The sequence below is a fragment of the Taudactylus pleione genome, unplaced genomic scaffold (assembly GCF_031769625.1).
Source record: "Taudactylus pleione unplaced genomic scaffold, aTauple2 ptg000066l, whole genome shotgun sequence".
NCBI classification, from domain to species: domain Eukaryota; kingdom Metazoa; phylum Chordata; class Amphibia; order Anura; family Myobatrachidae; genus Taudactylus; species Taudactylus pleione.
The window spans coordinates 28019770-28091858 of NW_028284468.1; positions in this window are offsets into that span (position 1 = coordinate 28019770).

Here is a 72089-nt window from a genome sequence, read left to right on the forward strand (position 1 = left end):
ACAACGGTTTCTATATGTGCCTCCCACTTTTTAAGGGGCCAAAAGTAATGGGACTATCAACTCAAAAGCTATTTCATGGACAGGTGTGGGCTATTCCCTCGTTATTTAATTATCAATTAAGCAGGTAAAAGGTCTGGAGTTGATTCTAGGTGTGATATTTGCATTTGGAATCAGTTGCTGTCGACTCTCAATATGAGATCCAAAGAGCTGTCACTATGAGTGAAACAAGCCATCATTAGGCTGAAAAATCAAAACAAACCCATCAGAGAGATAGCAAAAACATTAGGTGTGGCCAAATCAACTGTTTGGAACATTCTTAAAAAGAAAGAACGCACCAGAGAGCTCAGCAACACCAAAAGACCCGGAAGACCCCGGAAAACAACTGTGGTGGATGACAGAAGAATTATTTCCCTGGTGAAGAAAAACCCCTTCACAACAGTTGGCCAAATCAAGAACACTCTCCAGGAGGTAGGTGTATATGTGTCAAAGTCAGCAATCAAGAGAGGACTTCACAAGACTGAATATAGAGGGTTCACCACAAGATGTAAACCATTGGTGAGCCACAAAAACAGGAAGACCAGATTAGAGTTTGCCAAACAACATCTAAAAAAGCCATTACAGTTCTGGAACAACATCCTATGGACAGATGAGACAAAGATCAACTTGTACCAGAGTGATGGGAAGAGAAGAGTATGGAGAAGGAAAGGAACTGCTCATGATCAAAACATACCACCTCATCAGTGAAGTATGGTGGTGGTAGTGTCATGGCGTGGGCATGTATGGCTGCCAATGGAACTGGTACCCTTGTATTTATTGATGATGTGACTGCTGACAAAAGCAGCAGAATGAATTCTGAAGTGTTTCGGGCAATATTATATGCTCATATTCAGGCAAATGCTTCAGAACTCATTGGACGGCGCTTCACAGTGCAGATGGATAATGACCCGAAGCATACTGCAAAAGCAACCAAAGAGTTTTTTAAGGCTAAAAAGTGGAATGTTATGCAATGGCCAAGTCAATCCCCTGACCTGAATCTGATTGAGCATGCATTTCACTTGATGAAGACAAAACTGAAGGGAAAATGCCCCAAGAACAAGCAGGAACTGAAGACATTTGCAGTAGAGGCCTGGCAGAGCATCACCAGGGATGAAACCCAGCGTCTGGTGATGTCTATGCGTTCCTGACTTCCGGCTGTAATTGCCTGCAAAGGATTTGCAACAAAGTATTAAAAAGTGAAAGTTAGATTTAGGATTGTTTAGTTTGTCCCATTACTTTTGGCCCCTTAAAAAGTGGGAGGCACATATAGAAACCGTTGTAATTCCTACACCGTTCACCTGATTTGGATGTAATTACCCTCAAATTAAATCTGAAAGTCTGCAATTAAAGCACATCTTGTTTGTTTAATTTCAAAGCCATTGTGGTGGTGAATAGAGGCCAAAATATGAAAATTCTGTCAATGTCCCAATATTTATGCACCTGACTGTATGCATCAATAGTTTTTAAAGAATAATAAACCAACAATTACAAAGACAATCCAGGTGGGGGTAGGGGGAAAAGAGTGCATCCTAAATCTCCTACAAACTATGCAAATAGAGGGAAGTATTTTTTATTCCTATATTCTTTGAAAAAAATCCAGTTTGATCAGAAGAAATGTGTCAGGAGGTCTAGCGGTGACAATAACAACCAAAGTTTGCTCATTGTAACAGACAACTTTGCTACAAAGTTTTATTTATACATCAAAATATATATCTGAAAGTTGCCAGCCCTGGATGATACTACTGTGGATTGCTGGGATTAACAGCCTGAATTAGTGGAGACCGTCGATTGGAGGACAGCGGTGAGTGATCTCTCCAGAGCCTACACGCAGGTTGCAAGCTGGCGCTGCTGATCTCCACAACATACTGCTTACTGCGGGTACAGCTGCCTGTGATCAATTGGAGAGAAGAACTCCTAATTACAGTGGACAGGTCCGGATTAAGATCTGTGGGGGCCCCTGGGCAACAAACATGTGGGGCCTCTATTAAATATGGAAAAAATGGGGGCATTCGCAATGGGGACCGTATCGCTCATAAATGGTACATTGACAAACAGCGATAAGCTAAGCTTAGCACTGTTTGTTAAATACTGAAAGGAAGACATAACCCCTTTATGTGAAATGGAGCCCATGGGCTCCACATGAAAATAAAACACAGGCACAAACATGGAAAACACACAATATACACCCACAGGAAAAAAAAAAACACACATAGGCACCCACCTGAAATATTACTCACTAGCTGTGCAATCTTATCCACATTACACCGCACATAGGGCCTGATTCAGAGTTGGGAATAGAGTGAGATATCTCTCTCAACTGTGAACCTGAACAAACCATATTGCAATGTAAGGGGTGTAAATACATAATTTTTTACATGTGGGGTCAATACTGGCTGATTTTGCATGTAGCCCACAAATACTGCACAGCTTTATTATTACTCTTCAATCTCTCTGCACATTTTAAATCTGCCCCACCTGCAGTGTAGCATGGTTTCACCTAGATGATCAGTTGAGAGGGATACCTCACTCTATTCCCACGTTTGAATCAGGCCTATAGTACCTCTGATTCACATTACACCACATAATAGTGTCTCTTATTCATGTTATAACACACAGCAGTGCCCCTTTTACACAATGCCCACAGTAGTGCCCCTAATACACAATGCCCACAGCAGTGTTTCCCCTTATGCAATGCCCCCAGTAGTGGTGCCCCTTATGCAGTACCCCCAGTAGTGGTGCCTCTTATGCAGTGCCCCTAGTAGTGGCAGTGCCAACAGTGGTAGTGCCCCTTATGCAGAGCCCACAGTAGTGGTGCTTCTTATGCAGTGCCCCTAGTAGTGGCAGTGCCAACAGTGGTAGTGCCCCTTATGCAGAGCCCACAGTAGTGGTGCCCTTTATGCAGTGCCCCAGTAGTTGCGCACCCAGGAGTGGTGCCCCTTATGCAGTAATGCCCCCAGTAGTAATGCCCCCTGTAGTAGTGTTCCCAGAAGTAGTGCCCCCAGAAGTAGTGCCCCCAGAAGTAATGTCCCCTGTAGTAGTGCCCTCTGTAGTGAAGCCGTTTACTCGGAAAAAAACCCACAATACTTACCTTAAGCCCCGCTCCCACATCCGCCCGGCTGGCCGCTCCTCAGAACTATGGGAAAGACGTCATGATGTCTCTCCCATAGTGCACTGCACACTGTGGGAGCCGGAGCTCAGGAGAATGAGATCTAGCCTCCGGCTGCCGCTTGTGCTGCGGGGAGGGAGATGGGTACCCGCTGGTAACAAAATCTCAGTGGGTGCTCAGTAAATGGAGTCTCTCTGCGGTGCCGGGATTAATTTGGCCTGGAGGAGGTGGAACTGGTTCCGTCTCTCATTCTGGCCCACTTTATCCCCTGTGTGGGGGCCCCAGGACGGCACCCCCTGTCACCCCCCCCTTAATCCGGCACTGACAGTGGGGGCCTACATCTGGAGGACAGCGGTGAGTGATCTCACCGGAGCCCCAACAATGGGTCGCAGCTGGCTCCGTTGGACTTCCCAACTGGGGCAGATTGTACTTTATTCTACACAGGTTATTGCAAATCATCAAATCATTGCAGCACTATATCATAATGTCAGCCCGTCAGTTACAATATACATCTAATATACATCTATTCCACCTAGGTGCAAATATTGCTTATTATGAAGCTTGGAGATGTAACATCGTAAATATTGTTCTAGAGATTGATTTACACGTTCCATTTGACCATTTGACTGCAGATGATAACTGGACGACAGAATAAGGTTAATTTCTAACAAAGAGCAGAAGTCTTTCCAAAATAGGGCAACGAACTGAGTGCCTCTGTCTGACATGATATCTGAAGGCAACCCATGTAGCCTAAAGACATGTTATATAAACAGTGAGGCAAGACATTTAGCACTGTTTTGCTATGGGTACAAAGTGGGCCATTTTGCTGAAATGATCCACCACCACCCAGATGGTATCATATCCAGAGGAAACTGGCAAATCCACAATGAAATCCATTGATATGTCAGAGGAGTCTTATTCTTAGCACAGACATCACAAGCCTGAATAAATTCTTTAACATCCAGAGAGATGGACGGCCACCAAACTAAATGAGATAGCAATTCCAGCATCTTAAAAATTCCAGTATGACCAGACACTTAATTGGATTGAAATTCCATCAAAACAGTACCCCTTAAACATTCTGGAATGTATAGAAGTCCCATTGGAGTCTCAGGGAGAGCGTGATTTTGCATAGATTGTAGCTATGTGGAGACATCTAGCGCCAAACCAGCATGAATAGAAGTTGTAGGAATAATAGGTATTTTGGTATTTGGTTTGGTTTTGGATTGGGATGTGCAGGCTCAGATTAGTTCGGGTTTTACAGCCAAATGACCTCAGTGCTGCTTCAAGGACTGGGAAAATGCCATCCAGGTAAACTACTATGAACTTCCAGAGGTGTTCACGTAGAGCGTCATTTATCAAGTCTTGGAACACTGCAGGGGCCTTGGAGAGGCCGAAGGGCATAACCAAATATAAGGTCCAGAGTGGGTATTAAATGCAGTTTTCCACTTGTAGCCTTCTTTAATATGGATAAGATTATTGGCCCCCGTAAATCAAATTTGGAGGAGACAGTGGCTTCTCTGAGATGGTCAAATAATACTGAGATAATAGTGACTTTATACAGGGCCCTGTAGTCAAGGCAGAGTGCGAAGCTACTGTCTTTTTTGGCTACAAAGAAGAATCCTGCACACACCGGGGAGTTTTAGGACTTGATAAAGCCCTTGCTGAGATTCTCCTGGATGTATTTATGAATGATTTGAGTCTCTGAAATTGACATTGAAAAGGCATATCGTCTTCCTTTGGGCAAGCGGGAACCTGGCAATAATTCAATGGCACAGTCAAAATCCCGATGAAGGAGTAAAATATCTGCCGCCTTCTTGGAGAACACATCAGCAAACTCATGGAACTGGGAAGGCAAACTTTAAGGTTTACCTGGGGGGTCTGGACTGGCAAGGATAATCACCCCAAAGCACAATTTGTCCCCACTGGGTAATTTCTCCATTCTCCCAAATGATTTTAGGATTGTGACTTCTATGGCTGGCATAAAATAAGAGGTACCATATGACAATGAATGAGGTAGAAAATCATTGTTTCAGTGTGCAAGGCACCTATGATCAATATTGGGGGAGTCTGTAGGTTTATTTTGGCATTAGGAAGGAGATTGCCAACAAGACCACAGTTGGCAACTGCCGGGTTGAGGTCACACAGAGGAATGCCATGTGTTAGAGCAAAATGAAAAAAAATTCAGGTGCTCTGCTGTCCAGGAATGTGGATATTTATGCTGTCTGTTCATTAAAAGAAACCTGAGCTGGAATTAACACAGAACTTCTGGAAGAGACCAGACGTATGCCAAAATGAACTTCCTACAAATTAATTTGGCCTTGTTGTTTCCCAGTTTACTAGGACATTCAAGGGCAAAATGACCTTTACCACTGCAGTAGAGGCAGTATGTCTCCTATTCTTCTCTTCTGTAGACAGCCTAAATGCACCAAGGTGCATGGGTTCCTCCAGATCCATCATTGTAGATGAGATATTGGCATGCATAGGCGATGACGATGACTCCTTTTCCAGCTTTCGTTCCTTGACTCGCCTGTCAATCTTAATGGCTAGCTGCATGAGCTTATCTAAGAATTCTGGCTTTGAAGAATACGTCCACTGAACGCAGAGCAGAATTATCAGGTCCCAATCCAAAGGCCCAGGTCGGAGGACCTCCAAACCAAAAGAGTGAGGCCTAAGCCAAAAATATAATTTGCAACTTTCTTTAAATTTTAAAAAATCTTTACAGTCTCCAGAATAGCGACCTGGTAGGTTCATTTTAGGCTATTTAAGGTCACCTAAACAAGGTTATCTTCTTGAGCTTTCAACTGTACTGAAAGATCTTGCACCATTTGAGACAGGGCTTGAATCTGATTTACAAGAACCTGGGCAGGATTTTGTTGGACTGGATCCATCTTGATGTAATCCACTCTAGTAACTCATAATTTTAGGATACACCTGGAATATTATATAAGGCCCCTAGATTTACTCTAGAGCTGCCTATAACAGCTTCTTTCTGTTCCCTTTGAGTATGACACACTCTCTGGTACTTAGGATGTCGCCAGGACTTATAACTCAGAACAGTAGGGGCTTATATTAACTGCTGGGTAACCATTGAAAATAGCTGGAGCAGATGGAGATAAATGTAATACAATAACACTAATGCTAGACTGATGTAACTAAGGTAGAGTCCCGGAGGCCACTGATTCAAATATGATGGGGTCCCTATTCCCAGGTATACACAAGGATAATACAAATCCACAGATGGAGATTAGCGGGAGAACAGGAGTTAACCAAAGTTCCAAGGGTAGTGCAGGAGTGCAACTGAGGAAGCAGAGACAACTGATTGAATGCAGACTGGACTCTGACAGAAGCAAGGGATCAGGACTACAAGTACCAAGTAAGACCAGGAAGAACCACTAAGCAGAGGCTGCAGTGTGAGACTATCACTGGCAAAAAGGGCCAATGCAAAAAGTCCAAGGAGACCTGCCCCATATAGAAGCATCCCAGCTGCTAGGGTAGGCAGCAGCCAGGACCATGAAGCAGCATGGCCGCCCAGAGTCCATTACATTGCAGTGACTACCATATAATACAGATATAATACAGAGCATCACAGTGGCCACCATATAATAGAGACAGCATCACAGTGACCACCAAATAATGCAAAGTTACAGTGACCAACATATAATACAGAGAGCATCACAGTGACCATCAAATAATACAGATGGAGTCACAATGAATGCTAGATAATGCAGAGACCACCAATGACCCACATATCTATCCATTTATATATATAAAGCAAAGTTTAGGTGTCTGCCGGTTCATTCGGACTAGTCTCTTGAACCACTGTCCGGATTTTTATGGAGTTTTCACTATTCCATTGGTTGAGAAAGGTTTAGGTGTATGGACTATTCATTTATGACAAAAGGGAGCTAAGCAGTGATGATTATAGTGAAGCAAGTAACAGAAAATCTTGCACCAAGCTGCTGTATAGGAGCTGGCCAGGATGCTGAAAGAGCAAGAGAACATCTGAAACTGAGACTTGGAATAAAGTAAATCACATAATAAAAACTTGTGTTGTGTGAGTGACTGGCTGCTGCAGGTCTGAGGGCTGCTCTCTGATTGGCTCTATGAGACAGTGAGAGCCAATCAGAAGTGCCCTATTACTTAGTAGCAGCCTAGAGATGGGAGGGAGTCAGGGACTGAGCACGGTCTAATCTGAGGCAGACAGAGAGTGAGAGACAGCCTCCAACAAACCCATGAAGATGCCCTGTTGCAGACAGAGTAGCCAGGAAGGAGCAAGGGAAGGCATAGCTATCAGGAATTTTTAGAAAAAACAAACAAAGATTGGAACACTGTCAAAATATTACCATTTGATGGTGGCAAACATTGGAGCACTACCATCAAATGGTAGAAACACTACCATTGGAACAAAAACATTGTTGGTTAGAAACCATCATATTCTGATGTCCTTCCCCATGCTGAACCTGTACGCAGACTCTGGCCACCACTCCTCCACTGTGAAGTGCTCCCTCTCCAGCCACCACCCTTGGTGAACAGGAGGCACCTCCCATGGAAGTCAGCGCTACTCACAGACAGGGGCACTACAGTATGGAAGCTCAACAGGAAGCCCAAGAAATACAGGGTACATTGTGCAAAGAGGACATTTCTCATTGCCATGTTCGGCAGCCAGGGAGAGGTGCGCATGGAGATAGAAATATGAACAGGGGCCCCAGGCCTGGGAACATGCTGCTGAAAATACTTATGGTAGCTGCAATACAAATTTCTCATCCATGATCATCTTGCCCTTCCCTGCACATCTTAGTGGACAGTCCCCAGCCAGCTGCAGGACAGCAGCAGAGGGGGTTTTGATGACATTGGTGAGATGCAGGGGGCAAGAGTGAGAAGCAGGGGGTTGTGGTGAAATGCAGAGACCTGTGGTGTCATGCAGAGGCCTGTGGTTTGATGCAGAGAGCTATGGTAAAAAGCAGAAATGAGAAGCAGGGGCCTGTGGTGAGATGTAAGGGGCTGTGGTGTAATATAGGATGCTGTGATGAAATGTATGGGGCAGTAGTGAGAAACAGAAGGCTATTATGAGATGCAGGGGGCAGGAGTAAGAAACAGGTGGCTGTTGTGAGATGCAGGGGGCTGTGGTGACATGGCATAGGTTGTTATAAGATTTAGAGGGCTGTGGTCAGATACTACACCACCCCAGCACAATCTGTATTAAAGAAAAAAAAACAAGCTGGAACTTACTTCTCCAGGGAGAGGATCTGTCTGGTTCCTGCCTGTGGAGCTCCAGGGCACAGGAAAGCATAAAAGAGACAGGATAGACTGGAGATGGGGTGGATACTTGGGAAAGGGGTCAGGATCTTGTGCAGGGACTGGAGTGAGTCGATTAGAATAGTAATACATGGAAGAGGAGGGGGCGGGGACTTGGATGAGGGGGCGGGATCTTGGCTACAGACAGAGTAGTGACAGGAAAAGGATAGGGCGGAGACTCTGAGTCTCAGTCAGGGAGAGGAGGGATCACTTCATCATCTGCAGTGCAGGTTCAGAACTCAAGCAGGAACCAGTGGACACTGCCTCTGATTGTCGCCTCTCTCAAATGTTGCCCCCCCTGTTCCAGCACCTATGCTAGTATGACATTGTATAGCCCTATGCTCCTATGCATGGAAGTTTTACAATGGGAATCCATAAAAGGTACATTGATGTCCGGACATTTCCTTATACTGCTTTCTTGTTCTGACCCTGGAGAACTATGGGCCTGATTCAGACCCACTCGCGAGCGGCTGTCCGCTCGCAAGTGGGTCGATGGTCTGCACTGAGCATGCGCACGACGGAGGGAGCTCCGTCGTGCGCATGCGCCAGACACGACGAGCGAAGGACTTTCCTTCGCTCGTTGTGTCCGATCAAAGGGGGCGTGCTGTCAATGTTGATTGACAGCACGCCCCCTTTGGTGGGCGTGCCGGGGGCGTGCCTCCCTGACGGGGGCGTTCCCACGGGAACGCCTCCCGTCAGAAGCCGGCCCACTGACATCACTAGTGATGTCAGTGGGAGTCATTTTGGCTCTGATAGAGCCAAAATCACTCCGGAGCTTGCGGTTGAAAACCTCAACCGCAGGCTCCGGCTCGCAATTTCGATGGTCGCGATGGTCACGACCATCGCGGCCATCAAAATGCACGCTCGTATAGCCTGTGGGTGGTGACCCACAGCTATACGAGCGTCCAGGAGGACGCTCCATGAAAATGGAGCCCGGCCCTCATGCAGAGCGTGCGCTCTGCTCAGAGCGTACGGCTCTGAATGAGGGCCTATATCCCTTTTACACCTACCTGAAAATCCCAGGCAGATGAACGTGAATGCGCATAAACCCGGGATTTTTGTCAGTGTAAATGGATCCACCCGGGGTCCAGGGACATGGGGATCCAACTCAAGTAGATTGTAGGGTTGACCACAGGTCGTTCCTTTGTCACCCTGCAGTGTAAACTGCACTATCCGGGTCACGATGTCCCAGATCATGCCACATGCTGCCTGATTGGCCCGCTTCAGTGGCGCTTGGAGATGACATCATCTCCAAGTGTCCACTGCAGCCAGCACTAGCCCAAGCAGCACAGAGCAGCGCACCCCACCCACCCTACCTGACTTTGGACCACTGTGGAGTGAGGTAAGAGGGTTGGGGAGGGGGAGGGAGGGGAAGAAGTGCTGCTCACTTGCACCGGAAGAGCCGAGTCAGTGCTGACCCGGCTCCGGTGTGAACGGTGCCGACCCGGGCTGTGCCACGGTGTAAAATGCGTCTGTCCCGAGTCGGATTCAGGTTGGAAACGTGTTCCAAATCCCGGGTCAGACCCAGGACTTTTGGAATAAAAGGGGTATTAACAAAGACTACAATGACCTGGTGTATGTGCTGCACAACTGTGAACACTGATATAGAATATTGTTTCCTAACAATTGGGAGACAATGAGGGACATTTCTAAATGTGTTCCACAGGTAACTGTGAAAGGGGGTTGGGTATGGGATGCCGTCACTTGGTACCTGGCGGTCAGAATCCTGACACCGACATCCCGAAAGGGTTAGGATACCGACACCTGTATCCTAACCCTTTCCCTAACACTAACCATACCCCATCCCTCCCCGCACCTGAATCCTATCCCCACCCTAGTGCCTAGACCTAACCTCCTCCTGTACCCTAAACCTAACCCCCCGTAGTGTCTAACTGTAACCCTCCCCCTAGTGCCTAACCCATAACCCTCCCCTAACTACAGTACTTACTGTTAGGATGCCAGCAGTTAAGATGCCGGGATTTTGACAGGTGTTGGGATCTCGGCGCCGGCATGCTGATGGTCGGTATCCTGGCCACAACCAGTGAAAAGGTGTTGCCCATTGTGACAAATCAGATAGTTACTTTAAACTGTAATAATTTGAATGAAGAGTCTTTTTAAGACAACATATTTAATAAGTAAAATAACAAAAACTAAATATAATCAAAACAAAACAAATTTTACTAATGTTATATATTGAAATGTTAAAATTTTTATTTAATTCAACACTGATGAATTACTTTAAGTTTGTGTAGGAACCCGAAGGCACAATGACACAATGAAAAATGCTAGCTAAAAGCATTTGATTGGCATAATCTTAGGTGAATGAGTAAAACATGACTACAACATAAAGGGGCCTATTCATCAAACCACATTTTTTAGGTAATTTTTTTACATATTTATGTAATAGTAGTATTCATTAAAAGACTTAACGCAGGAAATATGACTAATATCTCCTCGTTAAGTCAGTCTCCGTTAATTTCCACACTCCCCATACTTTAGTATGGGGATGTGGAAATTACTGTATTCATCAAACCCCGAATATATAATATTTTCGATATTTGATGTTGTTAATGAACGCCATCTGTAGACGGCGTTCACCCTCCGAAAGACCTCACAAGCTGTCTGTGACTGCACAGCATCTTGTGTAGCACCGCGCTCCTCCTCCCTCGCTCGTGTCCGCAGCTTCCCTCTGCTCTGTCCGTAGCTGGAGAAAGCTTACCCCCGCCGCTGCTGCCTCAGGATCGAGACCAGCACAGGGGCTCCTGCTGACAACTCCCGGCACTGGGGCTCCCACTGACCACTCCCGGCACAGGGGCTCCCACCAACCGCTCCCAGCACAGGTGCTCCCGCTGACGGCTCCCGGCACAGGGGCTCCCGCTGACCACTCCCGGCACAGGGGCTCCCACTGACCACTCCCGGCACAGGGGCTCCCACTGACCACTCCCGGCACAGGGGCTCCCACCAACCGCTCCCAGCACAGGGGCTCCCGCTGACCACTCCCGCTGATGGCTCCCGTCACAGGGGCTCCCACTGACCGCTCCCAGCACAGGTGCTCCCGCTGACGGCTCCCGGCACAGGGGCTCCCGCTGACCATGCCAGCCACAGTGAGTGACTCACTACTTGCTGGCTGGTGCTCTGCGGCACTAAATGCTCCCGCTTACTGCGCCCCCACTGCTTGCTGTGGCTGGTACTCCCGCGGCTCTGACCGTGCCAGTCACAGTGTACAGGCTGCGCATGTGCAACGCAGGTATGGGAGCGTTAAGGAGTAGTAAAGTATCACTATCCGAAAAAATGTTTACGCAGAAATGGCAGTTTTTCGGATGTGATACTTATGCAGTTTCAACATGATGAATACAACCGAAATCTTTGAAAAAATCAATGCAAATTCTAAACTAATTTAACACTTAACAATTTTAAGTGTTGATGAATAGGCCCCAAAGTCTTATAGTTAAAATTTGGCATTATTCTGTGGTTTGAGTTTATAACATAAAGCAATCAAAGGCTAACCTCGCATGTTGTATTTTGTTCATATATATATAGAGCACATGTTTCATGCATATTTCTCGTGACTGCGAAACATAAATCTTTATAGTCCACTCAGAAGAATGCAATTAACTTATCAATGTTTCTCTTTTGTTTATGGGTGCAGTTTGTTTTTAGGATTGGTCTACCCTACCTCTTTTGACTAGTCAATATTTACATATCAGGTGAATTTTCAGCACAGTTGTGTTTCATAAATATAATAGTTGCACAATCAGGAAGCTTAAAAAAAAATACACTATGCAAAACATGAGAAAAGAAAAAACAGCCAATCAGATACTGACAGCTGGTTGTCCTGGTTCTTCCAGTAAGTTTAGTTTAATATAAATTGCCCTCTTGGCTGCAGGAAGTCAAAATGAGCCAGTTGCTAGCTGACTAAAAAACACCCCCCCAAAAGGCAAATGAAGGGACTACGCTAATGGGAAATTAGATATGCTTGATTGATATTAGAAACATGGCTTCTTTTCAATCTTAAACATTTATTATAACATGAAACACATTACATAAAAATGTGGCAAATCAACAGCTGAACAGTTAAATAGATATTGTATAACTAACCACGAGTTAAACTGTAATAGTTGTTGTAACAAGATTGTTAGATATGTCCCAATCCCAGTCCAGAGAATAATATTATTTTTAAAAAGGGTAGTATTTTAACTCCATAAGAAAAGATGTTCTACTGACGGCTGTGTAATAACAGCAATAAGTAGGCTCACTGAATTGATAAATGTGTTCTCCTGTCTGGTGCTTAGAATAGCTTTAGGGCAGCATTAGTAGTAGGCAAGATATTATTTTGAAATAGCAGCCTTCAGTATTCGGCATATGTTCCAACTACACGCGTCCTTCTTTGTGCAAGTCTGCCAGCAAAGTTGGTATACCCAGCAGCATGGCACTAGCAGTGTCTCCGTTCTCCATTGCACTCGGAGACCGCAGCGCTGTGAGCTGTATAAATCTCTGTGTGGCAGGCAGCCTCCCGCTCTGCTGTTGCGGACAATGCGGATAGTTAATATCGATTCCTACCTATCGATTCCTACCTACCTATACACTCTAAAATAATTGTCGCTGTTTAGCGTTATGAGTCGCACAAGAAATAATTACTTTCAGACTTTGATTGTGGTTCCAAAGCACAAAACGTTATTATTCAACATAAAAGCAGATAGTTACACGCTGTGATCTAAATACAATTAGCACAAATAAATCATACAGACCCAAGGTACAGTTGTTACATACGCATGCACTCTGGACCCAGATCCCGGCATCAAAGAAGAAACCTCCGTCAACAGCAAAACAAGAAGACTCACATCCAGTTTCAGAGAGCATGCATATATACTCTAGCAGAGATACGCAATACAATAGAACAGTTTGGCATGATTCCATTGGTTCTTCTTCCTGGTTCTTCTGTTACAGTATAGTTCATAGGTCAGTTCGTATGGTCACAATCCAGCCTCCAACAGCCCTTTGTGTCCATTTTCCTGCTGCATAATAAATCTAAGCTGGTTACATTACAGAGTACATTTTAATGTTTAACTCTCTATGGTCCATAGTTTGCAGGCACATGTTGCGCTCTCCTCACCGATGATACCAGAAATCTGCAAAGACACAGTGGATCAGAACAACACCAAACATGGTCTGCTTACCATGTAGTAAACCTTAAATATCAAATAACATTTATTTCACAAATAATACTGAATAAACCTTGAATATTACACTTTAATGCTAGGGAATCTTTTTATGTAAGTGTGCAGTGTGTAAGTATTGGGGTAGTGAGAAAAGACGCTAGTTAGCGTTGTGCGACTACGTGTTTGTGTAGTACACCATGGTACGTGTTTTGCAGGGTTGATCATTTTATATGTTTTAGTGACTGTCTGTATTTATATGATGAGGACTTTTAACATCTTTCTATTGCGTGGGAATCGCACGATGCTAAGTAATAGCATCGCTGTATGTACTTATAATGGGCGATATTCGCTAAAATGGTGCCGGGCGGCCAGTCGCAAAATGGCATCTCATTGCCATTAGCAAAATGGCGTCGTGCAGATTTAATTTTAAACCGATTCTGTCTCAGCCAATTATCCGGCTTCGACATTAACCATCCTCGCACCGAATAAAAATTCAGTACACAGCAGCATGACAGTGTTTTGGGGGATTTACCAGAAATTCTCATGGAATAACACACGTCACATTAAACCTTCGTCTTAACCACACAGAGATAAAGAGGTCTATTTACTAAGCCTTGGATGGAGATAAAATGAACGGAGATCAAGTACCAGCCAATCAACTCCTAACTGCCATGTCACAGGCTGTGTTTGAAAAATGACAGTTAGGAGCTGATTGGCTGGTACTTTATCTCCATCCAAGGCTTAGTAAATAGACCCCTTATAAAGCTCACAGCACTGCGGCCTCCATGTGCACTGAGAAATTTCCCAAAATGCTGTCAAACTGCTGTGTACCAAATTTTTATTCGGTGCAAGGACCGTTATCTATCTGCATTGTCAGCAACAGCAGAGCGGGAGGCTGCCTACTGGACAGGCTACTATTTCCAAATGGAATCTTTTTTCCGCATCCAGCGTCTGAAGCCGGGTTTTCTGCAGCAGGGTGAGTATGTCAGTGTGTGCAGTGGCATAACTATGGAGGGAGCAGGGGGTGCGGTTGCTATGGGGCCCGGCGGCTTAAGGGGCCCGCCGGCCCAGAGATCGCATCCCCTGCACCCTCCATACGCCGGGCGCCCGCTGAGATTGTGTTACCAGCGGACGCCCGGCTCCTATTCAAAGCCCCGGCGGCAGCCGGAGGATGGAGCTCACTCCTTCTTCCGGGTCCCGCAGTGCACTATGGGAGTGACATCATGACGTCACTCCCATAGTGCCGAGGAGCGGGCGCCGTGGCGGACGGCAGCTTCACAGGAGCGGGGATAAAGGTAAGTGTGTGTTTTTTTTTGTACGTGTGCGTGTGCGTGCGGGGGGAGGGGCAACTACAGGGGGGTCACTACTGGGGTCATTACAGGGGGCAGCTACTGGGATCTCGCTACTGGGGGCTCACTGCTGGGGGCAGCTACAGTTATTATTCAACATAAAAGCAGATAGTTACACGCTGTGATCTAAATACAATTAGCGCAAATAAATCATACAGACCCAAGGTACAGTTGTTACATACGCATGCACTCTGGACCCAGATCCCGGCATCAAAGAAGAAACCTCCGTCAACAGCAAAACAAGAAGACTCACATCCAGTTTCAGAGAGCATGCATATATACTCTAGCAGAGATACGCAATACAATAGAACAGTTTGGCATGATTCCATTGGTTCTTCTTCCTGGTTCTTCTGTTACAGTATAGTTCATAGGTCAGTTCGTATGGTCACAATCCAGCCTCCAACAGCCCTTTGTGTCCATTTTCCTGCTGCATAATAAATCTAAGCTGGTTACATTACAGAGTACATTTTAATGTTTAACTCTCTATGGTCCATAGTTTGCAGGCACATGTTGCGCTCTCCTCACCGATGATACCAGAAATCTGCAAAGACACAGTGGATCAGAACAACACCAAACATGGTCTGCTTACCATGTAGTAAACCTTAAATATCAAATAACATTTATTTCACAAATAATACTGAATAAACCTTGAATATTACACTTTAATGCTAGGGAATCTTTTTATGTAAGTGTGCAGTGTGTAAGTATTGGGGTAGTGAGAAAAGACGCTAGTTAGCGTTGTGCGACTACGTGTTTGTGTAGTACACCATGGTACGTGTTTTGCAGGGTTGATCATTTTATATGTTTTAGTGACTGTCTGTATTTATATGATGAGGACTTTTAACATCTTTCTATTGCGTGGGAAACGCACGATGCTAAGTAATAGCATCGCTGTATGTACTTATAATGGGCGATTTTCGCTAAAATGGTGCCGGGCGGCCAGTCGCAAAATGGCATCTCATTGCCATTAGCAAAATGGCGTCGTGCAGATTTAATTTTAAACCGATTCTGTCTCAGCCAATTATCCGGCTTCGACATTAACCATCCTCGCACCGAATAAAAATTCAGTACACAGCAGCATGACAGTGTTTTGGGGGATTTACCAGAAATTCTCATGGAATAACACATGTCACATTAAACCTTCGTCTTAACCACACAGAGATAAAGAGGTCTATTTACTAAGCCTTGGATGGAGATAAAATGAACGGAGATCAAGTACCAGCCAATTTTCTCCTAACTGCCATGTCACAGGCTGTGTTTGAAAAATGACAGTTAGGAGCTGATTGTCTGGTACTTTATCTCCATCCAAGGCTTAGTAAATAGACCCCTTATAAAGCTCACAGCACTGCGGCCTCCATGTGCACTGAGAAATTTCCCAAAATGCTGTCAAACTGTTGTGTACCAAATTTTTATTCGGTGCAAGGACCGTTATCTATCTGCATTGTCAGCAACAGCAGAGCGGGAGGCTGCCTACTGGACAGGCTACTATTTCCAAATGGAATCTTTTTTCCGCATCCAGCGTCTGAAGCCGGGTTTTCTGCAGCAGGGTGAGTATGTCAGTGTGTGCAGCGGCATAACTATGGAGGGAGCAGGGGGTGCGGTTGCTATGGGGCCCGGCGGCTTAAGGGGCCCGCCGGCCCAGAGATCGCATCCCCTGCACCCTCCATACGCCGGGCGCCCGCTGAGATTGTGTTACCAGCGGACGCCCGGCTCCTATTCAAAGCCCCGGCGGCAGCCGGAGGATGGAGCTCACTCCTTCTTCCGGGTCCCGCAGTGCACTATGGGAGTGACATCATGACGTCACTCCCATAGTGCCGAGGAGCGGGCGCCGTGGCGGACGGCAGCTTCACAGGAGCGGGGATAAAGGTAAGTGTGTGTTTTTTTTGTACGTGTGCGTGTGCGTGCGGGGGGAGGGGCAACTACAGGGGGGTCACTACTGGGGTCATTACAGGGGGCAGCTACTGGGATCTCACTACTGGGGGCTCACTGCTGGGGGCAGCTACAGTTATTATTCAACATAAAAGCAGATAGTTACACGCTGTGATCTAAATACAATTAGCGCAAATAAATCATACAGACCCAAGGTACAGTTGTTACATACGCATGCACTCTGGACCCAGATCCCGGCATCAAAGAAGAAACCTCCGTCAACAGCAAAACAAGAAGACTCACATCCAGTTTCAGAGAGCATGCATATATACTCTAGCAGAGATACGCAATACAATAGAACAGTTTGGCATGATTCCATTGGTTCTTCTTCCTGGTTCTTCTGTTACAGTATAGTTCATAGGTCAGTTCGTATGGTCACAATCCAGCCTCCAACAGCCCTTTGTGTCCATTTTCCTGCTGCATAATAAATCTAAGCTGGTTACATTACAGAGTACATTTTAATGTTTAACTCTCTATGGTCCATAGTTTGCAGGCACATGTTGCGCTCTCCTCACCGATGATACCAGAAATCTGCAAAGACACAGTGGATCAGAACAACACCAAACATGGTCTGCTTACCATGTAGTAAACCTTAAATATCAAATAACATTTATTTCACAAATAATACTGAATAAACCTTGAATATTACACTTTAATGCTAGGGAATCTTTTTATGTAAGTGTGCAGTGTGTAAGTATTGGGGTAGTGAGAAAAGACGCTAGTTAGCGTTGTGCGACTACGTGTTTGTGTAGTACACCATGGTACGTGTTTTGCAGGGTTGATCATTTTATATGTTTTAGTGACTGTCTGTATTTATATGATGAGGACTTTTAACATCTTTCTATTGCGTGGGAATCGCACGATGCTAAGTAATAGCATCGCTGTATGTACTTATAATGGGCGATATTCGCTAAAATGGTGCCGGGCGGCCAGTCGCAAAATGGCATCTCATTGCCATTAGCAAAATGGCGTCGTGCAGATTTAATTTTAAACCGATTCTGTCTCAGCCAATTATCCGGCTTCGACATTAACCATCCTCGCACCGAATAAAAATTCAGTACACAGCAGCATGACAGTGTTTTGGGGGATTTACCAGAAATTCTCATGGAATAACACACGTCACATTAAACCTTCGTCTTAACCACACAGAGATAAAGAGGTCTATTTACTAAGCCTTGGATGGAGATAAAATGAACGGAGATCAAGTACCAGCCAATCACATCTTAACTGCCATGTCACAGGCTGTGTTTGAAAAATGACAGTTAGGAGCTGATTGGCTGGTACTTTATCTCCATCCAAGGCTTAGTAAATAGACCCCTTATAAAGCTCACAGCACTGCGGCCTCCATGTGCACTGAGAAATTTCCCAAAATGCTGTCAAACTGCTGTGTACCAAATTTTTATTCGGTGCAAGGACCGTTATCTATCTGCATTGTCAGCAACAGCAGAGCGGGAGGCTGCCTACTGGACAGGCTACTATTTCCAAATGGAATCTTTTTTCCGCATCCAGCGTCTGAAGCCGGGTTTTCTGCAGCAGGGTGAGTATGTCAGTGTGTGCAGTGGCATAACTATGGAGGGAGCAGGGGGTGCGGTTGCTATGGGGCCCGGCGGCTTAAGGGCCCGCCGGCCCAGAGATCGCATCCCCTGCACCCTCCATACGCCGGGCGCCCGCTGAGATTGTGTTACCAGCGGACGCCCGGCTCCTATTCAAAGCCCCGGCGGCAGCCGGAGGATGGAGCTCACTCCTTCTTCCGGGTCCCGCAGTGCACTATGGGAGTGACATCATGACGTCACTCCCATAGTGCCGAGGAGCGGGCGCCGTGGCGGACGGCAGCTTCACAGGAGCGGGGATAAAGGTAAGTGTGTGTTTTTTTTGTACGTGTGCGTGTGCGTGCGGGGGGAGGGGCAACTACAGGGGGGTCACTACTGGGGTCATTACAGGGGGCAGCTACTGGGATCTCGCTACTGGGGGCTCACTGCTGGGGGCAGCTACAGGGGGTCACTACTGGGGGCATTACAGGGGGCTCACTACTGGGGGCAGCTACAGGGGGCTCACTACTGGGGGCATTACAGGGGGCTCACTACTGGGGGCATTACAGGGGGCTCACTACTGGGGGCAGCTACAGGGGGCTCACTACTGGGGGCATTACAGGGGGCTCACTACTGGGGTCATTACAGAGGGCTCATTACTGGGGGCAACGACAGGGGGCTCACTACTGGGGGCACTGCGTAAGGGGCACCATTACAGTGGGCATTGCATAAGGGGCACCATTACAGTGGGCATTTAATGTTTTAGGGGAACTACTGTGGTTATTGTGTAACACCTAAGTTAGGGGGGCCCCTTAAAAATGTTGCTATGGGGCCCAAAAAAGTTCTAGTTACGCCCCTGAGTGTGTGTGAGTGTTTGTTAGTGTTTGTAAGTGTGTAAGAGTGAGTGTATGTGTATGAGTGTTGTGTGTGTGACCTCCGATGTGTGTGGCCCCCCCAGTGTCTGTGTGCACCCCCCGGAATGGGCACTGGAAGAACTACATCTCACAGCAGCCCATGCCCCTCCCACCAGCCCCTGGAGCCTCCCAGCAGCCCCCAGGACTCCCAGGAGCCCCCTCTTCAGTGAGAAGATAGAGGGGATGCCACCGGGAGCTGCGGAGACCACCGGAGACCCCCGGGCAGGTAAGTGCAGAATATTTATTTCTATTACGTGGTGCAGGGTTTTCAGCTCTGACCACCTTTTTTTAATTGGATACCGCGGGTATCAGGAGCGCACATACCTGCGGTATTCTAAAATTGGACGCAAGGGGCGCAAGGTTTTTCTACCTCGCTAAACCTCATGCCCAATTGAATATGCCCCTAAGCATAAGATAGGAAGACCCTGAGCCTTCCAGAGACTTTTGGCATAACACTCAGGGGGAGATGTATCAAACGTTCTCAGGAGAAAAGTTTAAAAATTACCAATAGCAAACAATCAGCTTTTGTTATTTTTTTTTATAAGGTTCTAGAAAAATGATAGCTAGAAGTTGATTGCTTGCTATGCCTCTGGCACCACAGATAGTTGAGTGACATTGATTAAAGCGCATTGTTTATAATAAAAGTTTGTGATCACATTGTTTCTTTCACCCCATTTTCCCGTATGTAAGCCAATTCATATCAGCTAGTTCCCCAGGTGCTCATTAACTAATATGGTAGGGGGAGGTTCTGCCTCTTTAAGCTTATGAGCTAACAGCCCTCAACCCATGGAAAAAGCATAGTTTGTGTATAAAATCTGTGTGATACTTGGTGGCAAAGGATGCAGGGAAATGTTCATGTTATTGTGCACCCATGTAAGGACTGTCCAGAAGGAAAGACTTTGGGCCAATGTAATAGGGGGAGAGCTTAGAAAATGTGAGCGTTTAGCAGTAAAGTCTCACACTTTTTAAACTCGGTCAATGTAACAGAGTCTGAGAACATGCAAACTCGCCCGTTTTTAGACTAAAAAAACTCATGATTTAAACTCTCATCCAGATTTTTTCCATTTTGAAGATAAAACTCGACCAATGTGAGAGTTTACTGCTAAACTCATATTTTCTAAACTCTCACCCTTTTACATTTGGACCTTTGACGGAGTTGGCTGGCTTAACAATTTATGACAAATTTATTTGCATAGCCTGAAAAAGAGCCAACAGTTCTCAATTTCCCTGGTGCCTTCCAAAAGGATAAACACAGAACAATATTTACAATCCTTTTAAAGAAGGCACTCAGTCTTCTTAGCAACAGTCACAGTTTATTCACAAAAATAGCATACCAGTGGTTGACATTTCGGTCACATCTGTGATCTATCTCAAGACAATTTCATAGCATCCCAGCTCCATGAGGAGCAATGATCATTATGTTAAGCAATCTCACCTGAAAAGCACTAGTAGGAGTATATCAACACTAAAACTACAGACAATTAATTTCGACATATACCAAATAGAGTGATATCTAACTCACTGCTGGTATGGTGAAAAAGATTCTTTTTGCTTACCTAAACAGCAACAGTACATGTTGAAATGCAGTGTGGAACTTATTGATTGCAGCGGAAGTGACGTCACATCCAGTTTACGGATCCCTTGGCTATTTACACTATGCCAGTTTCAGCTGTCAATAAAGCCACACCAGAACCATTTGATATTAAAGGTCCAGAGTGTGTTCACTTATGAAACACATTTACAGTATAAATCCAGTATCATTATATCCAGAGCCCCTAAGCATTAAGATATTTTATAATTAAGCTTCATATTTTATGAACAATGATAGTCTTACTAAAGCTATTGTTCACAGTCCAGGATATACCTCATATAAGTAATGCCATTATATATGACCATTGGCTATACCTCTGTACAACACAAAACAGGTACAGTACATATATTTAAACACACAACGCTTAATTAAAACCAAATACCATTTCCAAATTATCAACCTTACTAGATATCATGAAAAAAGATTGGGATTTGATCACCATCTAACATAATGACAAATGATAAAACAAAGTTTACAGTATGTTGGTGGGATCGACTAAAGGGAAAAGCTGCGATAACCCCCGAAAACGCAGTTTTCGGGTGTTTTACCACATATTCCGTATGTACATAGGACCAGAATTAGAGATGAGCGGGTTCGGGGGCGATCCGAGTACAGCTCAGATCTCCCTACCTGCACCGGATCCCTGACCCTAGGTGAAACCTTGCGACCCTCCTGTCGAGTGGCAAGGTTCTGTTTTCAGTGGGCTTTTCACTGATTGGCTGAGAGAGCCATCTGTCATGGCTCTTAGCCAATCAGCGTTAAGCCCATTGAAAACACTACAAAGGAAGAAAAAAATATGGCGCCCGCCATCCCCCGCTGCCTGTCACCACCGGCACCCCCCGCTGCCGACACCGCCGGCACCCCCACTGGCAGCATCCCCCACTGCTGACACCACCACTGCTGACACTCCTGCACTGCTGTCCAACGTACTGAGGACACCATCAGCGACCCCAACACTGCCGACACTGCTGACACTCCCACTGCGAGGACACCACCAGCACCCCTGCACTGCCGACACAGTCAGCAAACCTGCACGGAGGACACCGCTGGCACCCCCGCTCTATTGACACCGCCAGCACCCTGCATTGAGAACACCCCTGTACTGCCGACACAGTCAGAACACCTGCAATGAGGACAACGCTGGCACCCCCGCTGTGCCGACACCACCGGTACCTTTCACTGAGAACACTGCCATTCAATGTACTGAGGACACTGCCAGCAACCCCCACCTTGCCGACACAGTCAGCAAACCTGCTATGAGGATACCGCTGGCACCCCCGCACTTCCGGAACAGCCAACAAACCTGCAGTAAAGACACCACTAGCACCCCCACACTGCCAACACAGCCAGCAAACCTGCATTAAGACACCGCTGGCACCCCCGCCACAGCCAGCAAACCTGCACTAAAGACACCTCTGGCACCCCGCACTGCCGACACAGTCAGCAAACCTGCACTAAGACACCGCTGGCACCCCCGCACTGCCGACACAGTCAGCAAACCTGCACTAAGACACCGCTGGCACCCCCGCACTGCCGACACAGCCAGCAAACCTGCACTAAAGACACCGCTGGCACCCCTGCACTGCCGACATAGCCACCAAACCTGCACTAAAGACACCGCTGGCACCCCCGCCCTGCCGACATCACCGGAGCCCTTTACTGAGGACACTGCCAGTACCGCAGCACTGCCATTCCATGTACTGAGGACACAGTCAGCAACCCAGCTCTGCCGACACTGTTGTCACAGTAAGTGCACTATTGGTGTATCCAACCCACACTGTATAACACACTGTATCCGTGTTGGAAAATAGAAGCTGAACTGCCACATGTTAGTGCCGCCCACTGGGTCACTTAGCTTAGTCAGCCAGTTAGCTGGATGCAACCTTTTGACCTTAACTAGATTAAGCAAATAATATTGTGAGGTGGTCAAAATTGATTGGAACAGGCCCATTTTATGTGATTTTAGCTGTTTTTATGATTTTTTAAGAAAAAATCCAGATCCAAAACCAAAACACAAAAACAAAACACGGAGGTGAGGTTTTGGCAAAACCAATCCAGATCCAAAACCAGGGTAGATCCAGATCAAAAAACCAAAACACAGGGGTTGGCGCACATCTCTAACCAGAATGCAATGCTTTGTCCCGGAGGGTAACACCATCTTCAGGTGGCATTACCCAATAGAAGCCAATGGGCTTCTTTTCGGGACGCCTCCCCTGAGAGGGATACAATTGGATCCCAGCCATCTGCCCCCTGTGGCATGCGCAGAAAGATGCCAGAGGGACTTCTGGGTGTTAAACCCTGAAGTCCCTCTATGGTAGGGCATCACAAAGGACAGCTCTTATCAGGAGTGCTGTCCTTCGCCATATTCTAAGTACATACCACGGTAATCAACTTAGTATGTACCCGATGGGAGGCAGATGCGATGCTTAGTACATCCCGTCTTGTAGGAGAGATTGTTTGATAAAGCTGAAAATAAATTGTTGAGCCTTAAAGATGATGATACAGAGGGAGTTCTGTTTAATCTGAGTGATTTCTATGCATTACTAGCAGAGACACTAATGATTAGTATTATATGCTCTTTTTTTCTTAATAAATCATGATTTAATTTACCATTGAGTAAGAAAGACCTTGGAGGTAGTTTCAAGAGCAGGAGGTGATGAGGAAGTACTCGTACATTCTTTTTGAGCCACTCCTAACTGGACAATTCCCAAATGCTATAATACAAAATGTCACATCCTGCATTTTATAGGTGCTATCATAATAAAATAATTTAACTGGAGCTATGTGCAGATTGCTGCACTAAAGCCTTTCTACGCCTGGGCAATTCCATGAAAATATGAGCATAGAGACTAAAACACAGGTACAAGATGTTGGCATTATGAATCAGTTAAAGTGCTCTATTTTGCTAATAGAGAAAAATAGGTCTCTTTTGAGCTATCAGTGTTCACTGATGAAAACAATATTATGGGCAGGCTTTCATTCATTTGCATATAAAGCAATGAAAATATATGTGTTTGATTAAATTATCACATAATAAAAAAATATATATATCTCTCCATGATTTGGTTAAATTAAAATATTAAGTTACCAAGAAAGGTAAAAAAAGTTTGATTATTTATTCAGATTTTAAGATATTGGGCAAAATTTACTAAGCGGTGGTTTGACGGCAGTTTCTATTCTATTGTAAACCCTGGGGGTTTGGTGGCAGTTTTGCAGTGGTTTCTAAATGACAGTCCTGTTCTATTCTATTCTAAAATGTGTTTTTACTGTGGTTTGGCGGCAGTTTTGCTATCTGCAGATTTACTAAGGTCAAAACCCCTGCAAAACTGCCATCAAAACACATTTTAGAATACAATATAACAGGGCAGTCATTTAGAAATCACTGCAAAACCGCCACCAAACCCCCGGGGTTTAGAATAGAATACAAACCACCACCAAACCGCCGGGGTTTAGAATAGAATAGAAACCGCCGTCAAACCGCCGCTTAGTAAATTTTGCCCATTAACTCAAAATTGAGCTTTGTATTAAAGTTTCTAAAAACAAGCTAATTTTTAAAAGGAGATGGAACTAACATTTTTCCAGGCTGTAAATTGAGGTAACAATCATCTTATTTTTGGTAACGGAATGACATTAGGTTGTGCCTTTGTTTAGGATGTAGATCCGAGAGCGTAGCTATAGTAGGTGCAGGGGGGGGGGGCATTGCTATGGGGTCCAGAGGCATAGGGGGCACCAGAACCATCTTATAAAGTTGTCTACCAAATTCCAGAAATTGCCTGCTATGAAATTGGGTAATGTTTATTGCCCGGGACTGAAAAAGGGGACTTATCAGTGGCGATCGGTCTCTCCCTCTCAGTAAAGCTCCACATTGATATGATCTATCTCCCACACTCCTGTTTCACACAAAGACACAGCTGAGCTAGTCAGTAAGTCCAGCACTGTCAGAGAGTAGGCTTCTCTTGATTACAGCTTTTGTGAAGCTGGGTGCGGGAATTGAGCTCCAAGATTAGGGCTGTCCCAGAAAGGAACAGTGTGACTAAATGAAGGACATCTCTACTCAAAATGTAATGTCCTGCATGACCAAGTATCCCTCTCAGGAAGGAGCTGGTTGGTCCTTTCCCCCTTTGTGGCATAATGTGCACTGCAGGTACTGTGTGGCATAATGTGTACTGGTAGCACTACAATGTGGCATATTGTAAACTGAGAATAATACAACGTGGTATAATATGAATTGGTGGCACTGTGTGGTATAATATAAACTAGAAAACTACTATGGGGCATAAAATAAACTAGGGCATTTTAATGGGGCATAGAATGAACACTGAACAACGACTGTGGAGAGAGGAGTCTATCTAGAAGCAATGGGAGGAGCCCCTCAAAAATGTTGCTATGGTGTCCACAAAGTTCTGGCTACACCCCTGAGTAGATCTAGAGAGGAAGTGCCACCATTTATACAGCTGATCTCAGTCATTGATTGCACAGGCTGCAATGACCCATGTGCTGAGTATTTTTTTAAATAATCCTGAATTAGAGTGTTGGGCATTACTCTCAATAAATTGTTTCTTTATTTTCCAACAAAGAGAGCACAAATGCGATGACGTCGCTCCCAGCAGTGGCAGTGGGCAGGGGGTGTGGCCTCATGTTCAGGAGGCATGGCCTCGCAACCCAAACCCCTTGTGCTTCTTACTGGGGGGGCCATGGGGGAGGGGGTGCAGGAGGTGCTGACTGTCCTGTGTGCAGTGCCGTCTCACAGTGTCAGGAGCCGAGTACTGCACTTAATACTACAGTGCAGCACTCGTCTTCTATCACTGAGGGGGGTCTGCACCTTGGTGTCACCCCTCGGCGGGTGACACCCGGGTGCAGCCCGCACCCCCCTTGTGACACCAATGAACAAATGTTGGGTGAATGAAACACAAGAGTTAAAGCAAGACCCCAATATCAATAACAGGGGACAATATTAATTTAGTTTTCCTGTTTCAGAGGCTCATTAAAGGCATTACTCATATTTCATTAATGTACTACTTGATGTCGCAACTGCTCAGGTAGATAATGGATGCAACCCGTATTTTGGGGATTGACGTGATTTTTGAGGTGCGGAGTCTAATGTGCTGGCGGTGTTCACCAGGGACCCTCGCAGGAAGTTATGAACTTGGCTGCATATGACTCTCAGAATAGGTTCCCCTATACAGGTACTGGTGAAACTCTGGATGGAGCGGAGAAAATTTTCAGCATAGTCAACAGGCTGGGTCAGAACCAAATGGACAAGACTGTACCAGGGAGCAGACATATGCAAGTCACGGAGGATAGCGAAGGTCAGAACCAGAATACCGAATGCAGTTCCAGGGATCAGGAACAAAGCCAAGGTCAGGAACAGAGAGCAATTATACACAGGAACACTGGAGTAAGGTCATGGAGCCTAGACTCCCTCTTATAGGGAGGAGTTCAAATCTCACGCCAAACGTTTGGCTTGATTGTCCCTTAAATTTCTCTGCAGGTCTGCGCTCACGCTCCTAGGGGAGCTGCGGCCGCCTGCACTCCAAGGTAAAAAGCTAAGGGAACCAGGAGCGGACGCTTCAGCAGCAGGCGCCGGGGTCTCCCGTCCGCTGTCCGCCGCCAACCGAGACTCCAGTGCTGCCATACCCGGTAAGTAATAGCCGGCGTTCAGCACACTGTGACACTTGATTAGTATTTATTTATTTTTTTATGTACCTATTTATAGTTGATATTTTTGATTTGCACTTCTATGTATCTGATTCTATGGGGGTCATTCAGACCCGCTCGCGAGCGAAGGTCGCTCGCTAGCAGGTTGATGTTACCCCAATGTGCATGCGCACGATGGAGGGAGCTTCTTCGTGCGCATGAGCGAGACCCGGACTGCGACAGCCAAGCTGTCGCTCCGTGTCTCGCACCAAAGGGGGTGTGCTGTCGATGGTGACTGACAGCACGCACCCTTTGGTGGGCGTGCCGGGGGCGTGGCTGCCAGACGGAGGCGTTCCCATGAAGCCGGCGCCACTGTCATCTGACTGAGGAAGCAGCTCGTGAAACGCGCGTCTCGGATCAGGTGTATTCCCGCTGTGTATAGGTGGGACTTTACAGCACAACACACGGAGGACTCCTATCTAGGCAGATAATTTCTACCACTTGCCGATTTTCAACAGGGTATACAGGTACCGCTGTTCTTCTGTTTCCAGGCGCACGTGTAAACCCTCTTGCATGTGTAGGTGATTGGCCCTGCACTACCCCTACGGGCAAACAGAGCATAGCTTACCCTGTGTGGGTCACAGTGCAGCCATTACTCTTCTTCCTTCATACCATAGTATACGCTTCCATGCTTCTCACTACTCACCACTACCCGTGTGGCATGTGACTAGCAGCAGCATTAGGGACGATATTATACTGTGGAATTTATCCTGAGTTACATTTACTATCTACTGCAAATCTGCTTTTAGTCTATGGGCACTCTCATTAGAGTCTGATCTGGATAGGTTCCTGCACTACTTTGACACCAGGTTCCTTTTTCACATCAGATCTAACAGCATTCCTTTGGGTGAGCCTGACAGCACGCTCACATGCCATTCACTGTGATTCATAATGACAAGCAGCAGCTGTTGTCTTGACACCATGTAAAGGGAGTAATCTTACTCATATCCCCCTTATATCTTTTATACTTCTTTCTTTAAGCGGTACCTACCATTATATATACATAACAAGTGGTGTAGACAAAAGCATTATTTGTTTATATCTTTTCATTTTCATATGCCTAAACATGGCAGATGGACTTGCTTACGTCAGTCTACATATTCTGTAAATATGTATAGTGGGAGCTCTCTACAGACATCCGTGTGACATTTAATTCTCTAAGTTTTGAGATCTACGATACTAACTGTGTGTTGGTGCTGTAAAAGGTTGCATATCCTATACAACCTATCTTATTTGTATATTAATACACTATATGTACTAATTAATTCAGTCATCGGACTGACTATTATGTGGGTCAACTCAGAAATTTTTATTACAGGATTATACCAGTAATCTTCTTTCTTCTGATATCACCCCGCTGATGAATATTTCACATTTGCTTTCTACATATCAGCTTGATTTTTCATGTTCTGTTTATTGTTCTTTGTTTCGTCTTTGTATGTCCATTTAATTACTTCTATTTCGGATTTGTACTGTACAATGGCAGTTATTTTAATGCATATCTATTAAAAGTTATCTATTAATTACGTAATTACTACAATTGAAGAGTGACCCCAACCAGAGAGTTCTTCCTTCTTTCTTTTTCCTACTGATTTACACTCTCAGGGGAGCACCTCCACTTTGTTTATCTTCCTACACCCCTATTGATTATAGGGTTTTGGATCCTGATGATTGTGGATTTTTCATATGACTCTACCCTATATACATTTTTTTAATGATAGTTCCTCATCCTGTGCTCATCTACCCTCCCCCATTCCCTTCCCTTGGTTTTTTGCTAACATTTGTAAACATAGCAGGAAATATTAGTAGTTGTTGCATTAGTATGTAACAAATATATTGTAACAAGTACACTTTACCATGCTTATTACCCACTTCAATTTCCATAGCATGGTGATTCTGTGAAGTTTTGAAACATGTGCTCAGGTTACAGAAATTGTAATACTTTCACCAAATATAAGTAGATGTATACCCTGGACGTCCTTATCTTGTGATAAAATTGTGAAATCTAGAGTTAATTCTGGAAGCTGAATTCATCACTTTGTGTATACACACAGTCACGTCTCATGAATGGTGATTCTGTTACTGACATTGAAAGTGTTGATTTATCATGGATAACTTACAGAAGATAGCACTAAAGCTATTTAATAGTGTCATATATGGGGTTTATTATGGGCTGTTGTGTTATGATGATTTGTTCATATTAGTGGTGGTAGCTGTATAATGACCCGTTACTTCATTTCTTATTGCCACGATAAGCAGTAATCAGAAATTATAATTATTGTGTCTAAAACACAATAATTAATTAACATGCCCCTTTGTCTCTTGCGTAATGAAAAAATAGACATGTCAAATAAACATGTTAAGAATAACAGAAACTACGAATGTTCATTATTGCTAGGCAAAATCATAGCAGGTATCTTCCAATACAGCCAAACCACACACTGATCCACCACTGCACTGGCCATGTCCCCTTTCCAATGGGCAAAGTGCTTTTTCAGGCATCAAAAATGAATGCCACCATTTGAGTTAAGTGTACTTTTGGTGGGTATCATGCATAAAATGTGATACATTTATCTACTGTATGCTATAGTTTGTTGACCATATTCATTGAGAAAAAGGAGAAAAGGTTCCTCTTGTTCAGGTTTTGTTTCCACATTCTGTACAACTGCCATTCTGTGGCTGATGCATAGATTTGTCGGCAAAATTGATGAAAATTTCAAAAAAATTAAAAATATCATAGAAAAAGAGCTTATATCTGCAAGTCTCATGAGAATAATCATCAGTAAATGAATAGCAATGTGCACCACTAGATCTCACGACTCAAGTGGCAATGATAGAAGTTACAGGAGGGGAGGGTCTTGTTACTTATGAGGAGTGTGATGATGCAATCAGGTCTGTCCTGTTCCAAAGCACTTTCTTTGCATCAATGAGCCCTCAGGATCCAGCATCTGAGCTCTTCCACCATGATCTATGAGATGATGGGTGTTGTGTCCCAATTCCTTAGGCCCAGGCCTGTTCTAGGGGCTCAGTCTAGTTCCAGAGGGGTACAAATGTCTCCATTTGCAGTGAGCGGCGCAGCCTCGTGATGCAGCGCATTGTAAGTACTTTACTTTTTTTTAAAAGACTGTGCATACCTTCATTGCTGGGTGGCTAAAGTAAGCAACAAAGCAGCGGCACAAATGCAAGGCAGTTTAAAAAAATATAACATTACCACACCACAGTGGCAAACATGATGGCAGTTTAATAAACTATAAAAATGTCAGTTACTGTAGCAATGCCCCAAGTAGTGCAAAATGCAAAGAAAGAGGTGCAAGATGGAATTGTGCTTGGGCCCTCCCACCCACTCTTGTTGGATATTAAAAAAGATATGCACAGTTTGACAAACCAAGCACTTCAGCACAAGGACTGACAATTTTGTGGCTGAAGTCCTTGGTTTGTTTGGACCCCCACAAAACAATTTTTTGAAAGGACTACCTCCAATCATTAAGGAGGAGGTTGATGATGAGGGTGATGGTGGTGGAGATTGCATATACTGGTTCAAACTGCTTGCAGCTGATACTGGACTGGTTGTTATTAATTTACAAATTATTATAATTGTTTTAAATAAATTGCATGAGCATGCTGCAAATTATGTAACAGGGAGGTGGTGCCTAGATGGTTAACGCCCCTACCTCTACTAACTTTGGCTTCACAAATGATACAGATGCCTTCACAAATGTGTCAGGATTTGGGTTAAATAATTCCTCACCCAAGAGGATGGTTTTTCTGGTCTTATCCCAGGCATGACAAAGGCTTTCTTTTTATCCTTTTTTCCTAGCACTCAAGGATTCTTCTAATCTTGGATAGAAGAGGAGTCACTTAGCCTTATTCTGGATGCAGAATTACCTCCGATCATTGGTGAGGATATTGATGATGAAGGTGTTGGCAGTGGATACTGCAGTGCTGGGATTTTTTTATCACTAGTTTCTAATTTTTCCAAACACTTTCCATGAACTTGCTGCAAATGATGCCACAGGGAGGAGGTCCATACCTCTACTTACTGTGGCTTTGCAAATGCTACAGAAGGCTTGACAATTGTTGTCCGGATTTGGGTATAAATAATTCCACACATAAGAGTTCGATTTTTTCATCTTATGCCAAGGCATGACTATGGGCTTTTACTTCATGGGCATCAACTGTTTCCACTGGTGCATGACTTACACACACAACCTCATCAACAACATCCTCATCAACATCCTCATTAACATCCTTATTAGCACTGCTGTCAGCTACACAAATATCTCCCTTATCCTGGTGCATTTCCACACTAACATCCTCAATTTCTACATCTGCATGTTGACATGTGATGCTCATCCCATTTGCAGAGGGTGCACAATGGTGAAAGGAGGCTTCTCTTTGAGTACAGTATTGTAAAGGTCAGGCTCACACATTGCACCCGTGGACACACCTAGACTCTCCTCAGGGATTTGTGATGTTACTGAGCACACAGTTGGTTCCTGTGCATTAGAGGTTTTAATTTTTTTTACACCTATTCTAGAGTGAAAAGGGTTTACATCGTCATGAGAGGCAGAAAAAGTTGCCTCAGTGACAGTTGCAGAACTACCACTCATAAATACAGGCCAAGGCCTTAGCCTTTCCTTGCCACTTCATGTGGTGAATGGCATATTGGCAATTGTATGTTTTCCTGCACTATACTTTTCCTTTACTAGAGGTGTTTTTTCTTTACCACTGTAAAATATTGGTTATGTGATTTTAGATGCCCTGACTTAAACACTCTATGCCCTTGGGCATCGGCTTTAGTAGATAACGTTGAAGGACTAGTATCGCCATGACTGCAGCTGCAGTGAAAGTATTTTGTTACTGGAACAGTAAAACACCAAACCAGCAAATATATATATATTTTTTAAACTCTTTTTTTAGACTATTTTTTTACAACAAACTGACACTGCTCAGAATCATAGTGCTTATTTAAAGCTGTTGAACACAGTGGGCTATGGCCTGCGGACTCACTGTAGCTCCAGTGTGTGACAGGACAAGGAGTGGATGGACACAGGACCACTGGATGGACACAGCATCGCTGGATGGAACAGTAAAACACCAAATAAGCAAATTCCAAATATATTTATATTTTTTACTTTTTTTAAACAGTTGTTTTCTTAGTTTAAACTAGTAATTTTTTACAACCAACTGACACTGGGTCTGATTCAGCATGGATCGTTATTGTGATCGCGGCTGTGTAATCGCATGCAGTTCTGCTGCGAAAATATGCTAATATTTGCAACTGCTCAGCCAGCATAGAGACGTCCACTACTGCTTTCTCACATCCATAATGCGCACATATCAGTAACATCGGTCCTTTATGCAGAATTATAGCAGCTCCGACCTGTCTCAGAAATTGCAAGTCTCATCGCACGCAGTGAGTACTGAAGCTGCATATGCCATCGCAGTGGCTAATTTTTGCACGCCAGTGCAACGGCGTACAAACGGACAGGCACACCCACGTTTGTCCGACCACTCCCCCGTCACCATCCCCAAATGCTGACATCCCGTCAATCACTCTGTGTTGGCTTTCTATCTGTGTGTGTGATTGCAGTGCTTTCACAACGCTATCCTGCACACACACACACTGCGGTGCATACGTAGGCACAGTGTGCACCATTGGCCGATCTGCATACGCGATCCATGCTGAATCAGGCCCACTGCTTGGAGTCACAGTGCTGCTTATTCAAAGCTGTTGTACGCAGTGGGCTATGGCCTGCGGACCCACTGTAGCACCAGTGTGTGACAAAACAGAGAGTGGATGGACACAGCACAGCTGGGTAGACACAGCCCCTGGATGGACACAACAGCACCGCTGGATGGACACAGCCCCTGGATGAAACAGTACAGCCCCTGGATGGAACAGTACAGCCCCAGGATGGAACAGTACAGCCCCAGGATGGAACAGTACAGCCACAGGATGGACTCAGCACAGCCCTGGATCGACACAGCCTCTGGATGGACAGAGTCCCTGGATGGAACAGTACAACCCCTGGATCGTACATTACAACCCCTGCATGGAACAATACAGTCCCTGGATGGACTCAGCACAGCCCTGGATGGAACAGTACAGCCCCAGAATGGAACAGTATAGCCCTTATGTGAACTCAACACAGCCCTGGATGGACACAGCCTAGCCCCTGGATGGACACAGCCTAGCCCCTGGATGGGCACAACCAGGGCCACTATCAGGCGAGGACTGCCAGGACTAGAGTCCTGGGCCCGGACACTGGCTAAATGGGAAGGGGCCCATGTGTTAGTGTGTATGTATGTGTTAGAGTGTATATATGTGTATGTACAGTATGTGTTAATGTGGATATATGTGTACGTATGTGTTACTGTGTATATAAGTGTATGTATGTTAGTGTGTATTTATGTGTTAGTGTGTGTATACTGTATATGTGTTAGCGTGTATATATCTGTATGTATGTGTATATATGTGTGCTACAGTATGTCATATATACATGTTTGGTATATACTGTATATATTATATATATGTGTGTGTATATGTATATCTATTAGGGATGTGCGCTGAATCCCGTGTTTTGGTTTTTTATCTGTATCTCCTCGTGGTTTGGATCTGGATTTGGTTTTGCCAAAACCGCACCTTGCGTCTTCTGGTTTTGGATCTGTATTCATAAAAGCTGCTAAAATCACATAATTTGGGCCTGTTTTTGTTCCTACAGTATTATTAACCTTAATAACATTTATTTCCAGTCATTTCCAGTCAATTTTGACCACCTCACAGTACACAATATTGATTTAATCTAGTTTAGGCCAAAAGGTTGCATCCAGATAGCTGGCTGACTAAGCTAAGCAACAGTAGTGGGCGGCACTAACATGTGGCAGTTCAGCTTCCAACATGGTACAGAGTGGTACTGCAGTAGTAGACAGGACGGCAGTTTACTAAACTATACGACCCCTAGGAAGTTTAAAAACAAAGAATGTTTTCATTAATCATGAACTAGGTCAGAAACCAGAGAGAATTGGAATACGTTATGGGCTGAAGACAGGGAAAGGACGGAAGGATTAAGTAGTTATTAATTTACTTTTTATTAACACAAAATATATATATTTTTTATTTTCTGTGAATTGATAGTATTCATTTTATTTCACTTTTATTTTTTTTACACTGGGGAAGAGCACCCCAGAAGAGGCAGCAGCCCCTTGATGAACAACACAGTGGCGGATCCAGGAGGAGGGGGGGGGTGATCAGGACGATTGACCCCTGTAACACACAGCCACTGTACACATTAAGAATGAATACCAATGCGGTATTAAACAGGCGCTGGTATGAATGATTCGACCAAGCAGCCACTAAAAAAGGGAGATAGTCACTCTCTTGAAAGAAAGTATAAAAATCACAAATCAAGTAGTGCCGCTAAACATGAATTACATATATTGCATAGTATTGATAAACATATATGGCATAAAAATTATATAAAAGACATTTATTAAAAATAATCAAATAAATTGTCACTAGACTTTTGTGTTAGCCATATGAGTCGAAAGTGTGCCTGTTCCTGCACAGTACCTTCGTGGAGGACACTGGGAAAGCCAAAATGTACAAATATTAGGACTGTCCACTAGATGTTAATCCTAGGTCACCGATAGAGGGATGTCCCTTTTAGATGTTCGTAGCAATACAAAATAATGGGTCCTCAGATAACACGGTGTCCATATGTGGTTATATCCTGGTTCAGGCTGTTCGATGATAGTCCAAAATTAATAGGTCCAGTAAACTTGGGTGAGGATGATGATCACTGACACGTTTCGCTGCATCAAAGTGCAGCTTTTTAAAAGGTATCCAGTATATGTGCAAGGTTGTAGCTATATACCCTCTGAAAATGGCTGCTGATTAGCACCTAATTCCAATTACATACAAAAAATGCCATACATGTATAATTACATTTTAATTAAACACACTTTAAAACATTAATACATTCATATAAATTTAGGAGGCAGACCCATTTCATAATGTTCATTATAAGAAGCATAATATATTATTTTATAAGTGATACCGTGTTATGGTCTCTAGATAAAACTTTAAGGTAGCCATTAGAGTCCAGATAGACAGGAAGTAGAAGTCAGAACTGGAGTTCCTAAGAAGGCCGGTGGTGGAACAAATGATGCAGGGAGAAATGAGAATCTGGTTGTTGCGGTCTTTAAGAACCGATAATGCGGCTAATGCCGATGGTGCGGCCACTGGGCCGATGGTGTGGCTAATGAGCCGATGATGAAGGCCAACAGGCCTAAGTTGCGGCTGGTGAGCCGATGTTGTGACCAGACAGTCGATGTTGTGGCTGCTGGGCCGATGATGCGACTAATAAGCCGATGATGAAGGCCAACGGGCCTAAGTTGCGGCTGGTGAGCCGATGTTGTGACCAGTGGGTCGATGTTGCGGCCAATGGGCCGATGATGCGGCTAACAAGCCAATGATGAAGGCCAACGGGCCTAAATTGCGATGGGTGAGCCGATGTTGTGAGCAGTTGGTCGATGTTGCGGCCAATGGGCAGATGATGCGGCTAATAAGCCGATGATGAAGGCCAACGGGCCTAAGTTGCGATGGGTGAGCCGATGTTGTGAGCAGTCGATCGATGTTGCGGCCAATGGGCAGATGATGCGGCTAATAAGTCGATGATGAAGGCCAACGGGCCTAAGTTGCAGCTGGTGAGCCGATGCTGTGAGCAGTCGGTCGATGTTGCGGCCAATGGGCCGATGATGCGGCTAATAAGCCGATGATGACTGCCACAGGACCGATGGTACGGCTGATGGTACTGGAAAGCGATGGGTGCTGCAGCTTGAGGAGCCGCTGACAGCACGAGGATGCAGGAGTTGTGATGATAGCCAATGTCCTGGAGGCGCTGCTGGTACTGCAGCGGCTGAGTGCAGATGATGGAACCGGGTACAGATGGAGGCTGGAATGGCAGCACTGCAGGAGTTGCCGGGGGAGTCGGTCAGGAAGCTGAGTACTCCCTCAGTGCCAGCCGACAGCAGACAACAGCTGGTGCTGCAGCTAGGAGAGCTGGAGGCAGTACGAGGACGGCCGAGAGGAAGTGTGTCCTGGAGCGGCCGAGCAGTCGGAGGAGACACGGAGGACTTGTAGCAAGTAAGTAATGCTGACCATGCAGCAGAGCCGAGCACTGAAGTAAACACTATAGCCGGCGAGGCAGCAAAAGTTCAGTGAGTTTAAATAGAGGAAGGACTCATCAGGTGACATGGGAGGAACCCAGCCCAGGTCTCAGACATCCAGATCTCCTGGAGGCAGGTCCGGTGGGAACAGGATTAGGAACAGGAGAATCTTGAGCCATGTACAAGTCCTGGACTGGACTTGTAACATACCGGGACTTCCGGTTTTCAGCACCCGGTCATGTGACACAACAAAGGTAAACAATGATTCAAGTTCAGAGTCTACCTTTCACGCTGCAGATCACGGACACCCACTCGGGCACCGTCGATGGAGAAACTCAAAGGGAGGAGACCTCATCCTTTCCGTCTCCACCTTTGTCACTGGAACCACTCACTCCCGATTGGCGGCAATCGTCAGTCCGATCACGCGTATTAGTCACGTGATCGGGTGGTTATCCAACCCGCAGCATGTAGGTCACAGGACCCAGAGTACAATCAATTGGAGCTTAGGTGTTTCCTAAGGAATTATGGGAGTTGCAGTATTTTTGTCTCAGATCCTGTTTTGTTCTAAGTCATATCACAGTCAATATTAATCCTATTAATTAAAAGTTAAACACTCTCACATACTATCTCAAAGGATCATGAAAGTAGTGATCCTTATACACCCTTGTTTATATAACACATGAATTTTATCAGAGAAAGATCCACTGTACACAGTACTGGCAGCCTGAGTGATCTGTTCAGTTACCTCCATGCACGCCGCTTGGAGCCCAGCAAATCGGGGACATGCCGCCCGCACCATGCTGCAAAAAAGTGTTTTTTCCCGCCTAAGGGGGCGTGGCCACATCTCCCGCAATAAGGCCAAGCCCCCTTCCCATTGGCCCACGCTGGCTCTCCAAGGACCTGGTTACAGGCACTGTTGCCAACTCTGAAATGAGAAACAAGCAACTTGAGTGAAAAACAAGCCCAAAACAAGCCCAAACCAATCCGATAAAGCTCAAGACATAAGCCCAACGTAATATGGTGGTACGGGGGTGGGGGTATTTAATGAAAACCATAAAAGTTATTGTTTATTGTTCATTTTATTAAAATACATGTAAATATCTGCAAAACACGACTTTTCCCTGCTCTACGAATAGACTCCACTGTGCGAAGTAAAGCGCAGGGAACTTGGGGGCCTGATGCAGCATAGGACGGAATTGCAAAGCCGCACACAAGCAGATTTGTAATTCCGTCCTTCCTAAAATGCAAATTCAGCAGAAGGAGCCTGAAATCTCCTTGCTGCATCTGCGATCCCAGGCTGTGACCAAGGTTGCAGTCTGGGATCACCTTTGCAACCATCGATCACAATGGTTGCACCTTTGGTCAGGCTGCGGTAGCTGAAGCTGGCTGTGTTCTGTCATCATGCAAGGCCAGGAAGTCTGCGTCCATGGATGCAGATCCTAGCCTTACCACTCCCAAAAACAGGGGAATGCAGAAAACAGAGGCAACATGCCTCCGTTTCCAGGAACGCAGGCCGTCTCCGCCCCGCAAACTCCTCTGCCTGTCAATCAGGCAACTGCATACAGGTGCCTGTGCGATATAGCAGGACCCGTTCTGTACATGCGCAGAATGGGTCCTGCGCAGATTCCCAAACAACTAGTGCGCACTGTTGAATTAGGCCCTCTGTGCATGGTACAGTACAAGACAAAAGAGTCATTTAAACAAACACGTTAAAACAAAATAACTGACATATGGGAAAATTTAATTTCTATTGTTCGTTTAAATGAGTCATTCTAGTTAACCAAATCTATATAACTACATATACAGAGAGATATACATACAGAGAGCTAAACATAAATGGATTGGTGAAGGAGCTATATAACATTTGCTCACCTTAGTAGTGGAACCTGGCTCTCAAGCCCAAAAATAAACTACCTAAAAAAAAAAGAAGCCCCAAAACAAGCAACAAGCAACCATCCAAAAAAAAAGCAACTAGGGGAAAAAACAAGCCCAATTCCGCTTGTTATAAGCGGACTTGGCAACTATGGTTACAGGGACAAGTAGGTTGCTGGGGGGTGTGTGGGTGGGTAGATGGCTGAGATATATGACTGCTGGAGTATGGAAGAATACTGTCATCATGGATATATATTAAGGCTGCATCTAAAAAACTGCAATTCTCCCATAGAGAATTCTGGAGGGGGGGCATGGTGTATAAGGGGCTACACCTCAAAAGCTATTAGAGGTACCAAGCTAAAATTTGGCACGAATGGGTAGAACTGTTGTTTGGTGCTGCATGCCAAATTTCAGAGCATAAACATAAAAAATTAGGATTTGGGAGTAATCTAAAGTTCCAACTGTAACTTTTTTCTGACATTCTCAATAAGGACCACTTTTCTGCTGTTCTCCATGGGTTTTTTTTGGGAAGGCAAAACTCAGGGTAGGGGGCGAATTTAGACTTGGGGTTTGTTTTACTAGGTAGCTATTGTGCCAGGCTACGTGCTTTAAATTAGAAAGTTTCAGTTTTTAAACTATTACCTCAAGAATGCGCCATTGAATAGATAGGAAATTTCAACTAATTGCGCAGCCTCAGTATTAGCCTCCAGCAGGTGTAGTTACTGTGGCTTCACTTGGGTGCACAAAGATGGCCGTTGTTTGCGGGTTTTAGCACTGGTGGGCTCGGGGGAAGGAAGCTGGCGTTAGCTGCAGTGGGATCCAAGGGAAAGGCGCAAGGGGGTAGCGGTTGTTAGCTGCTGCCAGGACCCCGGTACAGTAGCAGGCCTTAGCGGCAGCAGTGCGGACGGCAGTGCGGTCAGTGGTGGGGCAGGCGTTAGGACATGGGGGAGGTAGCAGCACACAGATGCAGGCCCAGATCTGGAAGATCCATGATACTTGCTTCTGTGTTTAAAATAACACCATAGAAAAGTAAAATTTTATTAAAACATACATGCACACACACATGTACTCAGACATGCACACACTATCTCACATACTCACCTAGTATCCCTGAAGCCAATCTGTCCTCTTAATCCTATGGATTACCTGTAATAAAAATTCCATACTCAACTCCTCCTATGCATGGATCTGTCCTCTTCAGAGAATCCAGGGTCTTGGCAAAAAATTAATACGGAAAAACGCAGACCCACGGACATTAGTAGTGTTCTTAGAGAACACTACTGCCCGAATGACAGTTCAGAAATCCCATTGCTGATCGCTCATTAGCTGAGAGAGGCGAGCCATCTGCCTCTCAGCCAATGAGCTGTTCTCACCATTGACGTCAATCAGGGGCTGGCTGGCAACTTTTAGCCTGGGGGGCAAATGCATGCAGGTGGCCCTGGCAGAGGAGTAGTGTGTAGCCAGGGTGCCCAGAGCACGTGCTTGCTATGGCGCCCCCCCCCTCAAGTGTTCCAGGGAGGAGGCGGGTCCATATGGAATTAATGTAAAGTAAACATAAGGATTAAAGATTAGGAGCAACCCCCTGTAGTGGTGCCCATATGCAGTGCCCCCTGTGCCCCAGGAGAGGACCCCCTTATGCAGGCCTCCAGTAGTGCCCCCAGTAGTGATCCTCCTATGCAGTGCCCCTTATACAGTGCCCCCAGTAGTGGTCCCCCTGTGCAGTGCCCCTTGTGCCCCCAGTGGTAGGCCATTATATAGTGCCCCAGTAGTGGTCCCCCATGAGCAGTGCCCCTTGTGCACCCAGTAGTAAGCCCCTTATATAGTGCCCCCAGTAGTGGTACCCCCTATGCAGTGCCCCCAGTAGTAGTCCCCCCTTGTAGTGCTCCCAGTAATGGTCTCCCCCTTGTAGTGCCCCCAGTAGTAGTCCCACCCCTTGCAGTGCCCCCAGTAGTAGCCCCCCCTTGTAGTGCCCCCAATAGTAGTACCCCTTGTAGTGCCCCCCATAGTAATCCCCCCTTGTAGTTCCCCCAGTAGTAGCCCCCCTTGTAGTGCCCCCAGTAGTGGTCTCCCCCTTGTTGTGCCCCCAGTAGTAATCCCCCTTGTAGTGCCAAGTAGTGGTCTCCCCCTTGTAGTGCCCCTAGTAGTGCTTTTCCCCTTGTAGTTCCCCTAGTAATGCTCTCCCCCTTTTAGTGCCCCCAGTAGTGGTCCCCCTGTGCAGTGCCCCTTGTGCCCCCAGTAGTAAGCCATTATATAGTGCCCCAGTAGTGGTCCCCTCTGTGCAGTGCCCCTTGTGCCCCAGTAGTAAGCCCCTTATATAGTGCCCCCAGTAGTGGTACCCCTATGCAGTGCCCCCAGTAGTAGTCCCCCCCTTGTAGTGCTCCCAGTAGTGGTCTCCCCCTTGTAGTGCCCCCAGTAGTAGTCCCACCCCTTGCAGTGCCCCCAGTAGTAGCCCCCCCTTGTAGTGCCCCCCATAGTAGTACCCCTTGTAGTGCCCCTTGTAGTTCCCCCAGTAGTAGCCCCTCCTTGTTGTACCCCCAGTAGTGGTCTCCACCTTGTAGCACCCCCAGTAGTGCTTTCCCCCTTTTAGTGCCCCCAGTAGTAGTCCCCCCCTTGTAGTGCCCCCAGTAGTAGTCCCCCCCTTGTAGTGCCCCCAGTAGTAGCCTCCCTTTGTTGTGCCCCCAGTAGTAGTCCCCGCCTTGTAGTACCCCCCATTAGTGCTCTCCCCCTTGTAGTGCCCCCAGTAGTAGTCCCCCCCTTGTAGTGCCCCCAGTAGTAGCCCCCCTTGTAGTGCCCCTAGTAGTGGTCCACCCCTTGTAGTGCCCAGTAGCGGTCTCCCCCTTGTAGTGCCCCCAGTAGTGCTTTTCCCCTTGTAGTTCCCCCAGTAGTGCTCTCCCCCTTTTAGTGCCCCCAGTAGTGCTCTCCCCCTTTTAGTGCCCCCAGTAGTGCTCTCCTCCTTTTAGTGCCCCCAGTAGTGCTCACCCCCTTGTAGTGCCACACGTAATAAAAAAACCCACTTACCTGAATCCCTGCTCCCGCCGCCGCCACACGCTCCTCCGTTCATCCTCCCGAGCGGGCTGCTCTGCATTTTGGGAGAGATGTCATGACGTCTCTCCCATTACCCACTGCAGGAGCCGGAAGATGGAACGGCTCCTGCAGTGGGCGCAGCGGCAGTCATTGAGAGTCTGACAGATTCTCATTGGCTGCCACTCAAAACAAACACACAGCTGACGGCGCCGGCGGCTTTGTGTTAGTCACTGTGTAGCGCTGACCGAACTCCGTCCGGTCAGTGCTACACGCGCGGTGCAGCCTGTGTCACAGAGACACAGACTGCCCGCGGCCAGCATGGCGCTGCGGCCTGGGGGGCACATGGCCCCCCAGCCCAGCCTGCCACTGACTTCAATGGTGAGAACCTAGTGTGCCCTTTTCAAAAATGGTGCCATTTTTGAAATTCAAAGATTGCTGCCACAAGCCAATCACGGCTCGCAACATCATCGCCCCGACCCCTGCGTTCGTGCATCTGTGACTTATTGATATTATTTTTTCAGGTGCATGCGCACTACCAGTGAGCCCTCTGTCGCCTGCTGATGCCCCTTTCGTACTGCACCGCTGCCACTGCTCTGCACCACCGCTGCTGCCGCTTCCCCACTCGGCTACAGCCGTCTCACAATCTGCACCTCCCAAACCACCTCCTGTGTGCTGTCCCTTCTTCCACCTGCCTAGTGTACCATTTTGTTGCCCTTCTCCCCTGCTGGTGGCCTGGTCTGCTCATCCAAACCCTGATAGTTAATACATTTTAAAAAAGCTATGAAATTCCATAGACAAAAAACCTTACAGTTTCACATGTCCCATTAAGGCTGCATAGACATGATCTGAAATTTACAAAACTTATTGAATTTCTGCCACTCAAACTCCAAAAAGCCATGAAATTACGATCATTAAGGCTGACGCCTTAATGGACGTGTTCCTTGCATAGTACAGATATGGTATGCCATCACACCCTGTGGTTTACTGCAGATTCAGCACTCTCACAGAATGAGATTGCTGTCACTCACAAAATGGTAGAGCTGCTAATTCACATAATTGTGTGCTCATTGGAATACACACATGCAGTCTATAAAGGGGTGCTGTGTTGTCCACGGGGGATGCTCTGTCAATCACGGGTGCTCTTCCCTAGGGTGAAAAAAAATAAAAGTGCTTTTTTTTTTGTGCGTTCGCAACTCAGCTGCGCTATTATTGTTTAATGACACTGCTAGCCAGACCGCAGTTTATCGTCCACGTATTTGTGACTCTGAACTGCAGGCAGGGGCGGATTTGCCACAAGACAACATAAGCGGTCGCCTAGGGCCCGGCGGGTCTCAAGGGGCCCGTGGCCTGGCCAGACAAAACTAGACATCTAGACACTAGAATCACTATTCCTGTGCTCAGTGTAAACTGTTCCCAGAGGAGCACAGCCCGCACCCCGTGATGTCATGACATCATGAGGACCTGCCCTGCACTCCCACAGTGTCTGCACTAGTCTGCACTGTAGTCTCTGCAGTGCAATGATTGAATGAAGGGTGTGGCTTTCCTGCTCCAGCCAGCTCCATGCGGTTCACTGGGGGGCCCTGCATCTTCCAGATGCCGGAATAATGTTGCTGTGTGCGGGGACCCAGTCCAGGAGCCCCATCACTGAACAGTCAGAGGAAAGAGTTTAGTGGAGGAGGCTGCTGTGTACACAGAGACGTGAGCTGTGCTGGGTCCGTGGCTGTGCTACAGTTCACCATCAACCTGCTATAGTCCTGGGGAGATGGGCGGCCGTGGGGGAGAGGGGGCTGATTGATGGAACAGAAGCCACCTGCTGTAGTCCAGGAGAGGGGGCTGTGAGGGGGAGAGGTTGATGCTTCAGAACCCACCTGCTATAGTCTGGGAGCGGGGGGGTGAGGGGTTTGTGTGTCTTGTGTTGTGCGAATGCATAATAAATGAATGTCTGTGTCAGTAAGTGTGTGTGCCAGTAAGTGGTGTTAGTAAGTAAATGGTGTCTGTGTGAGTAAGTGGTGTCTTTGTTAGTAAGTGTGTTTGTGTCAGTAAATTGTGTGTGTGTCTGTAAGGTCAGTGTCAGTAAGGGGTGTCTGTCAGTATGCATGTACTTTATAACAATATGCTAATAAGTAGTGTTAGTAAGGGGAATCTTTCAGTATGTGTTAATCTGTGTCAGTAAGTGTGTGTGTCAGTAAGTGGTTGTGTCAGTAAGGGGTATCTGTGTCAGTAATAGGTGTCTGTGTAGGTAAGTGTGTCTGTGTCAATAGGTGGTATTTATGTCAGTTAGCGGTATCTGTCAGTAAGCAATGTCTATCAGAAAGTGTTTGTGTCAGAAAGAGGTGTTTGTGTAGGTAAGTGTTGCTGTATCAGTAACTGTGTCTGTCAGTAACTGTGTCTGTATCAGTGTCAGTAAGGGGTCTGTGTCAGAAAGTGGTATCTGTCAAAAAGGGGTGTCTCTGTCAGTAAGAGTGTCTGTGTAGGTACGTGTGCCTGTGTCACTAGGTGGTGTTTGTGTCAGTAAGCGGTATCTGTGTCAGTAAGCGATGTCTATTAGAAAGTGTGTTTGTGTCAGTAAGAGGTGTTTATGTAGGTAAGTGTTGCTGTGTCAGTAAGCGTGTCTGTTAGTAAGTGGTGTCTGTGTCGTGTCAGTAAGAGTTTGTGTCAGTAAGGTGTTTCAGTAACTGTGTCTGTCAGTAACTGTGTCTGTATCAGTGTCAGTAAGGAGCTTGTCAGAAAGTGATATCTGTCAATAAGGGGTGTCCCTGTCAGTAAGTGTGTCTGTGTCACCAGGTGGTGTTTGTGTCAGTAAGTGGTATCTGTGTCAGTAAGCGATGTCTATCAGTAAGTGTATTAGTGTCAGTAAGAGGTGTTTGTGTAGGTAAGTGTTGTGATGTCAGTGAGTGTGTTTGTGTCAGTGAGAGGTGTCTGTGTAGGTAAGAGTGTCTATTAGTAAGTGGTGTATGTGTCGTGTCAGTGTTTGTGTCAGTAAGGTGTGTCTGTATCAGTGTCAGTAAGGGGTCTGTGACAGAAAGTGGTATCTGTGAATAAGGGGTGTCCCTGTCAGTAAGAGTGTCTGTGTGTAATACCCCGAAATTAGGGGATCCCACCACTGTGTGAGCTGTGGGTCTCATTCAGACCCGCTCGTGAGCGCAGGACGCTTGCAAGCGGATCGATGGTACCCAAATGCGCATGCGCACGACGGAGGCTGCTCCGTCGTGCGCATGCGCGAGACCCAGCGGGGAAGTGCTGTCGATGGTGAGTGACAGCACGCCCCCTTTGGTGGGCGTGCCGGGGCGTGGCTGCCCAGATGGAGGCGTTTCCATGGGAACGCCTACCGTCTGGGTCCGGCCCCACTGACATCACTAGTGATGTCAGTGGGAGTGATTTTGGCTCTGATAGAGCCAAAATCACTCCCGGGCTTGCGGTCACCGAGACCCTACCGCAGGGTCTCGTCGCAAGCCCGATGGTCGCGATGGTCTTGACCATCGCGACCATCATCATGGACGCTCGCATAAGCTGTGGGTGGTAACCCACAGCTATGCGAGCATCCAGGAGGATGCACCAAAAAAAAAAAACGCCCTGATTCAGAGTGGGCGCTCGTTCAGAGCGTCCGGCTCTAATCAGGCCCAGTGCCAGTAATGTCGATATAGATGTCCCTAAGATGTTTATGTACCCTAAAAAGCAATGTATTGAGGGAGAGAGTAGTTTTAATCACTATGTGGTTAGAACTATCTGGGGTGAGCTACCCCTGTCACTCACCATACGCACTCGCATACGCACTAGGGCACCATCGACCCGCTTGCGAGCGCTCAGCGCTCGCGAGCGGATCTGAATCAGGCCCTCAGTCATAGCAACAAACTGGCACTATTAGCAGCAGAAGGAAAACAGCTTTATTTACTTCCACTCTGTGACTATCTACACACAATAGCCAATGCAGTCAACCAAGTCTAGTAAACGCAATAGAGACAATTGTATCCGCAGTAAGCTTAGTTTGGGCAGGTAGATTTTACAAAATAAACCTTCTTGAGGACAGTAGAGGCAGCACTACCAATAAACCCCGGGTAACGCAGTGAACACTTAATAGGACTTAGGACCTCATTCAGAGTCGGTTGAAGCGACCGCACGGTCGTACGCCACCGATGTTCGCTAAACTGCGCATACGTAAAGTTCGCAATGCGCGTGCACAAACTAGCCGCTACGATCAGAAATTTCTCTCTCCTTGAACACCAGGTCGGTAGTTTGAGATTGAGGCGTTTGTGGGTGGTAACAGGGGAAGGTGCTTGAAAACGGGGGAGTGGAGATCCGAACGCAGGCGTGCCTAATTATGCGAATGGCGTTTTATGGGCGTGTATAATTAACTAAGTAGTGTCATGGCACACGTGACATGGGAGGTTTTTACACTGACATGATCGTAGAGCTTAAGAGAGGGTATGGTCAACCTTAAGCTCTACGACCAGTTCCGATGGTGCCCGATGGTCTCGATTAATCCTTATATGCCCGGAGATGACGTGTAATGCGTACGAGAAGGGGGCGTATTTTTTGTCTTACGGCCGCTTCCTCCCCTTGGTCGGCCAGCTGCTGATCCGATCTTAGGGACGCAACATGCGAGTGCATCATTTGCATATCCGGCCCCTTTTTCCGTACGACCGTGCGGCCGTTTCGACCGACTCTGAATGAGGCCCTTAATCTTAGAGGATTACAAGGAGTATTAGTTTCTGGCCAGAAAAGCTTAGAAATAGTTCATATAGTGAAGAATTAAAGGAGAGGTTATTCATTGTCATTGTTATTTGGTTATAGTATTTAAGATAAACTGTGTTTATATCGTATTGCATGCAATAATCTTTGAATTAGCAGGAGCAGCATTATTCTGATCGGTTGCAAGGAGGCTGTGTTCCTGAACAATAAAACTTGATTCATTACTTTGTTGGTGTGAATTGTAATTGTAAATGTAATTGCTTTAGGTAATTGTTAGTGTGATTGAACTTGGATTTCTCTAAACAAAAATACAATTTGATATGATACAATTTCTTTTGCTGTAATAAAATTCAAAATACTTTTATTCCAAACTATTGCATACCTAACCTCTAAACCTCTCTGTACGAAGAAAGAACCTACAACCCCATTCTTATCCATACCCAGTGTTAGGGGGTATCACAATTGGCGTCACTAAGCACAGGATACAGAGCCTAAAGTGAAGAGTACAAGTGAAAGTTCATTAGAAAGCTTACAATGTCACAGGAGCAAAGAGCAATGGGAGATTCAGCTGGAGCAAGTGGAAGTGGTATACCGCAAGCCAACCCCATAACCCTTCCATATTATTTTGGTGCCCCCTGGCTACCTACCTTTAGTGGGGATAGGTATGGAGGGGAAGGGAGTAACCTAATGGAATTTCAAAATAAAATTAGATCGATGTTTAGATTGTACCCATTAAACGAACGTCAACAAGTGGAAATCCTTATCTGGCAACTAAAAGGGGCAGCCCTACGGGAAGTGACATCATGGCCAGCAGAGGAAAGACGTGACGTAGACCAGATCTTCCAGCGGTTGGCTGCCACTTTCGAAACTAGGATGGTATCAGAACTTAAGACGTTGTTTTATGGTCGTAAGCAATTCCCGGGAGACACGTTAAGAGATTACGCTTTAAGTCTACAAGAGGCATTTGAGCAATTGAGACAAGAACTGATACAAGCCCCTATCCTGGCCTACCCTGATTATAGTCGCCCTTTCTCTTTGTACACAGATGCTAGTAGGCAAGGGTTAGGTGCAGTGCTTGCGCAAAAGCAGGATGGCGTGGATCGAGTCATAGCTTATGCCAGTCGAGGATTAAAAAAAGCAGAAAGGAATGATTCCAACTATAGCACCTTCAAGCTGGAATTTTTGGCGTTGGTGTGGGCTGTAACTGAAAAATGTAAAGATTATTTGATGAGGACACCTTTCACAGCCTACACGGACTGTAATCCACTGGCCCATTTGCAGACAGCTCAACTGGGGGCTCTAGAACAATGCTGGTATTCCCGCCTGGCTAACTTTCAATTCACTATCGCTTACTGGGCTGGAAGAAGTAATGGCAATGCAGATGCGTTATCCCGGCTACCCAGCAAAGAGGAACCGGAGCAAGAAGATCAATGGAAGACAATAGAAATTCCTGCATTCATTTAAGATTTTATACCAAAAAAAAAAACGGGTTGTTTCTTCATGCACTTATCTCGATTATGAAGCCATTGGTTTGGGGCCTACCGGAGAGTGGCAAAAGTGGCAGGAAGAATCTCCGCTGGTTCAACAACTAAAGACTATGATACAGATGGGAGGGAGACTGAAAAAGCAAGTACTGCCTGAAGAGTTAACAAAACTTTGGCGGCAGAGAGACAAATTGAGTGTACAGGAAGGAGTGATAATGAGACAGAGTGTTAACCCAAAAACTCATCTGCCCCAGAGTCAAATCCTGATTCCAAGAGAAAAGGCAGCAGAGTTACTACAAGCCTATCATGACCGTTCGGGTCATTATGGTCATCAGAAAACTGAAGCTACTCTTAGACAACGGTTCTATTGGGTCGGTCTACAATCAGACGTGGAAAAGTGGTGCCGGAACTGTGTCAGGTGTAGTTTGAGGAAACCTTCACTGGGTACTCAAAAAGCCCCGCTTCATCCCATTGACAGTTCAGGTCCACTAGAACTGGTTACGTTAGATCACGTAAAGTTAGAGAAAAGTAGCACTGGATACGAATATGCACTCACCATCGTGGATCATTATACCAAATTTGCTGTGGTGTTACCAGTAAAGAACTTGACAGCAAAAACTACCGCTGAAGTTTTCTGGAGAGCCTTTGTACGTCCTTATGGTTATCCGATGAAAATATTGACAGACCAAGGACCGGCATTTACCGCAAAACTTTTCCAAGAACTGTGCGCCCTGTATGGATGTCAAAAACTGCAGACGACCGCTTACCACCCACAAGGGAATGGTCTATGCGAACGAACCAATCAAACACTAATACATCTGCTTAGGGCATTGTCGGTACAAGAGCGACAGGAATGGCCGGCGATGGTAGAGGAATTGGTGTATATTTACAACAACACCACACACAGCTCAACCGGATATACACCATAATACTTGCTATTCGGAAGAACTGGACAGTTACCTGAGGATGTTCGACTGCAAGTACCTCTCACTGAATGGCGAGAAAATCTGTGTTAATAACTAATTGGGTGACAGAACATCAACGAAGATTAAAAACAACTTAAGGAATCGTAAAACGACACATTGAAGGCACACATGAGAGACAAAAAGAGAATTACGATCTGTCAGCTTGTGCTGAACCATTAAAAATAAGGGACCAAGTCTTAAAGAAAAATAACCAGAGACACAGTAAACTTGACCCTTGGAGGGAAACAATACCTGACATTATAGTGGAATCATCATGTACAGAGAAGGATATATATAAAGTACAAAAGGAAGATGGAAGTCATACCATGGTGATCCATAGAAATCAGCTGAAATTATACCCTAACCAACTAAATACTGTTCAAGAGAGGGAGGATCATTCTAACAGAGCGCCAAAAAAGCCGGATACTCAGAACTTAGATAACTTTATGAATATTGTAATGAGTACATATTGGCCAGTCCTGTTGTCCTCAAGTCTTTCAAGAACTGAAACGTTGGAGGAGAATGCTGCAGAAGTTCAAACGGAAACAGAAGAGAGAGAATGTCAGTTGAGACGTTCCGAAAGAAGCACAAGAGGAACATTACCTCGTAGATATTGTGAATAGAGATAATAGATGTAGCAACTGTTACTGAATGTTTGAAGTAAAGTTATTTGTATATATTATTGTTAAAAGATGCGTGAGGACATGCACAGTTAAGTGGGGAGGAATGTAATACCCCAAAATTAGGGGATCCCACTACTGTGTGAGCTGTGCCAGTAATGTTGATATAGATGTCCCTAAGATATTTATGTACCCTAAAAAGCACTGTATTGAGGGGAGAGAATTTTAATCACAATGTGGTTAGAACAATCTGGGGTGAGCTACCCCCATCATGATGAAGTTATGGTGCCATCCAGGCCAAGTGACTCTGTACAACATGGGGTTTCACGAGGCCAAGGCAATACCAAGGAACTGCTACTAGGGGAGAAATACCCCTGTTAGATGCTGGGGGATAATGCAAAAGGGAGCGCACGGGACCAAGGGTCCGTTGGAGGTAACCACGAGGAGAGGGGGATCTTATAAAAAGGCCCTGGACACGAGCGAGTGGTGCAGTTGTTCCCGGAGTAACAGGAGCTCAGAGAACTGCTACTGTGCGAGTGTTACCTGTGACGGTCGGGAAGTGTCAGCGGACGGTCCGAAGGTGGGCAGTGACGCTAGCGGCATTCCGGGAGAGGAGAGACAGGAGAGACTGCCGGAGTCAAGCGGGAGTCCTGTCGGGTGGGGGCGCGGCCGAGGCGGAGTCTCCAAGATGGACATCCACTGGAGGCGGGGTCAATACAGGTCGCTGGAGGCTGTGTCTGGCTCTGCAAGAGACAGAAGGAGAGCAAGAAGTGTGAGGTGCCCCTGGCGGTAAGAGGCTTCGCTACACAGCGGCTAACACAGACATACGGTGGCAGTCATCGGCAGTTAACTAAACATAACAGCCCCTCTGCCTAGCCCACCGTCCCAAGCGCCCCTGCATCAGTGTAATGGGTTGTGCTCTCTGCAAAGGGACTATAAGTAACAAGAATAACTGCAACATATTGACATTCTGTATTTCAGCCTTACTTAAGTACTTGGGGACAAAAAGAAAAGACAGTTTAGGAGCTGCAAGAATCAGCGTTTTAGCCAAGTAGTGTCAGCACACTGTAATTGGAAGTGTCACCCAGGGGAGAGCTTCAGCTATAAACTTAATTGTAGCAAAAAAAAACCGGGACAGCAAGCTTAGTGTATGAACTCAGGCCCTGATTCAGAGCCAGACGCTCTGACAGAGCGCTTGCTCTGAATCAGGGCCGGCCTTCTGGTTTTTTAGAGCGGCCTCCTGGACACTCGCATAGCTGTGGGTGACCACCCCCAGCTATAGCGAGCGGCCAGGAACATGGTCGCCATGGTCAAGACCATCGCGACCATCGGGCTTGCGACGAAACCCTTGTGGTATGGTCTCGTTGCAGCAAGCCCCTTAGAGATTTCGGCTCTCACAGGGGTCTCGTAGCAGACGGGGCGAGCTGTCGATGTTGAGTGACAGCTCGCTCCATTTGCTGGGCGGGCCGGCGGGCGTGCCCGGCCAAACGGAGGTGTTCCTGTTAGAACGCTTGCCATTTGGGGGCGGCCCCACTGACATCATCAGTGATGTCAGTGGGGAGCTTCCTGCTCAAACAGAGCAGGAAGCTCCCTTGGGTTTAAGGTTGACGAGACCCTACCTTAGGGTCTCGTCGTAAGCCCCGATGGTCGCGATGGTCTTGACCATCACCCTTAGCGGTCGTCAGAGCTGTTGGTGTTAACCCACAGCCTAATGACCGACATGGAGGCGGCCGTTCAGGATGCAAGCAGCCGCCCTGTTTCAGAACGACCGCTTGCATCCTACGACTGCCTCTGAATGAGGCCCTTAATCTTAGAGGATTACAAGGAGTATTAGTTTCTGGCCAGAAAAGGTTAGAAATAGTTCATATAGTGAAGAATTAAAGGAGAGACTGTTATTCATTGTCATTGTTATTTGGTTATACTATTTAAGATAAACTGTGTTTATATCATATTACATGCAATAATCTTTGAATTAGCAGGAGCAGCGTTATTCTGATTGGTAGCAAGGAGGCTGTGTTCGTGTGAATTGTAATTGTAAATGTAATTGCTTTAGGTAATTGTCAATGTGATTAAACTTGTATTTCTCTCAACAAAGATACAATTTGATATGATACAATTTCTTTTGCTGTAATAAAATTCAAAATACTTTTATTTCAAACTGTTGCATACTTACCTATTTACCTCTCTGTACGAAGAAAGAACCTACAACCCCATTCTTATCCATACCCAGTGTTAGGGGGTATCACATGTGTAGGTAAGTGCGCCTGTGTCACTAGGTGGTATTTGTGTCAGTAAGTGGTATCTGTGTCAGTAAGCGATGTCTATCAGTAAGTGTGTTTGTGTCAGTAAGAGGTGTTTGTGTAGGTAAGTGTTGCTGTGTCAGTAAGTTTTTGTGTCAGTGAGAGGTGTCTGTATAGGTAAGAGTGTCTGTTAGTGAGTGATATATGTGTCGTGTCAGTGTTTGTGTCAGTAAGGTGTGTCTGTATCAGTATCAGTAAGGGGTCTGTGTCAGAAAGTTGTATCTGTCAATAAGGGGTGTCTCTGTCAGTAAGTGTGCCTGTGTCACTAGGTGGTGTTTGTGTCAGTAAGCAGTATCTGTGTCAGTAAGCGATGTCTATCAGTAAGTGTGTTTGTGTCAGTAAGAGGTGTTTGTGTAGGTAAGTGTTGCTGTGTCAGTAAGTGTTTGTGTCAGTTAGAGGCGTCTGTATAGGCAAGTGTTTATGTCAGTAAGGTGTGTCTGTATCAGTGTCAGTAAGGGGTCTGTGTCAGAAAGTGGTATCTGTCAATAAGGGGTGACCCTGTCAGTAAGAGTGTCTGTGTCAATAAGGCAGTGTGTTTAGCTACTGCATGGCGTTAATATTTGTGTGCGGCTATGAGGCATTGTGTGTAAGTAGTTATAGGGGCAGTGTGTGTGAGGCTTTCGGGGCAGTGTGTGTGGCTAAGGGTTCAATGTGTGTGTGTGGTTATAGGGGCAGTGTGTGTGTGTGTGTGGTTATAGGGTTCAGTGTGTGTGTGCGGCTTTCGGGGCAGTGTATGTGAGGCTATGGGGGCAGCGCGTGTGTGTGCGGCTATGGGGGCAGTGTGAGTGCGGCTATGGGGGCAGTGTGTGTGTGCGGCTTTCGGGGCAGTGTGTGTGTGAGGCTATTGGGGCAGTGTGTGTGTGAGGCTATGGGGGCAGTGTGTGTGTGTGAGGATATGGGGGCAGTGTGTGTGTGTGTGAGGCTATTGGGGCAGTGTGTGCGAGGCTATGGGGGCAGTCTGTGTGTGTGAGGCTATGGGGCAGTGTGTATGTGAGACTGTGCGGGCCATGTGTGTGTGAGGCTATGGGGGCCATGTGTGTGCGTCTAATATGGCATTCAGTTGAGGGAGTGGGTCCCCAAACTGATATCTTGCTTAGGGCCCAATGAGGTCTAAGGGTCTCATTCAGACCCGGTCGCAAGCGCTGAACGCTCGCAACCGGGTCGATGTTGACCCACTGGGCATGTGCATGTCGGAGCCAGCTCTGATGTGCGCAAGACCCGGCTAGCGATGGGCACTCCGTCGCTATGGGTCTCGCAAAAAAGGGGGCGAGCTGTCAATGTTGAATGACAGCTCGCCCCGTTTAAGAGGTGGGCAGGGGGGTGGCTGGCCAAACGGAGGCATTCCCTGGGGCTTGCGCTTGCCGAGACCCAAGCCCCGGTCTCGTCGCAAGCCCCGATGGTCACGATGGTCTTGACCATCGCGACCATCACCCTGGTTGGTCGCTAAGCTGTGAGTGGTAACCCACAGCTTAGCTAGCGACCAGGAGGCCGCACTTCAAGATGCAAACGGCCACCCTCATTCAGAGCGACCGCTTGCATCTTAAGACCGACCCTGAATAAGGGCCTAAGGGGGTCATTCAGACCCGTTCGCGAGCAAAGGACGCTCGCAAACGGGTCGATGTTGCCCCACTGCACATGCGCATGACGGAGGGAGCTCCGTCGTGCGCATGTGCGAGACCCGGACTGCGACAGCCAAGCTGTCGCTCCAGGTCTCACACCAAAGGGGGCGTGCTGTCGATGTTGATTGACAGCACGCCCCCTTTGGTGGGCATGCCGTGGGCGTGGCTGCCCAGACGGAGGCATTCCCATGGGAACGCCTACCATCTGAAGCCAGCCCCACTGACATCACTAGTGATGTCAGTGGGAGTGATTTTGGCTCTGATAGAGCCAAAATCACTCCAGGGCTTGCGGCAGCGAGACCCTACCACAGGGTCTCGTCGCAAGCCTGATGGTCAAGATGGTCTTTGACCATCGCGACCATCATCATGGATGCTCGCTATAGCTGTGGGTGGTCACCCACAGCTATACGAACGTCCAGGAGGACGCTCCATTTTCATGGAGGAGGGCCCTGATTCAGAGCGAGCGCTCTGGTCAGAGCGTCCGGCTCTGAATCAGGCCCTAAATCCGGCTCTGACTACAAGTGGTCTGTCAGCATTCGGCAGGGGTGTTTTATTGTCCAAAAAGAAGGGGTGCTGTGTTGTTCATCAAGGGGCTGCTGCCTCATTCAGGGGTGCCCTTCCCCAGTGTAAAAAAATAAATGTGCTTTTTTTGTGTATGTGCGTTATCAACTTAGCAGCGCTATTACTGTTTGGTGATACTGCCGGCCAGTCCGCAGTTTATCGTCCACATATTTGTGACTCTGCACTGCAGGTGGTCTGTCCGCACTTTTCAGGGTTGCTTAGTTGTCCACAAAGAAGGGATACTGTCTGTGTTGCTCCATGGGCGTAACGATACTGGATTTAAACCTCTATACGCTCCTGCCGATACCTTCTAAATGTTGCCTATACCTTCTAGAATTGACGCTATTTGCGTACACAGTCATACAGTAAATAAATGCCTTCAGACCTTGAAATGTGTTTCCAACGCAGAAAGGTTATTATTCAACATAAAAACAGTAGGTTACACGCTGTGATCTAAAGACAATTTAGCGCAAAGTAATCATACAGACCCAAGGTACAGTTATACATACGCATGGCACTGGGACCAGTTACTGGCATCAACAAGAAACCTCCATCAACAGCATCAGGAAGAAGACTCCAGATTGGAGTCTGTACGCACATATATACCCTTACAGGGATAAGCAATACAATACGCATCTTTGGCATGATTCCATTGGTTCCCAGTCACGGTGCTTCTGTTACAGAACATTTAACAGGTTGATTCAAATGGACACAGGTCAGCCTCCGACAGCCTTTTGTCTCCTTTTTCCCGGCGCATGCAAATCTAAGCTGCTAACATTACAAAGTACATTTTAGTGTTTTAACTCTCTACAGTCCATAAATTGAGAATGCATGTTGCGATCTTCTCACTGATGACACCGGAAAGCTGTTGAGACAGAGTAGATCAGTACAACACCAAACACGGTTTGCTTATCATGTACTAAACCTTAGATATCAAAATAGTCTTTATTTCACAACATTAGTAAGAAATGAATAAACCTTGAAAATTACACTTTGAAACTATGGAACCTTTTATGTGAGTGTGCAGTGTGTAAGTATTTGGGGTTTGGGAAAAGACGCTAGTTAGATTTATGTAGCGAGGACTTTTAACTAAGGGAAGATGCATACGCATGAAGCTAATAAACAGCGTTGGTACGTGGAGTATTATGCATTCGCTAATGTGCGTATTTTTAATGTGTGTATGGGGTATGGTGAAATATGCGATTGCATGATGCTAATAATAGCATCGCCTATGTACTGAAGTATGAGTTTCTCTAAAATGGTGCTGGGCGGCCATCCGCAAAATGGCATCATGCAGATCTAATTTTCTAAGATGGTGTCTTGTGGCCATTTGCAAGATGGCGTCATTCCAATCTAATTTTAAACTGATTCTGTCTCAGCCAATTATCCAGCTTCGACAGTCCACCCTTTGATAGCAACCAACATGCTATTATACACTGGTCTTACATTAATTTTCAGGCTTACAATTTGACATATTATTTAATGTTATTATGGGATGGCACAAAGTGGTTCCTAATCCATCAATAATGGGTCTCTAAGAGGGGACATAAAACTACCATTATACGCACACCGCTGACCTTGGAAGATCATGGAAAAGGTGTGGGGATGCACCTATCCTATAAAGGAAGTCTTGAGGGGGATTAGGGACTTACATTATTTGAGGTGTTTTAAAATAACATTTTAATAATACATTTTGTGCATGTCTAAATATAATATATTATACGATGGTATTTCCTAGTTCAGAGTTGTAATGCAGTTCTACATTTACCTCAGTATTCATCTTGTCATTGCTAACCACCATCATAATTTCATTCTTTCGGTTTACCTTATCTTTAGATTTTCCACACTTCAACACAGTAGGAACATACCTGACACATATGCCAATTACTATGATGACAACCAGTATGAGGATCAGGAGTTTACCTTTGCTTGTGATCATTTCCTGGACCCACTCTCCTAGACCTGAGAACCATTTCGCTGGGTTCAACCATGAAACCCATTCCTCTACCTTCTCCTCTACTTCAGCCACTGAAGCATTATGGTTCTTCCAGAATTCCCATTTTAGCTGCAGGATTTCATCCATCTTCCGGTCTATCACCTTCTTGGGGTCACTGGTACCATTCATGACATAAGTGCAACACTTCACTCCAAATTGGATGTCCAAAGTTACGCAGTACCCCCCAGTGACAGCTGTTAAGTAATTTAACACTAGTCTGTGTTGCACCAGTTCTTTCTTGTACGCTTGCAATTCCCTACCTGTATACCTGAAGTTGTCATCATACATTTCGGTGATATTGTCTATCAATTTAGCAAGATCTTGGATATATCTAAAATTTAGTGTACCCCGAGGGATCCTGGTGGGATCCAATGCTACTAAAACTTGAAAGCCAGTTGTCTCACTAATTAACTGTATGGCTTTATGCACATCACCAGGTATCATATTTCTTTTGCCTCTGTGTTCATACTGCATGTGAAGATATGGTGATGGTGTGTTTTTATGAATACCAAGCATTTCATCATGTATGAGGGTCATAACCTCTGGGACTACTCTTCCCAGGTAACACAAACCTTCAGAACTCAGGGAGAGCCACTTACACGCTTTCCTTCCACATATAAAATATACATCATCGGGGAGAACATAAGGAATCATATGCATCATTAGCATTAAACACATTTCCCTTGCAAATAATCCTATCTCAATTTCTCCCATCTGGTACATGCAAGTTTCTGGTTGCATCTTAGCACAACATCCATCTGGTACCCTACCAATCATTTCTTTGGTGGAACTTAGAGTATACCGATACCTAAAGTGTCTCCCATTAGATCTAATTGAGCGTAACAGATCATAATTCATAGGCTCATTATCAGCTCTCAGTGAGAAGGTCATCGTCTGATTATTCCCCGTCACTTCCCTACTCCCTGGCTTATTGGGGTTGGTTATGTTTAAACACAAAAGTGATCTATCTACTTGCAATTGATAGTGTTTGAAATGAGGTGGTTTGGATGAGAGGAATTTTCCATCCAATGTATTCCCCTTTTGTAATTCTAAAATTTCCATAATATTCAGCGGAAATGGCACCAACCCTACATTATGCTGTCCCTGTGGCACGTGTAAGCACACCCAACAATCAGTCTGATTTAAAACTTTCCCTACCATGCTATGATAATCCTCTAAAGGATACCCACCCCAGTACGGGTTAAATTTAGGCTGGCACCGTTGGATACATTTCTCATCAACTAGGGACCCACAAAGCTCACAAATACAGGAATCTTCAGACGATAAATCTCCACACCGTCCCCGAGTATCTGGAATAGCAGATCTTTTAACAATTACAGTACTAAGATTGGTCAGACACTCCCCTGGTTGGCATAGCACTCCTCCTCTTGACTCCACTCCATCAGCACTGCCATCAGCTCCCATCTCCTCTACTGGTCCTCTGTCACACGAACCAGATATCCCCGAACAAACCAGGATGTTGGAAACTCTGGAAGAGTATATGAAAATGCACACAGCAGACCAGTCCATTGCCACAGCAAGGACCTGCAAATTTCTTTAGCTCAGGTATCTCACTACAACCTTTTATTCCTCCCAAAACAAGCTCGCGATCGACAGGTCCACATTGTCAGCCTTGTCTCCACCTTGTTTCTTCACCGGTTGGTTGACCTTTTTGCAGTGAGTGGAATGGACCCAGGTATCTCTCTCGGCCACCTTCAAAGATGTGGTACTCATCAGCAACACCTGATATGGACCCTCCCAATGATCAGTCAAACAACCTGAACGTAAGAAATTTCTGATCATAACATTCTCCGGTTCAACATCATGGCAGTTAGTTTCAGGCATATCATGTGACAACAATTTAAATTTCTGCTGTTGCTATTTTAACTGTTTACTCATTGATATCAGATACCTTACTGTTACCTCGTTGTTACCCTTCAAGTCTTCCTGTGGACTTATAATCAAATGAGGTTGTCTACCAAACAGTATTTCAAAGGGGGACAGATTTAGGGGGGTCTAGGAGTGGTCCTTATGCTATGTAGGACTAACGGTAATGCTTCTGGCCATCCTAGTCCAGTCTCTGCCATGATTTTACTTAGTTTATTTTTAATAGTCCCATTCATCCTCTCTACCTTGGCACTGGGTTGTGGTCGGTAGGGGGTGTGAAGTCGACTATTAATACCAATCAGTTTACACATATTTTGATAAACATCACCTGTGAAATGAGTACCCCTGTCACTCTCGATAATTTTAGGGATACTGTATCTGCATACAAACTCCTGTACAATTTTCTTGGCAGTAAATGCAGCAGTATTAGTGGCCACTGGTATGCCTCAACCCAATTGGAAAACACGTCAGTGCACACTAATACATACTTGAGATTCCTGCAAGGTGGTAATTGGATGAAATCAATTTGTATTACCTGGAAAGGTCCATCAGTCAGTGGAATGTGGGATGGTTCGGTAGGGATCGTTTTCCCAATGTTTTTCCTCAAGCAGGTCAAACAGGACATTGCTCTCTTTTCCACTTGAGAAGAAAACCCTGATGCACACCAGTATGCTCTCACCAATTTGCACATACCTTGCTTTCCCAAATGAGTCAGACCGTGCGCTGCCTCAGATAGGCTGGGGTAGTATGCCTTTGGAGCTACCGGCTTACCTTGTCCATCCCTCCAGAGTCCAGAGGACTCTTGCCCACATCCTTTGGACTTCCAGACTGACTTTTCCTGGATAGAACACAATTTTGCATCTCAATTCATTTCAGCATATCAATTGTTTGAAAAGACATAATTTGTTCTGTTGGTATATTCATTTTTAACCCTGCTGCCAATTTTGCAGCTTCATCTGCTCTGTTGTTGCCCAGTGACACCGGATCATCCTCACATGTATGGGCTTTACACTTAATTACTGCCACCGTTTTGGGCAGTTGAATTGCTTTTAGTAATTGTTTTATATGTCTGGAATGTGCAACTGGTGTGCCTGCTGCTGTCATAACATTTCTCAGATGCCATAGAGCTCCAAAATCGTGTACCACTCCGAACGCATACCTAGAGTTAGTGTAAATGTTAGCAGATTTGTCTGCTGCCAATTCACACGCTCTTGTTAGTGCTGCTAACTCCGCCACCTGGGCTGAGTGAGGAGGACCAAGGGGTTCAGCTTCTATGATGTCTGTGTCATTTACAACAGCATAACCTGTACATAATTCACCTGTGTCTGTTTGTCTATGACAACTCCCGTCCGTGTAAAATGTCACATCCACAATATCTAAAGGTGTATCACGTATGTCAGGTTGTGCAGTAAAGGTCTGGTTCAGATATTCCATACAATCATGTGCATCACTATGTCTGCTGAACTCACTTCCCGCCAGCAACTCGGCTCCCTCCACCCTTTGTGCATCATGTTGCACATATGGTAAATACATTGCTGGATTTAACGTACTGCATCGTTTAGCAGTGATATTTGCAGGGGCTATTAGAGCTAGTTCCCATTAAACCTAGCTGAAGAGACGCGACTGGTTTGGGCAGAGTTCAGCAGAGCAGATACAGCATGGGGAGTATAGACAATCATATCATGGCCTAGTATCACATCCTCACTCTTGGTGACCACTAGAGCGGTCGCTGCTACACTTCTTAAACACGTTGGGAGTGATCTTGCCACAGTGTACAATTGTGCACTGTAGTATGCAACGGGCCTACTGGCATCTCCATGTTTTTGTGTGAGGACACCTGCTGCGCAACCATCAGCTTCCATACAATACAAATGAAAAGGTTTTTCATAATCAGGGAATGCCTACCGTCTGGGGCCTTCCCCACTGACATCACAAGTGATGTCAGTGGGAGTGCTTTCGGCTCTGTTTGAGCCGAAAGCACTCTTGGGCTTGCGGCAATGAGACCCTACCACAAGGGTCTCGTCGCAAGCCCGATGGTAGCAATGGTCTTGACCATCGCGACCATCATCATGGCCGCTCACTATAGATGTGGGTGGTCACCCACAGCTATGGGAGCGGCCAGGAGGCCATTCTGAAAAACCAGAGGGCCAGCCCTGATTCAGAGCGTCCGGCTCTGAATCAAACCCTAAGTCCTGTAATGGCAAAACCAAAATAGAAAAACCTGGGATCCACATTCTACAGTATCCACACATTCCCAAGAAGGTACGAATTTGCTGTTGGTTCTGCGGCAGTGTCATGTTCTGTATGGCCTGGATTCGATCAGTAGTTAGATGTCGTAACCCCTGGGTTAGGCAGTGTCCCAAGTATTTTACTCTGGATTGGCATGGCTGAAGTTTGTCCTTAGCAACCTTGTGTCCTGTTTGCGAGAGATGAAGCAACAAAAGTTTAGTATCATTTAAACATGACATAAACGAATCAGAACATAGCAATAAATCGTCTACATATTGTATTAGAACAGACCAATTGGCAGGTTGAAAAGATTGTAAACAGTCGTGCAAGGCCTGGGTAAAGATACTGGGGCTGTCTATGAAACCTTGGTGCAATCGTGTCCATGTGTATTGTACACCCCTGTATGTGAAAGCGAATAGGTACTAACAGTCAGGATGGAGAGGCACAGAGAAGAAAGCAGAACAGAGGTCACTGACAGTGAAATGGGTTGCATTTGGTGGGATCTGCATGAGATTGACAGCTGGATTTGGCACTATGGGAAATTGGCTCTCTACCACCTTATTAACATCTCTAAGGTCTTGTACCAGCCTATAACCCCTCTCACCACTCTTCTTTACAGGAAAGATGGGACTGTTGGCTACACTGGCTGTACAAACTAAAATTCCCTGTTGTAATAATCGCTCAATTATGGGATAAACCCTTAATTCTACCTCCTGTTTTAATGGGTACTGGGGAATTTTTGGAGCTTGCCTACCGCCTTTTAAATTTACCATTACGGGGATTGCATTTGCCATTAATCCAGTGTCCTGCCCATCCTTGGTCCAAAGTGAATCTGGGATATGGGATAACATTTGATCTACCTGGGATGTATTTTCATTTAAACTGGTAGAGTGATACATTATCCTTTGGGGAGTGTCCAACATATCCCTCACCTCATGCGCAACTCTCTCTGGGATATCTAAAAATACACCATCAGGGGTACAATATATGACACATCCCATCTTACATAACAAATCCCTTCCCAGTAGGTTAGTAGGAGCTGCTGCTGCCAGGAGGAAAGAATGCCTGGTATGCAACGGCCAGATAGTAACCTCTGTGAATTTGTTTAAAGGATAATGTTGCACTTTACCCGTTATGCCCATTGCTGGTACTGTCTCATTGGTTACCTGTAAATTAATGGGAGATTTTATCACTGACCTGGTCGCCCCTGTGTCTACAAGAAAAGGATATTTAGTACCAGCTACATCAACCGTCATTACCGGTTCTTCCCTAGTACTTCCCATTAACCTGACTATCTGTAGACTACAGGTATGACCTAACCCCTAGCATTGGCTCCCACTCTCCAATAAAGCATTAACAGCCACAATTGGAGCTGGTGCCAGTTAGACATTTGCTGGTCTCTGTGTATATCCTTTATGGGGATATCCAGGTACTCCTGGTTAGGGGTCCTACCCTCTTTACCGTACAGTTCTTACTTAGATGTCCTGGCTGGTTGCAATTAAAACACTTTCGTGGGTTGGGTGGATGAAAGGATTGTTGTGTGGGTTGAGCAGGATAGAAAGGTGGTGGGTATGGGTAAGGATATTGAGGGAGAGGATATTGTGGGAGATATGGGGTTTGTGGATAGTATGGGAATTGTGGCTTTGTGTGATAAGTGGGGTAGGGCTGCGTTTGCAGTGGTGTGGGATTAGTGAGGACATGTAACTGTTCAGGTGCGGGTGCAGGTGTGTTTGTTGGCTGTGATATTACCATCATTCCTTCTAGAGCTTGAATACTGACAGCCATTAGCTTCTTTACTCTGGGTCTCTCTCTTTGTAGAGATGTTCTTGTAATGTTCAATTGCGGATTCTATGAGGGTGTCTATTGTGACTCCCCTCCAGCCAGGCTGTGAGGTCTGAACTCGGGTTTTTAGGTTCTCTTTAAGACCATCCATGAGTACAGTGACAATCATTCCCCTGTGGTGAGTGCTATCTTTAATATCTTCTAACCCAGTGTACTGGGTGATAGCCTGCAGAGACCGGTCACAATAATCTTCTGCAGATTCACTTTTTGTTTTATGGTGAAGATTTTGTTCCAGTTAACTACTACTGGAAAATATACACCCAATGGAGTTACAATGCGGGAAATATTACCTTGATTAATTTCGTCTGTTAAGGGAACATCTCCATCCAATACACAATCCGTGATAAATTTTGTCACGTTGATATTGCATGGTAGACAGGCCCTTAACACCACTCACCAATCTTTGTTGGTTGGCTCGTGAGAACTACCCAAATTTCTCAAAAATCTTTGACATTTGGCTAATTCCTTTTTGGGATCGGGGAAATCATTCATTATGGAATTTAGTTCCGCTCTTGTCCAAGGACGATGCATTACTACTTCCCTTGTGGGCACTAATCAGTTCGCATCCACATTCCCTTTCGGAACAGTTATTGTCCGGATGGGATGCAGACCGGCCGCACTGCTACTTTGACCTTATTACCTGGCTGGGGGTTTAGACTGTTACTGCAACGTATAGGGTTAACAACTTCCTCTACAGGTGCAGTGGATGTTAACACTTCCTGTACTATCACTGATGGAGATGGCGACACCACTTGTGATTGTCGTGGTGGAGCATCTAACATGTGTACAGCATGGGAAATGGCAGACATAATAATAGGCTCATCATCCACATCATAAACATTTTCCTTATGGTTACTTAAGAGAGGGTACAAATTACTTGTTACATTTTTATGGGATTTTTCAATAACTGTACCTGCACCACCATCAACATAGGGCGATGGTGGTGCGTGTGAACCACTGGCAATACCTTCCACAACACTACCTTGCTGCACGTGCATGCCATTTGCGGCTCGCACGCATTGCAATTTAGCGCTGCGAGTGTACTTTATGGTAATGTGTTCACAACGCTAGTTTGCGTCGCTTGCACACCTTTAAGCCACGAATCCTCTTCATGCTGCCATAATTTTAAACATTCGTTATATTTTACCTTTTTCACTCGAGAACGCACCAGACTGATGTGATCTTGGACATTGTTCAATACATCCTTATCAAAACTACCAATTCTGGGAAACGGCCTTACACTCTTTATCGTCATCTTAAACTATATATCACAGTACCTAATTGTATAAGCACCATACTTAGTATGCATAATACGATGTGCCGATCCAAGCGGTGCTTCCATTAGCAGCACATCATTGTCTAACATCTCTACTGTTTACGTGGCTCCCATCCTGGGACATATCCTACGTTTTTCAATAAAGATTTAAACTGGTGAAAGACAGTCAAGATACTTTCACTTGCCTGCGGACGTCTTGGAAAAAGGGTGTATCCACGAACCCTATGGAATACTTCTAGATGCCTCCACTCACCTATGAAAGAAAAGCTGCTCCCACGCAGAAATACCTTTTTTACTACGTTTCAACTGCTAGGGGGCAATAAAAACCCTTTGTTTTCCAGTTGATTTCATCCACCCTCTCACCATTTCACAATCACACTTTAGCCCAAAACTATGCGGTTTAATTATAATGCTCAAATAAAACTAACCGATTACTGAACGCTATAATCACACTGGGAGACGAACCCTAACAAAAATAACAACCCATACACTTGCCTTGTGTAAAGTAAACTGTAAGCTGCTACCGAGTCACTAGGCTGTTTGTTATGCCTAGCACTTAAGGGTCCTACGATACCCTTAACATTTAGGACCCGTGTTACATGCTAAACAAATACTCACAGTTACACACTTTTTTCCTGTGCAGAAAAATACACGTTATCCCAGTTATTGGCAACAATTGATAATGTAATCTCAACGGCTTTGTTTAAAACATGTGGCAGCAAGACCGGAAATACGTATATGCTATTGTGCGACTAGTCGCATACACAATAATGTGACTATTACACAACCGTATTATGACTCTTACACTTAGCTGCGTACGCAAAAATGCGACACTCCCATTTTAACCCATAAAATAAAACGGAAAAACAACCTATCGACGAAGGAAAACAAACTTTTTCCTCCCCCGTCCCTGGATTCTTAATCAGCGCTCCTAAAGTCACAGTAACCAGTAGCGCACTCTTAGCAACAACGGTAGTAACAGATTCTGAATACACAATGTGTTCTCCTGACAGGCGCCTCCACCCTTTTGCTGAGAGTTCGATACCGAGTGTTACAAACCGGTTGCGAGATTAACCTGCGAGCCCCCAACTAACGAAACTGGATTTAAACCTCTATATGCTCCTGCCTATACCGTCTAAATCCTGCCTATACCTTCTAGAATTTACGCTATTTGCGTACACAGTCATACAGTAAATAAATGCCTTCAGACCTTGAAATGTGTTTCCAACGCAGAAAGGTTATTATTCAACATAAAAACAGTAGGTTACACGCTGTGATCTAAAGACAATTTAGCGCAAAGAAATCATACAGACCCCAGGTACAGTTATACATACGCACGGCACTGGGACCAGTTACCGGCATCAACAAGAAACCTCCATCAACAGTATCAGGAAGAAGACTCCAGATTGGAGTCTGTACGCACATTTATACCCTTACAGGGATAAGCAATACAATACGCATCTTTGGCATGATTCCATTGGTTCCCAGTCACAGTGCTTCTGTTACAGGACATTTAACAGGTTGATTCAAATGGACACAGGACAGCCTCCGACAGCCTTTTGTCTCCTTTTTCCCGGCGCATGCAAATCTAAGCTGCTAACATAACAAAGTACATTTTAGTGTTTTAACTCTCTACAGTCCATAAGTTGAGAATGCATGTTGCGATCTTCTCACCGATGATACCGGAAAGCTGTTGAGACAGAGTTGATCAGTACAACACCAAACACGGTTTGCTTATCATGTACTAAACCTTAGATATCAAAATAGTCTTTATTTCACAACATTAGTAAGAAATGAATAAACCTTGAATATTACACTTTGAAACTATGGAACCTTTTATGTGAGTGTGCAAGTATTTGGGGTTTGGGAAAAGACGCTAGTTAGATTTATGTAGCGAGGACTTTTAACTTAGGGAAGATGATACGCATGAAGCTAATAAACAGTATTTGTACGAGGGGTATTATGCATTCGCTAATGTGCGTATTTTTAATGTGTGTATGGGGTATGGTGAAATATGCGATTGCATGATGCTAATAATAGCATCGCTGTATGTACTTAAGTGTGAGTTGCCCTAAAATGGCGCTGGGCGGCCATTCGCAAAATGGCGTCGTGCAGATCTCATTTTCTAAGATGGTGCCTTGTGGCCATTCGCAAGATGGCATCGTTCCAATCTAATTTTAAACTGATTCTGCCTCAGCCAATTATCCAGCTTCGACAGGCGGATCTAGCCTCTTGCTTCGGGGGGGGTGTGTATATATATATATATATATATATAGTGTGTATATAAAGTCAGGGACAGGAAAGTCTCTGGTTTGGAGATTGAAAAGTTTAGAATAACGGAGGGCTCAAATTAACCTGTAGTGACTTAAAACAGGACGCTGGACTTTGGCCTGGGTGGTGATCATTGTGGGGGTACCAACCTATTAAATCTTTAGTGGGAGGTGTAATGACAGAGCTTATTTAAGGCCAGGCTTACAAGCCTGAGGCCTCTTTTCCTGGGATCATTTGTTCAGGTACTGTATCCACAGTGAAACATACATACACTTATTTTTCCTACCTCCTTGATTCTTTACTCTTTCTTTCTCCTTTAACACCCCTTTTATCTTCCTTATCTTCCTTATACCTTCTTCTTGTCTCCCTTTACCCTTCCTGCATCACTTGGCCTGACTGATTCCTGAGCTCCCTGTGCCTCAATGGACCGCCCGCGGTGCTCTGCACCTCCCCGTTTCCTGCCTCATACTGCGGCTGACAATGCGGAACCTAATGTGACGCCTCAGGGCATGTCAGCATCGCTGACCCCCGGGGCTACTCCCGCCGGAGGTCGCGTGTCACGCGACTCCCGGTGCCGCTCCCTGCTTCCCCTCACTGCGGACCCCGATGCTTTGTCGCTGGGCACATCAGCTTTGCTGACCCCCGCGGCTGATCCCGCCTGGGGGACGCGGAACTCCCAGCGCCCCTCCCTGCTTCCCCCCACTGGCCGCCGGGCACATCAGCTTTGCTGAGCCCGCAACTGAAGTGGCGCCGGACACGGCGCCCTGTTAAACGAGCTTTGGCGGGCCGCGGCGGGCGAGTTGAGGACCCCACTGGCTCTAGTGGCGGGGATAGCGGCTGCCATCTTAGGGAGTCCGGATCAGATTGCGGTGTTAGCGGCCACCATGTTAGGTCTTGGCGGGGGGCGGGGCCTAGTGCTCCTATGATTGTAACACCTGCAGGGCTGCCGGGAGCTACGTCTCCCCTTGTTGTGCCTCCTGCGACTGCTACTGTCCCTGGGCCTCCTGACCCTGGGCTTCTTCCTCAGCCTTTGACCCAGCTGCTATAATGGGGCTTTTTGCCAACATGGCAACTACATATTTTCTGCCTTCCTTCCTCCTAATGTGCAAGCAGCGCCATTTAACACAGTGGCTCCCCCAATGGCTTGCTCCTATCCACAGGCTGCGCTGATGCAGTCAGTTGACACTGCGGCTGTCAGCGTGACTGACGGGGTCTCGGTTGAGGGTCCGGCCGGCACACCTCTTGCTATCGGGGTTCCACAACCTGCCATGGCTCTGCAGGGCCTTGCTCTTTCTTTTGCAGATTCTGATGATCCCTCCTGGGATGCTGGCGACGAGGCGACTTCTGATGCTTGTCGATCCGGGAGCCACGCTGATCCCCCAGCTGAGGCAGTTTGTGAGTGTTCATCCAGTTCTTATTCTACGTTTAGCGACGTAAGTTATTCCACCTTTGATGACTCCAGTGACACTAGCCCCTCCCAGAAAGCTCCCAAGGCGCGTAAGCATGCAGCTAAGTTTGCTAGGATTGAGGCCAATAGGCGTTCGAGTAGGCCTCGGTGTAATCACCCGTGATGACAAAGCGCCCGCTGACAGTGCTGATGCAGGGGTTGTTTGTTGCGCTAACACTGCTGTTCTGAGGGGCCTCCACCCTAGCGTTAAAGACAAAATACGGAAGGGACGTTATGTGGATGTATTCTCCCTTACAGATAGCATGTGCAAAGAATTGCGAGCCGCTAAGCGCAAAGGCGGTATTGGTTTGGAAGCTTTCCAGACTTATTCTAATTGGCAGGCGGGGATATTTGTCTTCTCGGCCTGCTATTTGGAAACTTGCCCTGCGGGACACCCCAATACCATTCGGTACTTTCACCTTATTGATAGTATGCAGAGGTCTGGCCGAGGGGTTGCATGGCGTGTTTACGATGAAGAATTTCGTCGTAGGCAGGACAGGCTCCACATTACTGTTTTTGGGTGCAAGAATATTGAGGTCTGGCTCGATGTCATTCAAGGACCTAAATTTTCCCCGCCTGCGGTTGGCCAGCGAAGGAAATTAGGCGCTAGCCGGCCAGGCCCGTCCAGCAGCAGTAAGGGTAAGTGCTTTGCATTTAACTCTACTCAGTGTTCGTTTGGTCAGTGGTGTTTTTGCCACCTCTGTAGCAAATGCGGCGATGCCCAACCAGCTTCCGGTTGCTCGAAACCTGGCACTCCTCCGGCTCCCAGAAAACCTGCCGGCACCGGGCCTGCTAGTTAAAGCTATTTCCCCTGTTAACCCAGATGACATGGCCAAATGGCTCGCATAGTACCCCAACACAGTTGCAGCGCAGTTTTTGAGTGACGTTTTAAGTTTGGTTTTCGTTTGCCGATAACTTCAGTTGTGCCTGCGGGTTCTCCACGGAACCTTCGATCTGCAATAGAGCTGACCCAAATAGTTAAGGATAAAGTCCTTAAGGAGGTGGGGCTCGGTCGCATCATTGGTAATTGTCTCAAGCCACCAATAGCAGACTTGGTATTGTCCCCCGTCGGCGTGGTCCCTAAGAAGACGCCGGGTTCTTTTGGGATCATTCAGCATCTGTCTTGCCCATCTGGCCGTTCAGTTAATGATGCCATTCCGCAGGAGCTTTGCTCGGTGTCTTATCAGTCTTTTAATGAGGCACTGGAGCTAGTCAGGGCTCACGGACCCGGAACATTGATGGGTAAGGTAGATGTTGAATCAGCTTTTTGCTTGTTGCCCCTGCACCCAGACTCGTTCAGGTACATGGGTTTTCATTTGGATGACGGATACTACATAGACAAGTGCTTGCCTATGGGGTGTTCCGTGTCCTGTGCTTATTTCGAAAGGTTCAGCACCTTTCTGCATTTTTTGCGTCGAGGCTGGTACCGGGGGGCACGGTTTGGCACATTACCTGGATGACTTTTTGTGCGTCAGCCCTGCTGATTCCCCACGTTGCGGGTTTTTGTTACAGTCCATTCAGACCCCTTTTTTACTTTTCTGTGGTTCCGATTGCCAGCGAGAAAACCTTGGGTCCCGTTTCCCGGCTGTCCTATATGGGCATCGAAATCGATACCTCTGATGGCTGCTGCAGACTTCCAGCTGAAAAAATTCTCAAATTCAAACATGCCATTCAGGATTGCCTGGCTGCGGGTAAGGTGACATTGAGGCAAGCACAATCTCTCCTGGGTTGGCTCAATTTCTCATGCCGGGTGATCCCCATGGGTAGGGTGTTTTCCAGGAAGCTACAGCGAGCCACAGCGGATGTTCGCAGGGCACACCATTTTCTTCGGCTCTCTGCGGTTATAAAAAGGGATCTAGCTATTTGCCTCGCTTTTGTAGCTGATTTTAGTGGTGTTCTCTTGTGGCTGCCCCCTCCCATCCCCAGCTATCAGTTACAGTTGTCACTGATGCAGTCGGCTTGTCAGGATTTGGGTGTTACCTCCGAGGGTCGTGGTGCGCTGCCCCATGGCCGGCGGAATGGTTTTCCAGGGCTTTAACTAAAGACCTGCTACTAATGGAATTGTTTCCCATTATTGTGGTGCTGGAACTGTGGGCTTCTGAGTTGCATGATAGTATTGTTTTTAGATGCGACAACCTAGGCATTGTGCGCATGGTTAATGGACAGCGCGCCTCTTCTTTGCCAGCATTACGCTTGCTCGCGCAGTTAGTGCTGCGTTGCTTAAAATTTAACATCTTGTTCAAGGCGATTCACATTCAGGGCTTGGACAATAACATCGCTGATGTGCTCTCCCATTTTCAGTGGGTCAGGTTTAGGTCGCTTGCTCCTGAGGCTTGTTTAGTTGGTGAACCTTGCCCCCACCTATGTTTGGCAGGTCATCGAGCCGGCATGGAGGGCCTAGCCGAGCAATCCCTTGCTCTGGCTACGTTGCAGGCCTATCAGAAGGCTTGGTCCGAATGAGAAAGCTATCTCCGTCACCACGGAAGCAGAGGCGAGAGCACGCATTGCTCAATGCTTTCTTTTGTGTGGAGTCTTTATGTCTCTGGTTGGTCTCGGGCTGTAGCTTTGTGCATGCTGGCGGGCATTTCTTTCTTCTCGCGACTGAAAGGGCGTCCCGACCTTACAAAGAGTTTGCTCTATTCAGGCTCTTTAGGGCTGGGCTCGCACCTCACCTCGGTCTGCTGATAAGAGACAGCCAATCGATATTCCCCTATTGCTTAAGCTGCTAGCTGCGGTGCCTGAGGTTGTGGTTTCTCAGTTTGAAGCTAATCTGTTCTGTTTAGCATTTTCAATGGCGTTTCATGGCGCCTTCCCAATTTCGGATCTAGTTGCCCCTTCTAAGTTAGCGGTTTCGCCCATGTCCCGTTCAGATGTCAGTATTGGGCAGGGGGCGTTGTTGTGTAAACTGCGGCATTCCAAAACTGATCAGATGGGTTGCGGCCTTTGGGTCTCCCTAATGGCTTGCAAGGATGACCACGTTTGCCCGGTACATCTGGCAAAGCTGTGCCTGGCATTGCGGCCTGTAGTTGGCGGCGCATGGTTGCTTCATGCTGACGGTTCGCCTCTTACCAAACATCAGTTTCAATTAATTTTTGGACGCTGTTTGCTTCACATTGGCCCCTCCCCCAGGGGATTTCGGTACCCATTCCTTTAGAATTGGCACAGCTACTTCTGCCACTGCAGCTGGCCTGTTGGTTCCGCAGATCATGGTTCTGGGGCATTGGAAATCGGCTTGTTATAAGCGTTATGTTAGTCCGGTGGCTACTGGCTGAAACTACTGTTCCGTTTTCCTGATGTTCTGTCTACCTATGTGTCATGTGTTTGTTTATTCATTTCTCTTTGTTCTATCTGTTTGTCGTTTGTCTCGTTATGTCTTCCCTGTCCATCCTACTCGAGTAATACTTGCCACTTGTCCCTTGTAACAAGTGGGGGTCTTGAGGGATTTTATTTTACCTGTCTAGATGGACTAATTCGGCCAAACATACAGTCCCTCAGCAGCTTTTTGGTTTATCTCTGAGTTGTTGTCGGTTTTTCCTCTCTTCATCCTCCCTGGTTTTTCCTTATTGTTCTCTACTGTTGTCCAAACTAATCTAGATCAAAATCTTATAATTAAAATGTGTTTGTTCAATGTTTCTTTAGGCAGCTAAAATTAAACTGGATATACAATATATCTTAATTTAACTTTAATTTTATAATTTAAAGTTTGTTATTTTGACTAAGTCTATTCATAACTAAACATTCATTTCTGCTTAGTTTAGAATTTAGTTCTAATCAGTTTCCCATGGCTGCTAAAAATTTTTGTGTTATGCTCCTGTTACTTTTCTGTTAATTACTCTATCTTAAATAAACAGTGGGAACGATATGGGTTCCAGGATTGCCTTTGATTTACGGCTTGACTTTGTGTTAGACTTCTGCCTCATTATGGGCGCTTGGCCTGTCTGTACTGCCATGTGGTCCTGGATTACCCCTAGGCTACAGTGGCATGGAGCTCATTCTCCTAAGGCTTTGGACAAGGCTCGTAAACAGATCAATGCTGCTGTGGCAAAATTTATGCTGTCTCATAGGAGGTTTTGTTATTACACATCCGTTAATAGGGTACCATGATAAGCATCTCTGTAGGCCTGAAGGGGTGCATTTGACGGAGGCTGGTTTGGTTTTTGTTTGTGGGAAGTTTGTTCTCTAGCATAGGTCAGGTGGTTTAGTGTGTATGGTGGCGGGCTGCGATTCTCTGAGGTAGAAACTTGCATTGGCTGGAAGTATGGCTTCTTATCATCAGCCCGGATGTAGTGTGTGTGCATTGGGTGTGCTCACCTTTTATTATGTGTAGAGAAGTACTGTACCACCTCTACAGGGGCAGTACAGTCATCTAAGGATGGTATTGTGTTTGGTAGAAGGTCTATGCTTAATTCCCAAGTGCAGGGTTTGACATCCACAGGGCGGAATCCGCCCACAATGCTGTGTTTTGTTGTTGAGGTTGCATTGTTGGGCTGCTCTGTATAATTGCCGTCCTTCCAGCCACCATACATAGTTAAAATATTTAAAATAATTAAATTCATTCTTAAATAAATAGCTGACCTGTTTTAAAATCCATTATTGTCTCCCTGTGTTTATTCTTAGATAAGTTTGAAATGTTATATTGTTATGGTATAATGATCACACACACTGGGCACACATCAGCCGTTACTAGGTTTAGAATAACGGAGGGCTCGATTGAGCCTGCAGTGACTTAAACCAGGAGGCTTGGCTTTGGCCTGGGTGGTGATCATTGTGGGGGTACCAACCTATTAAATCTTTAGTGTGAGGAGTAATGACAGAGCTTATTTAAGGCCAGGCTTACAAGCCTGAGGCCTCTTTTCCTGGGATCATTTGCCCACCCTCCCGTACCCTAGGGTTCATTGTTTGTTAGCTATAATCTTGTGTGGCGGGAAGTATGGCATATCATCAACCCGGATGTAGTGTGTGTGCATTGGGTGTGCTCACCTTCTATTATGTGTAGAGAAGTACTGTACCACCTCTACAGGGGCAGTACAGTCATCTAAGGATGGTATTGTGTTTGGTAGAAGGTCTATGCTTAATTCCCAAGTGCAGGGTTTGGAATCCACAGGGCGGACTCCGCCCACAATGCTGTGTTTTGTTAATGAGTTTGCATAGTTGGGCTGCTCTGTGTACGTGCCGTCCTTCCAGCCACCATACATAGTTAAAATATTTCAAATAATGAAATTCATTCTTAAATAAATAGCCGACCTGTTTTAAAATCCATTACTGTCTCCGTGTGTTTATTCTTATGCCCTAGGCATAATTTTGGCTGATGCCCCCTAGCATGTATTATATATAAAATATAACATTTTATATATATATATATATATATATAATATATATACACACAGTATAAAAGGCCGGTATCCCACCTTGCAGTCACACCATGCCAAGGGGCCGCTAGATGAAACATCAATAACCTGCAAAAGCTAGTGGCGCTAGTGGCTAGTGGATTGGTGATGTTTTGCCTCGTTTTCGGATCTGAGTCAGGCGGGAAGAGTCGAGCCTGACTCGGATCCAGTTTGGATTCGTTATGTTCTGGAGGGTCCAGTTCTCAGAGAACCAGACCCGCTCATCTCTAGTATATTAGCATGCTGCACAAATTCCATGAAAACCTGCAGATTGATTAAACCACACTTTAGTAAACTTGCCCCCTTAGTGCAGTGACAAGTTCCCATAAGTAATACTGCATTTCTAAAAAGATGTAAGACAAAAAGTCAAATCTTAAGCTGCATACACACACAGCGATTTTTTGAACGATTATCGTTAAACGATATTGTTTAACGATAATCGTTTGAAAAAATCGTTCACTTTCTGAGTCGAACGATTATAGTTCATGCGCGTTCACGTTTGTAGTTTGTAGTTCAGTCAGACTTGTCAACTGAACGATTTTCATTAAGGGAATATGCAAAAATCGTTTGTAGTTCAAAAAAATCGTTCATTACACTTTAAAAAATCTGACAGATAATCTGACAAAAAATCGTTCATAAAATTGTTGGTAGCAAAATCGTTGTGTGTGTATGCAGCTTTAGCTTTAAATTACAGTGATTGTAAGTGCTGCTTTAAATGTTCAATTCTAACCCGCCAAAAAGTGTCGGCTTACAAAAGCTGCTACTTCATAAATATACTTGTCTACTCTACTGGAATGGCCAGGAGGCTCCCATATATCGTGTGCGGTTCCCGGGTTGCCAG